We start from the raw sequence: 72,089 nt of genomic DNA on the forward strand, positions 1-72,089 counted from the left end.
TACATTAACCATTTACAAATAACTTAACACTTTTATTAATTACATTCATAGATAGAAATATTTGGTGTGGAAGTTTGCCTGTACATGTAGAATTCTTCATAACATGGGATATCACATCTTTTCAACGACATAATTTGTTGTTAATAAAACCCATCAATGTAGGTAACTAATTTATTCTATGAATAAACATATTCTTACAGGACATTGTCGTCGGATCTATGAAAGATTTTTTTAGGGAACTACTGAAGTTATTGATAAATTACTGTTGACGGATCTTTGATTTTTTTTTTTTCGGGGGGGGGGGGGGGGGGGGGGTATTACACTGATGGTATGGATTCTTTTGTTCTTACATCATGTTGATATATATACACGTTTTTTTTTTTTTTGGTAATTTCATAATGTCATGCATTTCTTAGATTGTCTATGAAGTCTTTACACTTAATTCGCCGGATGATTATGGGTTGATATCCTATTTTGGGAGATTAGGATTTGTTTTAATAGTTTCTGCTTGCTTTGCCTTGAACTGGCTTTTAGTAACTGCAAGTGCTTTAAAATTGGATGTACGTTTTGTCTTTATGATACTAGTAGTCGATTTTATTGTGATCTATGCAGATCTTTGATCAAATCATTGCCAAATAGATTTTACGGGATGTTCTTTTGTGAACTTGTGCTGTTAAACAACTCTCAGAGGTAAGGTGGAGGCATTGGCTCTCATCAACAGGTCTAACCGCGCCACATTTAGTACGTTCTAGGCTACTGCTGAATATATAACGTATATTATAACGTATATTATAGTAGAATATTTAAATTGCATTTTCGGGTCATAGCATATTATGAACCATGTTTTTGTAAGCGATTTATAACTCCTAATAAAATATGACTAAAAGTTGCTAGTGTAAAGAGTTTATGGTCACTTACTTTATTACTTTTTTTTTATGAAATTCATAGATTTATCTTCCTAGGAAAACCATGTCTACAATTTTACTATTTAAATCGAAATGCTTACCCCCCAAAAAGTTTTAAAATACTGGAAAGTAATTGTTTTAACGTTTTTTTTTTAATTTCGGTTTCATTCAAAAACGTTCAATACTAATTTACGCACTGGTCCTTAATACGATTCCGCATTTTGCAGGGTTGATATGCAAAACTCATTCGTATTACTAAATCGTTTTTCTAACAGATTGTATTTGAGTAAGCATTCATATTTCCCTGCGTATTTTGCAAAACGTATTTTTTCCACATGTGTTAACACAAATTTTCGGTATTCTTGATTTGTTTTTAATATATATATATATTTCTCATAAAAAAACATTTTCATATCATTTATCTATGTTCATAAAAATATTTCATGAATATTTATTGATAGAACTACAAGCGATAAGGAATGTTATTTTGTACTCGATAATGTCCGCGTATTTATACGATCGGTTATCAGTCAAAAACGAAAGTCACGTGAATAGAAATATCTGTGGCAACAATACACCGGAATGCCCTCACGGTCATCGGATGTAAAAAAAAGGCCAAATAAAGTACGAAGTTGAAAAGCACCGAGGACTCAAAATTTTAAAATTAGCCAAATACATCTAGGGTGATTTTTAATTTTCTTGAACTCAAAAATGGTTCAATTCTAAACGAAACATCTATACTAATATCACATTTTCTGAACTAGTGCACCTGTACCTATTACTACGAAATAAAACATACTAGTACATACAAATTGGTCATTTGTACTTCTAAAGCTATATATATATATATATATATATATATATATACAAGTACACACCCGTGATATCGCGAGTCCGTGACTGAATTAAAGTATATAACTATGCCTAAGCCTTATTTTAGTAATTGATATTGTCATCTGATAAAGTCATGTCGATTATAAGATACACAGTTTTCTCTGCTTTCAAATCTTTCTGTTTGAACCCGTCGACCTGGAACTTATCAATTATTGGAAATATTAATTATTTGGAAAACAAAAGGTCCAGGCTATCCAGGAATGGGGTATTTTTTAATCAACAGCATTGTCCTATATCAGTTATCTTAGAAAGTCTTGCTGATTGCTGAATAAAGCTACAATAGGGAACAATTTGACAATGATTGAATTGAGTAGTGTCAGCCCTTTGATTATGACCCGTGTATATAGCAAAATCCTAAATACACCGTTTGGTGGTGCGCCTGTCAAATGCGGAACGTACAGATAAGGTAATAGCTAACAGGTGAATATACTATTGGTATCGGTATCGGATTAGACCCGGAACTTGTTAATTATTGGCAATATTAATTATGTGGAAAACAAAAGGGTCTGGAGTGGTGTAATTTTTAATCTACACCATTGTCCTATATTAGTTATATATAGAGTTGAATTCTTTGATTTGTCGTTTTTACCCGATGACGGCTGACAAATTGGACCTCGTAATTTTAGTATTATAGATATATATCGGAACATGTATTCATAAATATGCATATAAAAGTGTAATAAAAGTTATAACAATACACACATATTAATAAATCAATAATAAGTATTTACTTTAGACCTTTTTATTGCAATTATAACGGAAATACAGTTCATGTATAAATTTCCGTCTTATATTTTGTTCTTGTAAAACTCAAACATCGCCATTATAAAATGGGAACTCTTGTCGTCTGCTTCGTAAGTGTTGTTCTATGCTGTGTTGTGTTTTGTCAGAATGATGGACAAAATGAAGTTGAAATGAGCGAAGGGGAAATGATTTTACTACAGAGACGAATTAATCGGATTTATCAAAATTGCGAAAAATGCAAATTTTGTAGCATAGGATTCAGATACTGTGGAATGTGTAATAATGGTAATAGTCTTAGCTTTTGTAAATTTTGTTCCGCTAAATACCACCACCATTGTACGACAACGTGTGCTACCACGTGCAGGAACAGAAAAAGAAATATTTTTATTGAAAACCATGGATAAAATTAATAATCAATGGATTTGTTGTAATTTGGTGTACACCTTTGACCACTTCTTAATCACTACGAATGCCTGCAACTAAGATACTTAACGAGAAGACTTTTTTAAATGACAGTAACATTTAATCTACCAATAGGCCTTCACTACGGGGCGCCGAATGGGACTCTTGTGGTTTTGTACTCAAAATTCAATTTTGTACGGACAAAAGTGACTTTTGTTCAACAAAAATAAGTTCAGTTTAACAAAATTTGTATCATACTACAAATTTAAAATTTTGTCATACAAAATCATCTATCAGCGGACAAAAGTCACTTTTGTCATGACAAAATTCATTTTTGTTACACAGACTTGAATTTTGTTACCTAATTTGAAAATTGGGCGACAAAAGTCAATTTTGTATTCAAATTAGTTTAGTTTGGTTTCTGTGAACTAATTTGCATACAAAATTGACAAAAATGAATTTTGCCCCAACAAAATTGACAAAATTGACTTTTGTCTCGACAAAATTAACAAAATTGACAAAATTGACTTTTGTCTCAACAAAATTGACAAAATTGACTTTTGTCTCAACAAAATATACAAAATTGAATTTTGTCTCACTAAAATTGATTTTTGTCTCACGAAAGTCAATTTTGTCTCACGAAAGTCAATTTTGTCTCATAAAAGTTAATTTTGTTGTTACAAAATTGAATTTTGTTGTCACAAAAATGAATTTTGTCGTCACAAAATTGACTTTTGTCTCAACAAAATTGACAAAATTGACTTTTGTCTCAACAAAATTAACAAAATTGACTTTTGTCTCAACAAAATTAACAAAATTGACTTTTGTCTCAACAAAATTAACAAAATTGACTTTTGTCTCAACAAAATTGATTTTTGTCTCAACAAAATTGACAGAATTGACTTTTGTCTCAACAAAATTAACAAAATTGACTTTTGTCTCAACAAAATTGACAAAATTGAATTTTGTCTCACAAAATTGAATTTTGTCTCACAAAAATCAATTTTGTCTCACAAAAGTCAATTTTGTCTCACAAAAGTTAATTTTGTCTCACAAAATTGAATCTTACCTCACACAATTGACTTTTGTGATTTAATTTCCATATCAGGTAACAAAAGTCAATTTTGTATGCAAATATGTTTATATTTGCATACCTTTTAGACAAAATTGACTTTTGTCATGACAAATATGAATTTTGTCTACAAAAATGAATTTTGTCATGACAAAAATTAATTTTGTCTACACAAATGAATTTTGTCATCACAAAATTGAAGTTCTCACAAAACAAGTCTGTAGCACATACTTTTGTAAGACAGAAATGATTTTGTTATGACAGAATTGAATTTTGTACAAAACCACAAGAGTCCCATTCGGCGCCCCGTATTCACTATATTTAACATGTAATTGGTTTATGATAATAGTTCTTTTATATCAAAACTGATCTTTAATTACGATGGAAATTTCATTTGTTTGTAGATGCTACCTTGTAGAAAAGTAGCTATTTTTTCGGTCATGAAAGCCTTTTTCAATAAAATATACTGTACTCTTCATTATACTGGAATTGCAACAGCCACAATGGATCCGTTGTCAGTTGTGTATGCCACCTTCAGGTATCGGAGTGTGGACTTTATGCTTATCATATTTATGGCAAACATAATGCTTTATTGTGTAAAATTGGAGTAGGCTATGCATAAGGTAAGCGAACTTAAACTCGAAAATGTTTTTGGCTTATACTTTATGAGAAGATTTTTAGAACAATCACTTTATAGTGATTAAGATTATAACACAATTTTGACTGTTGTACCCTAATTTTTGACATTTTACCTTTTATATGTGCTTGTTTCGTTCACACATCGTTGTCAATATGATGGAATTGAACGTGACTGTCATACAAGTGAGAGGTTAAGCTAGCTATAAAACCTGATTTAATCCACCATTTTCGACATAAAAAAATGTCTGTACCAATGAAAATGGGAAAATGTGTCGAAGAGACAACAACCCGACCAAAGAGCAGAAAACAGCCGAACGCTGGGTATCTAATGCCATCGGAAGCGTGCTTCATCTGGCCCCTCAACAAAATTGTGTACAAGTTCAGTGACAATGGACGTCATACCAAGTCAGGAATATGATAGTTGTTATCCATTCGTTTGATGTGTTGAAGCTTTTGATTTTTCCATTTGATTAGGGACTGTCCGTTTTGAATTATCCACGGCGTTCGGTATTTTTGTGATTTAACAAATCATGTTACTACACCACATGCGGATTTCGACAATAATTGTCTTCAGTGATTCTCGAAGCCAAAGTATTTGAATACTTACCGGTTTGTAATTTGTTTCAAAAATAATTGCTGTATGTTAAACGTTGTTTATGACCAAACTTAACATGTTGAAATTGGATTTCATACCGCAAATTTAGATTTTTTTGCGCTTTTATTATTAATATTATAAAAAAGAGGGACATTCATTTGAAATTTTCATTTAAGAATATCACAGGCATTAAAATATAAAATATTACAGATACAACTTGAGAAAAAAATCCACAAGCTCCTTTGAAAAGTAGGAAAGAACTCGTCGTGTTGCTTATTGCAAATACATGTACAGAAGACAAGTAATATCCAGTTCAATCCGGCGTAAAGCTCACATCCCAAATGAAAATAAAAAAAAGGTTATAATTTATAAGTTGCTAAACCTTATAAGTTGATAAATAATATGAAGTGTAGCTGAATAATACCGTCTTACCTGGCATTGTTTGACGCAATTACTTCATTTCAATACACTAAATATGTCATTGTAGTTTAGTGTACTGAGTATACGGATAGGAAACACGAGCGCTGTACGAAGATTGCATCAAGTTCTGTCACAAAGAGAAAAGGAGGAATGGGACATATTCATGGTAATCTGCAACCCAGATATTTCACAACGGTAAAATAATTCATGACGGCGTCTGGAAAATTTATTTTTAAAATAAAATGCTGGTTTTTTAGTGAAGTCTTTCTCATATATAAAAATAAAGGAATAAGTTTACGAGAAGTGGACATAGTTTGTTTTCATAGGAAAACCGATTAGCGTTTGAAAAATACGTCAACCAGACGAAACTTATATTTTACCAATAAAAAAAATCAAGAAAGAGTCTGATGTCAGCTTTACAAAACTTTTTGTTTGAATTAGTGTGGATTATATTTTGCTTAGTATATGATCTGATAAAAATTAATGGTTGGTTTAATGGGAACAGGATTTTTTTTTTAAATGTGAAAGGGTTTCCTTGCATCTTGGATATCATCCTATAGACAGAAACTTTTAACACAATGTTGACTCGGCTGTAGCCATACATTTTTGACATTTTTGCTATCATGTCTGTTTGTATTGTTCTCACATTGTTGTCCATATACATGTATAATGAAATTTTGTATACGCCACTGTCACACGTCAGAGGTTTGGCTAAGTATAAAACCAAGTTTGATCCACCATTTTTAATAAGACAATGCATGTACAAAGTAAAAAAAATAGTTGTTTTCCATTTGTTTGGTGTGTTTCAGCTTTAAGTTATGACATTTGATAAGGGAGATTCCGTTGTGAGTTTTCCTTAGACTTATTATTGTTATTTACTTTTTCTTTCTCTGTTTGCAATTGGATTGTTTCATAGTTTTCCAAGTGATATTTTCAGTTTTGTTTTATTTTGCGTCTGGAATCCTGACTATGATACATCTGATACGTATCTGTTTCTAAATCCAAAACAAATCGTACAGTAGTTTTTAGCAATTGGGACACCAATTTTTAAAGTCCCCTCCAAGATTTTGGACATTAAAATCTGACAGTCATTAGTTTGCACCTCCAGCAACAATAAAGTCACCCAGGTTACGATCAAGTGTGTCTTAATTGGACTCCGTTTTCACATACCAATGTAAAAATGCAACAAAAAAATTCAAACAAAGAACAAGAAATTGCACACCCCATTGGCAAGTATTTATCTATGTTATGTTTATCGTCAAACATAATGCCCAGGAGAACAAACTATGCAGGGTTGTTTATAATTAACAAACGAAAAGCCTGATTTATAATTAAGAAACGAAAAGCCTGGCTGATATCTTTCTTTGCAATAAGAGCCGATCTACCTAAATTTGAAATTATTTCTAATCAAGAGTCAAAAGATGTATATTTAACTTTACATAAGTCTTCATCTATAAAGTCATTGACACTTCACATATTTGGGTAAGAAAGGTGGGTAATTAAAGGCCATCTGTTATATGACTTTGGGACCAAACCAACTGTGGGGTCCTGAAAGAATAGTTATTATGAGGTCTCAACTGTAAACAAGGCCTTGAAAAAAAGATAGTGGGAGAGTTTCACCCAACATTCGGCCTTGGTATTTATTTACCATACCTTAATGCGTGCATACATATCGGTTTGGTGGTGGTGGAATTATAGTATGGGTTGGATTAACCTACCAGGAACGCACCAATCTCAAAATTATTGATGGAACCCAAATGCAACAAGGTATACGGACGAAATTCTGGCTCCAGTCGTTTCCCAGTTTCTAAGTTTTAACCACGTTTTCCAGTAGGACATCGCCCGATGTCACGTGGCACACATGCCGATGAACTTTTTGGAGAATAATCACATTCGACGTTGCCATGGCCAGCAATGTCAGATTTCTCACCAATCGAACATATTTGGAACACCTTGGACGATGTATTAGAAATAGCCCAGACCCACCGGAAATGCTCGCCCAGATCCGAATAACACTTTTCATGGAATGGAACAACATACCTCAAGACTTCATTCGACGTCTAATTGATTCAATGTGACGGAGGTGTCCTGTTAAAATTTTCCGAAAATGTGCAATATTGTTTTAAATAGAAGAAAACTTGTTATTGTTCTCTTCAAAATGATATAAGCTAAATATTCCATTTACTTATTGTTATTATTTTTTTTATTATAAAAAATATAAATGATCTTACAAACAAGTAACCTTTCTTTTTAGCTGAGTATAGAACGTCTTTAAAGCAGTTGTTATCATTCTTACGAAAGTGTCGGACCGTTAAAAAGATAAATATACACAAAAAAAACCAACATATATTCGACTTAAGTGTGAACAATAATATCAAATAAGTAAAAAAAAAAAAAAAAAGAATATGACTATAGATATGTAGGACTATGTATGTTTAATATTGTTATTTCCTACTCATCACTACATAAAAAAAAGCTACACATTTTTGTTTGACAAGTTTATGTATGTTATAGATATAAGAGTTGATAGAAAATTACCAATCAACATACTTAATAGGTCTTGGTCATCTCTACCCAATTGACGATACTGCACAATAGGAAAATATCATAAAAGATTTTTACTACAAACCTGATAAAAAAGGAAAATATGTAAACAAGAAGAAATGTTATATTTCGACACAACAAATGGCCTTCGTCAGTCATTTCCCCCCCCAAATACAATAAATTTCATTTGTCCGAAAATAACAGTCATGTAAATTTTATTTCTCCGAAAATAACACCTGTATCATTTTTCCGAAATTACACCTGTAAATTTCATTTGTCGGAAACTCATTTCTTGATTTATTTTCATGAGTAAAACTCATACAATTTATAGCCAGAGATGTCCAAATATGTAGAAACGTTCATCTTTCAAAGCTTTAAGATTGAAAATCAATTCTAGTAAATTTGGTCTGAAAATACGATCTCGAATCAATTGTGAAAGTACAGAAATAGACACCTCAACACAGACCAATAAATATTCTATATCTGTCAACGGGTTCTACAGTAATTATTATCAGATAACACATGAACGATTGATATACATGGAATATTAACAGTCATTGATGACAATTCAATCTACGAATGCAATGACATAATGTCAATATTTCAGAATGCATAACAACGAAAAACATGTTTTGGTTATTTTTTCCAATGGAATCTATTCCAATTCTCAATACTTTTCCCTATTTACCAGAGATATCTCCTAGATTTCCATTATGTAAATTAGTTTTGGGTTTGTAACCGATCTATAAACATGATAAATATGCGCACATAAACGAGTGCAAAATAACATTATCGTTTGATATAATCACATCTCTTCAATGAATACTGATGAAAATATTTTTGTTTACAACATAAATTAATAATATGAACATGTTTTTTAGTTAGATAATATATAAGTAAAAAATCATTGAATATCAATACACACGTACAGAAAAATTGTGTTTAAGCATTTCAAAGAATGTTTTGCGACAATACCGACAAGGACCGATAAATCTGTGATTGTTTTTGCGGGAAAATTTGAATGCCTACTCGTATTTAATCTTGAAGAAAAATCGAATTTTTACAGAAAAGTGTCCACCATGCACTTGCATTGCACTATTATAATAATAGTAGAATAGAATGATATACAAATGGGTGGAAATCATATATATACATGTAACTGTTATTTTAATATAATATATAACAACAAATCAGTGTAATAGTTATTACGGCGAAGTTGAATTTCCTGTCATTTATTCATCATCCACACATGAACTTGTCTCAGAAAAAAATATATTTCTGTACATTAACCTCAGTTTCAAGTAAAGAGATATGTGATTTTTTTCTCTGCTTTTGACCATCCACAAGAACTTGTGGTCATCCGATGTTCAGTACTTCAGTACTTTGATTTAATTATGTAATTGTTGTCATCGAGTGTATGTTAATAAAATGTCCTGGTCACCATATTGGACAAAACCAGTTTGTGCTTTATTATTCTATGTCAAGAATGATAGAGCATACAGCTTGGGGGTGATAAAATTAAGAAATTAAGTAGCGTTTTGCATATATGTGCCTTTGAGGAAGTGAATTAAGAACATGGTCATCTTTGTATACATTTATTAACATCCACAGAGGAAGCGTGTGAAATTAAAGTTTAAAAAAACGTCGAAAGCCATCTGTCACACAGACGAAGTAAGAAATAGAAAGTTGTTATACTTTTACTTTCACAGACCAATATTTTTAAAAAGCCGTGTCCTCCATTCCTTTAACATTTTGACAGTTACTTACTCCCCATAAAAATGTTTACCGAAATGTAACTGTAAAAAATCGTTTTGCTCAACCATCTCTAAAAAATGGATAGCTCTACAGAACACAAGTTTCTTTGTTATTATGTACAAATAAGGCCGACTTTAAATGAAATTTACTTACTCTAAAAATAAATATATTTAGTAGTTAAAACGGCTGAAAACCTAATGATAGTAAGAGATGATCTAAAAAAAAATCACTTATAGAAACTCCTAGACAATTTTGAATACAGTTAACAATTTTTCATATCTACTAATATAGATTTTTTCCCCCACATCAGTACTTGTTCTTATAGCTCTAGCAGCTAAAGATTACTCCCCCTCTAGTCTTTTACTTAGAATCATGTTCATATATCAGCGTGGACAACCGCAATTCTTATGTTGGTAATGATACTGAATCATGTACCTTTAAATTGTTTGTCATCAGCTATCGATAACAGTGATTTTACCCTCACTCAGTCTATCAGAGGTGGCGATGGAAGTTTTTAACTACCTTAACTGGCTATACAGCCCTTGCACGGTCGGGTCTATCAGAGGCCATGGAATGAGGATTTAAATAGTATAAAAGAGAAAAGTGCATGCAGATGCATGGGAAGAAAAAAAATGAAGTATTGAACATTTAAATCAACACACAAGGTTTAGTCCTCTGCTAGTTGTTCGTATTATTTGGCGTTCGGAACCTTTGGCGACCCCACAAATTTAATGTCTTTAACACGTACGATATGCCAAGTGGGCGTTACAGACGAATGTTCACCTAATCTGACCCAGTTAATTGATAACCTGAGCGCGCCAAGAAATGGTCTTGTCCACGCTGTTATAAAAATTATTATGTGTTACGTTAGACCCAATTATGACGGTCTGGATACGGTTTACAAAATAGAAAATAATGCGTAAAAGGTTGAGCATATAGGGCAACACAAATATAGAATAGAGAAAATAAGGCTTAAAATAAAGCATAGAAAATAATGGGGCATTCTAAAATATGAAGAATAGAGAATCGTTGAATACTAAAATATAAAGTATAGAGAATAATGTGCAAAAAAAAAAAAAAAAAAAAATAAAAAAAGAGATTACGAATTTGACCTACCGAATTAGACTATTTACCGGGTTAATAATAACATGAGCACCACCACAGTTGCCACATGTGGAGCAGGATCTGCTTACCCTTCCGGATGACCTGAGATCGACCCAGTTTTTTTCGGGTTAGTGTTGCTTAGTCTTTATTTTCTATGTTGTGTTTTTTGTACTATTGTTTGACTATTTGTTTTTTTTTTTCCTTTTGAGTCATGGCATTGTCAGTTTATTTTCGATCTATGAATTTGAATGTTTCCCACCTCTTTTACACAATAATGGTCTAAAAAATGAAGAATAAAGAAATGAATCTTCCTAAGATTATCAATCTTAAACTTTGTAAATGTACATTTGAAAAAAAAAAAAAAAAATTGTCTTGTTTCATTTTGTCCGTATTATATAAGATGTTACTAGTGTTTTACGTACTTATATCACGTGACTTATATAAACCAATTACGACATTGACCAGACGAATTTTACACCCTTCTGTCGTAGACCAATATGTAAGCGATGAATATGTCTTTAATAGTACAAAAAGTAACTTACCTATATATATAATACAATATTTTTAAGGGCCTCAGGCCTTATAACACAAAAAGAATGTCATTTTACACATTTGCAGAACAATAAAATATGCAATATAGACAACAGACATGTTAAACACCCAAAGAAACGCTCAACAATACAATAAAAAATAATATAATAATTATTCATTTAGTCTGATGTCAGTTATAAAAAACACTGATTCATTACGCTCTTTTTCTAATATTGTGCGACATATATTTGCGCGAATTTACATGTAATTTACCAGATTTTCTGTGGTTTTTGTCCTGATAATAACCCAAACTTAATGATGCTTTGTTTAAAACTAATTATATTGATACATTTTAGATAATTTACACAATCAAAGACCATTAAAGTACAATTCGTCTAAATTGAAAATAACGTCCAAACCTGTGATTGCGTTGGTTAAATACTGATTTTTTTATACGTGTGCATGCAAAACTAATGTCTTGCCAGTTGGTAGTGGGGTTTAAATACAACACAAACAACATTTCCTGAAAGACCCAAAAAGTGAAAAAGTATATTTTAACAAAACGCATTTAACTAGCAGGTCGAACAACGGATGATCTTAAACCCTGCCTGTCATTGGCGATAGTCAAATAAACGGATCACCACATCAGGAACTTACTATACTAGAAATATATATTTAGTATAGAAAGTCCCTTGCCAGATGTAACAAAATGGATCTTAATTATTAATTTAATACCAAACAGAAACAAAAAAAACTTAAAAGATGGTATACCACAAACAAAAGGTGCAATAATTAGTACACCGTATCTGATTTCGATATGTCTCTTCCGCTATATACTCAATAAGTAATCGCCTTTCGGCATTAAAAAGTATTATGTCTTATAAAATTTAATGCAATACCCCTTCTTCAGGCTTAGACTAGATTTTCCCCGGTTTTGTTCATATCACCAATGGCATCCTTTAGGATGAAATTTGAAAAAAATAGGCAGGACAGGAATTTTGAGTTAAAAAAAAAAGACAGGATGAGACACTTGCATAAAAAAAAAGTCAGGATGACAATTTAGGTAAAAAAAAGTCAGGATAAACTAAAAAAAAAAAAAAAAAAAAAGAAAGGCAGGAAAATAAAAAGGCAGGACAGAGATTACAACTAAAAAAAATGCAGGACAACATTTTTCATCCTAGCCCCCACATAAAAATCAAATGGTAGCTCCCTTATTTCAGAGACGGAGAGGGAGTGAGCTCGGGTAACATACATTTTCTATCAATAAAACTGCACATTTTTGAAAAAAAGGAATACATCAAGGTATCCCTTGTGGTCTTGATTTTGATGCAGTCTGGTATTTTTTATCTTCCGTTTTCAAAAACTGTCGTCTAAATCATTTGTTTTTTTCTTTTCTTCAGTGTTGCATTCATTTCTAAATTTATATGTGATAGCCCTATATATTATTATATTTTCTATCATTGCATTAGCGTTAGAGTACAACAAAGCTTCTAAAAAGAAACCCTGAGGGAACATACATCTTCTTTACAGAAACGTACATTTGTTATACGATCTTATTAATGCCTTTCGTCTCCGACAGTTCGCTTTACTTTCTTTTGTATAAAATCATTTAAAAAAAATTAATCGAGTATAAAATATGATGCCCTTACAGGTTTTATGTGTAAAAGATGAATACATATATTCTGTATGATAAATCGTTTTTGTATTTGTTGATTGCAGGCTATACCACGCTTCGTTTAACAAAGCTGCCGTTAAATTGGAAACTGAACAAATCGTCCCATCATGCAATTCAAACGGAGCGGAAACCATCACCAAATGACTTTGCCAGATTGAAGTGCATATTTACAAGCCTTAATGACAGTCTGTGACTCGCTAAAAGTGCAAAATGGTGATAAACTGATGCACATACGAATCAATTAGTTACACAAATTGGAAAGAAAATACCCAAGCAAGTACCTTGTCTACTCTTGACATGTAGCATGAAAGGTGGTAAGGAAAACAGAAACAGTATGAAGTTAAAACTGATCTAGATGAGGGACTGAAACGGGAGGTGCTCATTTCCAAAATGCCGTTTTTTTGTATTTTTTTCTGACTTCTTACTTTTTCATTTTGTTTTCCGTCATCCCACTCTTTAGATCTCTTATATCCACTTCCCCTTAAATTTTACCCCATTGATCCAAGAAGCATGTCCTCTCAAATTAAGATACTACAGGTGTCAAGGGTGCATGTCTTTGTTGTTCTTGTTGTTGAATATTGGTCTTACATGAAAAGGTCGTGGAGCTTAAAATTTAATAAAGAATATCACAAAGGATAGGAAGCAAACCATCAAAAAGCAACTTATAGGAACATCAACGGATGATATAGGTGTATTTACCCTTCTCTTATATTTCCAAATGACCGGAGATTGATCACTTTAAAAGATTTACTCAATGCTTTATATAGTATGTAACTATGCAAACCCTTGATATATGTGAAAGTAAGTCTTGAAGCGACTACTTTATGCATTAAAAAATATCAGTTTAGAACAGTCTTGAATACACGATAGTTTTTAGCAGTTTTTATTGGCTTTGAACTAGCTGTCAGTAATTGCGAGTACTCTCAGATCAGTACTTAGTGTCTTTTTGTTGTCGGGTTGTGTACAAGTACCAAGGCACGTGTTTTATGTTAGATGAATTTCTATTTGTATCCATCTAATGAGTTAAGCCGTTTTCAACTGATTTTCATAGTTTGTTCTTATTTTGTACTGCTACAACACCGTCCTAGGTTAGGATGAAGCTTGGGTGCCTGATAACATGTTTAATCTGTACAATCTGTATGTGCCTGTCCCAAGTCAGAACCCTGTAATTCTATGGTTTTCGTTTGTTGCTGTTGCAAATTTATTTTCGTTCATTATTTTGTATTTGAAATTAGGCCGTAAGATTTTTCGTTTGGATTGTTTTACATTAGTAATTTCGGGGCCTTTTATAGCTGACAATGCGGTATGGGCTTTGCTCATAGCTGAAGAACATATACGGTGACCTATGGTTGTTAAATTCTCTGTCATTTGGTCTCTCGTGAAGGGTTGTCTCATTGATAATCATACCTCATCTTCTTTTTTTATATATAAAAATGTTAATCTAACAAGAAACATACTAAAAATATTGAAATTTGTGTTGTAATCATCTGCAATAGAAACATCTGCACATATATATGCCGTTGCATTGAACTTGAACAAATGTTGAAATGAATTTACTCAGTACAAATTTATTTCGACAAGGTTGGCATGAATGATGTCATGAAGAATATATTTACTGTTTTTAATGGTGTGTGGAAAATTGGCACTTAAATAGGACGGCGGCTATCTCAATTGAAAGCGCGTCGGCAATGAATTGGCAAAAAAGTTATACAGATATTCTATGTACTCTTTTGAAACTTATCTAAGGTTGAAATCATTATTAATTGCAAATCAATACATGAATTCACAACTTAAAAATGAAGCGGAAGAAAGTCTTTTCATGCCAATAATTATTAACAAAACAATCCGCCAAGCTATTTCATGTCAAGTTATAAATAAGATATGTTATACACTAATTAATACAAAGTTTTTTTGATAGGTCTGATAAATCTTGGCTTTTATCAACAAAAATCAACCTTCGCAATATTTTCACTTGTCAACATGGTTGTTTGCTTACCTTTTCATATCATAAATCACCTGTCTGTCAAAACTGAAATTGAACAATTTAGCCAATTGTTGTGAAATTGTGAAATAGATTACTGATTTGAGCGGACGTAAATTGGATTGCGTTTAATGTAAAATTTGAGACTGTATTGTAATTGAATTAAAGACCAGTAATTAATCATAATCGTCCATTTCCTAAGGTCAATGAAATAATTCTGATGCATATTAGAAATTAAATTTGAATTGATGTTATCTGTCGAAATCAACTATTATATATCAAATCGTAATATCATTAGTCATTACGGCTAACATGACAGAGCCAACGGACACTTAAATACCATTTTAATACAATTAATTACCATTCCATGCTGATCTCCTTTTACTATAATTATTGTCACTACATGTATAATGTTTTTTTTTGCTTACTCATTCTGGTTGCTTCTGCAATAATGTTTTTGTCTATTAATGCACCTGCAAATTAAAAAGAATACCATTACAAGTAATCAGTACGTTTCGTGTTCCATCCACATAAATTATGCTCCAGATTTAACATGAATTACGCAATTATAAGATATGTACATTTTAGTAGACAGTACATATGTTTGTCTTCTCGACTGGAATCTGCTTGTTTTTAACGCTGTGAACAAGCCAGCTAATTTTGTCTACTGAACGTGTTATGCCATTGAAAACTTGTATTTGACCCATTTGCGCATATGATTTGAAAATAAATAAAATATGTTTTATATATTTTTAAAATTTTTTAACTAATGTAGATTCTCCAACTCGCTCACGTATTGCTGATTTTTTTAAAGATAGCACCTACCTTTTTCTTAAAGAGGCGGTGGTACACATGTGAATGGTGTGAAAGAGTTGTCTTTGTTTGTGAAAGATGTTTTTAATAAATAAGGTGCGTAAGAAAAGTACATAAACGTCAATTTATATTGAAGTGGTTTAGTAAATGCCAAAAAATAATTGTAATTTACCAATTATGTATGATTAACTGCACATAACTGCAATCTTTAAGGGTCAATACTGATTTAATTACAGTTAAAGCGCATTTCCAGTACAGTAAATAGGTTCCTTAATACATCTATTAAATAAATGTTTTCTTCTTTGTAAAATTGATGGTTGTTTTTAAATTATTACTCAACTTAAAAAAGCCGAAGTGCGTTTACGCGACTTTTATATGAAATTAACAAACAAAAAAAGATGAACTGTACATATCTCTAATGCCGTCATCTTTTTTTTTTTAAGTATTGAAGAGTTATTTTTTCGAATGCAATGCCAAAAACGTGATGTAGGTACATTTTCTTATCCCTAATATAAATTCCATATACTGTTCATACCATACATTTAGATGGTCTGTTTCTCTCTGTTTAAAAATCTGTTTTTCAAACCATTGTGACAAGAGGCAAAGAGTATTCCCCTCACAATCGACTCAGTACACAGTGGTTTAAACCCACAAATTGAATTGGAAGATACCATAAACTTTTTTTATTTACTGTAACAAAAATCTTACTCCTAGAAGAACGACATTTACTCCATCAAGAAGTAGTCCGTCAAGAAGTAGTCCGAAGACAAAATCGTTTAAATGCAGGACATTTTTATAGGCAACTAGGTAGTGGAGTTTCTTCGTCTTCCGTTGCTAAGGACTGAATTCCTTTTGGATTTTTATTAGTCCACTAGACGGAGAATGAGATAGCAATGCTCCTGTAACTATTTACAAACAAAACGTTCCGAGATACATACAATTAAATCTATGTACTCTTGGCTGCTTGGCTGCTGTCTATGGTATTGATTACTAGGGTGGCCTATATTTTGATAGGTGCACTGGAACCCATCTACTGTCAGAGCTTCTGAACATGAAGTAGCTGTTAGAATGTGGTGTCACTCTGTATAGTCCAAGGAAATCGAAAGATGAATACTGATTAACTCTTTGATTTGTTGGTGGCTGTTATAAACTTTGTGTGCCTCTATAGCTAGTACAACGATCTGCTGTGCGTAACATGGAACTGGTATCATGCAATTTCCACTAGCCCATGCTTGATCTGGTAAATCATGGCAAATCAATATATAGTTGTTATCATCTTGAGGCTTGTGGATTCCATCCTTATGTCTTGATCATATTTGTCACAAATCCCAGTGTTTTGTCAATATAAATGATTGTTACAAACCTATTGGCCCTCTTTTATATCTGTTCTAGTCGATTTATGTCATTGGGGTCTGAGGGTCCCATGCCGCACTTGCATATTCCAAAGTTGGTCTTACGATATATATACATTGTACTGGTATAAGCTGCGCTTACATTTCTTACGTTTTTACTGCATACTCTTAGGTTTTATCTAAACGGACACCCCTCTATAGTTGGTTTTGTTGCTCAATATCCAACATATTACAGTCGGCTTGGGGGACTTAATGTGACCATATGTCTAAACCAAGGTTAAACTTAGTTTCAATGGTATTATTGATTACGATATCATCGTGATATGGTCCGTCCTTGAATTGCAAGTGCACGAAAATGTAATGTCAGTGTACAAGAATACAAAGCAATTGCATAAGGAATGCAAAGAAAGCACACGAGAATGAAAAGCAAGTGCACTAAAATCTAAAGCAAAATCAAAGTAATTTAACAGTAGTAACATGCCACATGCTCACTGTTGGCTGTAATGATTCCACAAGCTCACTGTTGGCTGTGATGATTCCACATGCTCACTGTTGACTTTGATGATTCCACATGCTCACTGTTGTCTTTAGGGATTGCACATGCTCACAGATGGCTTTGAGGATTCCACATGCTCACTGTTGGTTTTGAGGATTTCACATGCTCACAGATTGCTCTGAGGATTCGACATGCTCACTGTTGACTTTCAGGATTCAACATGCTCACTGTTTGCTGTGAGGATTTCACATGCTCACTGTTGGCTGTGAGGATTTCACATGCTCACTGTTGGCTTTGTGGATTTCACATGCTCACTGTTGGGTTTGAGGATTTCACATGCTCACTGTTTGCTGTGAGGATTTCACATGCTCACTGTTTGCTGTGAGGATTTCACATGCTCACTGTTGGCTGTGAAGATTCCACTTGCTCACTGTTGGCTTTGAGGATTCCATATGCTCACTGTTGGCTTGGAGGATTCCACATGCTCACTGTTGGCTGTGAGGATTTCAAATGCTCACTGTTGGTTGTGAGGATTCAACATGCTCACTGTTGGCTTTGAGGATTCCACATGCTCAATGTCGGCTGTGAGATCCAACATGCTCACTGTTGGCTTTGAGAATTCCACATGCTCACTGTCGGCTGTGAGGATCCAACATGCTCACTGTTGGCTGTGATGATTCAACATGCTCACTGTTGGCTGTGATGATTCAACATGTTCACTGTTTGCTTTGATGATTCCACATGCTCACTGTTGGCTTTATTGATTTCATTTGCTCACTGTTGGCTTTGAGTATTTAACATGCTCACTGTTGACTTTAGGGATATCACATGCTCACTGTTGGCTTTGAGTATTTAACATGCTGACTGTTGGCGTTGAGGATTCCACATGCTCACTGTTGGCTGTGATGATTCAACATGCTCACTGTTTGCTTTGACGATTCCACATGCTCACTGTTGGCTTTGAGAATTTCACATGCTCACTATTGTCTTTAGGGATTGCACATGCCTACTGTTGTCTTTGAAGATTCCACATGCTCACTGTTGGCTGTGAGGATTTCACATGTTCACTGTTGGCTTTGGGGATTCCACATGCTCACTGTTGGCTTTGAGGATTCAACATGCTCACTGTTGGCTTTGGGGATTTCACATGCTCACTGTTGGCTTTGGGGATTCCACATGCTCACTGTTAGTTTTGAAGATTTCACATGCTCACTGTTGGCTGTGGTGATTCCACAAATTCACTGTTGGCTTTGAGGATTCCACATGCTCACTGTTAACTTTGAGGATTCCACATGCTCACTGTTGTCTTTAGGGATTGCACATGCTCACTGTTGTCTTTGAGGATTCCATTGGCTGTGAGGATTTTACATGCTCACTGTTGGCGTTGAGGATTCCACATGCTCGCTGTTTGCTTTGAGGATTCCACATGCTCACTGTTGGCGTTGAGGATTCCACATGCTCACTGTAGGCTGTGGAGATTCCACATGCTCACTGTCGGCTGTGGAGATTCCACATGCTCACTGTTGGCTTTGAGGATTCCACAAGCGCACTGTCGGCTGTGAGGATTTCACATGCTAACTGTTGGCTTTGTAGATTCCACATGCTCACTATTGGCTTTGAAGATTTTTCATGCTCACTGTTGGCTTTGAGGATTTCACATGCTCACTGTTTCCTCTGAGGATTTCACATGCTCACTGTTGGCTGTGAAGATTCTGCATGCTCACTGTTGGTTTGGAGGATTTCATATGCTCACTGTTGTCTGTTAGGATACCACATGCTCATTGTTGTCTATGAGGATACCACATGCTGACTGTTGTCTGAGAGGATTCCACATACTCACTGTTGTCTGTGAGGATACCACATGCTCATTGTTGTCTGTGAGGATACCACATGCTCACTGTTTCCTCTGAGGATTTTACATGCTCACTGTTGGCTGTGAAGATTCTGCATGCTCACTGTTGGTTTGGAGGATTTCATATGCTCATTGTTGTCTGAGAGGATACCACATGCTGACTATTGGCTGTGAGGATACCACATGCTGACTGTTGTCTGAGAGGATACCACATGCTGACTGTTGGCTGTAAGGAATCCACAAACTCACTGTTGGCTGTGAGGATTTATCATGCTAACTTGTTTCAACCATTTTTGTTCCTTTTTCCCATAGATTTGAGGATTTTTAGAGTCAAAATTTCGAGATTTGAAAAGATAGAATTTCGAGTTAAAGTCGAAATTTTAAGATCGATTGTGTGCTTATATGTCCCTATTACGCTTCCATTAAAACGACTAAAACATTAGTCTACATAGTTTAAACAGTATTTTATTCAAATAATACATACAATTCAAACTAAATTGTTTACGACTGTGACATTTTAATCACAAAAGGTCTGCAGTGTCTAAACGCCATTCTTTAAAAACAAATAGATTAAAAATGTCAAACATGGCATAACATTATAAATGTCACGAGGATTAAGATAAAATAATAAATTTAACGTTTTCATCAATGATATTTTGTTATATGGTTTTATAGTTTTTATTCGTGATGTTTTTATGGATATAAACACTATTTTAACAAAATAAAGTAAAAATATAAATGTGAAAATTATTCACAGTAAGAAATATATCTGTTTACTGGCGTGAAATATAATTTTTATACAATGTGTTTATTAGAACATGTCCCTGCCCTCTATATTTTTTTTCTGTCTATTTGACATGGCTTGTTTAGAAATTAGCATTTCGGAAGCTTTTAAAAGATTTCAAGACCCCCTTAATATACAAAACTGTCCATATTTTGAGTTAGAGCTGATGAAGTTTTCTATAATTTTGATACAATTTGTCTTAAAAGTAAAACGACAAACTGTAAACCCGGGGTGGGACTTTTAATAATTTTCACTTAATTTTCATTTCTTGTTTCTAAGAAATGCACTACGAAATAACTGTATTCTGGAAGTTAGATTTGACATTATTTCAAAATAACACAGATTTTGAAATTCTAAATGTTCCTGTTTATCAATAAAAAAAAAGAAGGTCTTCTTGTTCTGTGATGCGAGAAAGTTGGGAGTTGTATACTTCTATTAATAGAACGTTTGTTCCCATTATTAGTCACATGATTTAACCTTTTGCGACCGACAAAGCCTATTAAAATTATTTATGAAAATTAAAACATTTGTTGTTCTGCTTGAATCTCCTTATCATGGTCAAGTAGATCTTTTTAAAAGAAAAACAAGTTGAAAGATTACCCTTTTGTTTGAATTTAAAACCTTTCTTTTTGAAATATTTGAAAATTTACGTTTGAGCTTAAAATAATTCGCTTAAAATCCATCTCGAGGGTTTTATATCTGAACAAGAGATCCCACAACTAAAGTGTTTAAGATATATGAGATTAAATTTTTGAACATTGTATTTATAAAACAGATTTATCTTTGTTAAAATAGTAAGTGTCAATTTTATCTTTAAGTAAATAACTTAAAATCAGTTTAATACTTTGAACGATGTATACATGTCACATTCGAATGATACAAGAGTAGTTTGATAAGCATGTGCAATAAATTGATCGCCTTTTTTTACAGAAATAAAATATAACGGATTATCTAATACCAGTGTCGATATTTCATACCGCTATCATCTCAGTAGCTTTATATTATACCTAACAGTAGTTTTACATTTCAGCTAGATATATTTAGCCTACTCACAGTATTCTTTTTTGTTACTTTCCAGAGGTGTGCCTGAGACAAAGGTTTTATATATATATACTAATATGTGAAAACTGTTGTTTCTTATTTGTGTTTGTAACTATGTGTTGTTTATTATATTTGTGAAAGAATATTATATTACAATGATATTATATTATGCTCTTTGTGAGCCCATTTTATGGAAATAAAGCATCTTCTTCCTAACATCACCGTTTAAAAAAAGCATAGTAAGAAAAGGGAGAATCAAACTCTTGAGTCAAGAGATGCCGACAAAATCATTGCAAAAAACGAAAAACGGCGAAACAAACCATCAAAACCCTACCCAAAAACTAAGAATGAATAACAACATCCGCACTCAAACCCGGGTGTGATAGCAGTGAGGTGATCCGGAAGGGTAAGTATATCCGACTGCAGATATGCCATCGCGGTAATACAAAATCGATTTCTGATTCGATGATGTCTCTAACAAAGTAAGGTGACGTGAGACAGCTTGAGAAATGACACTAAGCATTTGTGGATGATACAAACACCATATATGGCTTTAGAACTTTCGTCAGATATATCTTTAACTTGCAATCAATCTTTCCACCATACAGGTACAAGCTTGGTCTACTTCGATCCCCCCTCCAATTTTGACCATTTAAACCTACCTGAGTTAACTCGACATCAACCCTGGGTCGAGGCAGGTTTAGTCGAGTTACAAGCTAAGGTGGCAGATGACGTTTATAGTCTCCTGGTGTCCTTCTTCTGTCACGAGTGAACTGTTATGTTAATTTGCTTAATTTAGGGTCTTTTTTGTAGTCCGCGTTACAGGCATGTCGATCTCATTCAACAACTTTTCGGAAGGGAGAAACTATACGTTTTTAAGCTCATTATTACATTGGAAGGTTAAAACAATATACGAACAGTAGAAAAGTATAAAACGCATTTGTTCTCGCTACGAAACTAAACAGAAGAAAAACTCGGCGAGCTTTTGTAACAAAAGGTTCGCTTGATTGATTGATTTTCGACTGTTTAACGTTCAGCGGTAAACATTACATAAACACATATACTGGACGCTAATGTGAAAATGTAAAATGATCTTTTTGAATACAGGCATACTTCGAATTCGTTATATTTTTAACTCACAAGGTAACAAGTCCAGTGGAAGATATATCAATTGTGTGTCAATCTTTGTTCTTACTTTAAATTATCACATACATGCTTGGAAGAAAAGTATCAAATGCTAATTTCTTGGTTTGATTCCGTCTTCGATTGAATGATTACACTTATTTATCATAAAATCATACGTAATGTCTAATCAGTGCTTTTTGAATATGTGTACAACGAACGGAAGAAAACAAGTCGTATTTGCACACCCGGTCTGATAATCCAGTGTTACTGTCAGTAGCCAGGACAATACGGAAAGGCCATGTATTTATCTATATATACTTAAGGTTTCAACGAGCAGATCAGGAACTTGACGTTTTTATGTCACTCCTAATACATCAAATTGAAAATAGAAATGGCGAATGTGTCAAAGAGACAACAAGACGACCAAAGAGCAGAAAAACAATCGAAGACCACCAACAAGTGAGATTCATGGCTCTCGTTTTCTATTATAATGTCCTTGGTAAATGATGCCTGTTTACGAGGTAGCAAACATGTTCTCTTATGTCACAGCAATAATCCCATTCTCTTGTTTGTCATTTTTGAAATCCCTGAAAGAACTGGATAAGGAGGAGGTCTTCTTTTCTCATTTTTTTCGTTTTTCTCTTTTCTTTCCACCCTTCAACGGAGTTTTACTACTTGCCATGAATAAAAAAAGATACGATACCACTAAGATTTGATAACCTCGATCCTAAATATTTTCCAGCGTGTCATTTGTATAGAATTTCTAAATAGGTCTGAGTTCGTTTCGCCTAAATATTTGCGACTAAGATTTGACTTAAGACATCAACATGTGAAAATGCATTATATTGAGGAGCAACTGACTCGTCTATCAACATGATAATTACGACCTTGGTACTAGTTTGAAAGTTGAAATGGACATCGGAGATTCAATATAAGAAATTAATACAATATACATAACCCCAACAAAGGAATTTTAAACTTTCTAAAATAAGTTAATACTAAAATTCCAAAATCCTGTCAGATATATGATCTTCTATATGTTTTAAGAAAGTAAACGTGTGAAATAGTTAATGTAAATTATATAATATCGTTCTGCCCATTTGCACTTCACATCAAAAGGAACAAATTCGTTTCGTATAGAAATTTGTTTACCGATCTTGTAAATGATTTCGTTTGATGAACTCTCCTAAGAGGAAACACGTTTCTTTTTCTGGACTTCATTATAAACAGTTCAGATCATAATATTATTCTTTTATTCTGCTTTGAAAATAAACCTCGATCATATCTAAGCCGTAAGACATATAAAAGAATGTAAGATTTAAATAGGTTATTCAAATCTCGACTTTAAAATTATAACGTAGTGTCTGAATAGTCAAACAAGAGGGTGTAATTAACAAAACGCTTGTTATCAATACCTTCTTATTAAAGTGTTTTTAAAGCATTCAAATTTCACACAAATATTGACAAAACCATTTTTATCTGACTAAAGTGATTTATATGTTTACAAAGGGATAAAAGAATAGAGAAATGTATCTCGTATAGTAAAAAATAAAGATGAATAAAACATTTCAAAATAGTTTTATTGAGTATCGTGCGGCTAAACGCGGAATTCAACACTTTAACGTGACTAAAAAGATATTTTTTTTACAAGAAAATGATAATAAAAAGTGAGAAAACGTGCACAGTTAAATTTTATACACATGCGACTATTTTATAAACATGCAGCTTTTAATTGTGTAATGACATTTGTTTTATGAAAATGTCAATTTGAAGGGAAAATGTTATTTGTGTCGTGAGGTTGCTGACTAGTTGACGCCACCCTCTGACACATTTAGAATGAAATTCAAAACAGTGTGGCTGTGGCCATTGATTGACTCATTAAATTCATCCATTGACTGGGACTATTTATCATATATATTTCGGATTGAACTTGTCTCGTCCGTATACTCTCCAGTGCAGCATTAGGATGGTTCTCGGCTGACTACTACACTTTACAATCGAATATTCCAGTTTAGTTCTGCAGACGATTTTTGGCATACAACCACACATGCACTGAGACAAGGCAAACCGTAATCTAAATTTTGTTACAATTTATGTGGAACATCTATTGATAGTTTTCTAGTACTTCGGCAAGCTTTGTTTTTGTATAAAATAATATTAAAAGTACTGAGATTATGTATTTTCTAACTGTATAACCACTTTCCTGTACAACAAAAGAAAACAGCAGAAAAACGAATTTGGCAAGTTGATTGAACATGATTTCAAAGAAGATCATCAATGACTAGGGAAAAAACCCAGATGTTAAACACTCAAAAATATGAGACCCGGCTCCCTAACAAGGAATATGGTCCGTGTTGCAATTAGAGGTTATTACTGACTCTTTCAAGTAACCCGAGTCTAATTCCGTCGAGATTTCATGCATTTCCTGTAATTTCCCATATCGCTCTCCACCTTCATATTTATATGTTTCAAATTAATAGAGAATTAAATCAAATTTCAACAGAAAAAATATCGTTTTGCAATTTCTGTAATTAAATGTAAACTATACCCCATGCATCATATTAAAAATGAAATTTACCAGTACTTCTAATTAGAAAATTGCATGCAAAGTGTAAGAGAAATTATATTTTCCGACATGCTATATATCATTTTCATTTTATGACATGCACGAAAAAAACTTAAAAAAAAACAGATCGAGTAGCCTGAAAGGGTTCAGTCATAATATAAACACCCAGTAGCCATTGATTATTTGTAAATTGGTCAATTATACTTATAATACCGAAGTGTCAGAAATATTATTTTTAAGTTGAAAATTTTTAATCACAGAAAAATCGAAGGATAAATTTAATATTGCGTACCGAAGTTTTTTTTGTGTGTGAGTAATGCCTTGGTTGTTACACTTGTGTGCGCGGAAAACAAGTAGGTGTGAAACCATATTTTCATATCCCAGTATATTTAAATACAGGGGTATTAAAATACATTGATAGACCGGTTACAAAAATATGATATTTTATTTTTCTACACGTATTATTATTGAAATCGTTTTCTCATTCACTGATTATAAGATCTGCCTTCTGTCTGAATCAGCCAATCAGAATTGAGAAAACAAACACATGCTGTTTAATCAATAACAACTTACGCTAAACATTGCTAAACCTATATTTACTCTATGATCCAAGCAAAGTGCAGTGGTTTACTAAGTAAGCTAATTTTGAATCTATTTCAATAGGAACCGTTTTATGTAAAATCGATAAAAAGCAATTGACAATCATAAAAACGGTCAACGAAGTAATGTTATTTTCAATGACAATTTTGGAATAAGCGAAAATGAAAGGCGATGAGAAATTTGTATTCAGGATTAATATTTAGAAATTTTCGAAAAATTAAACTTTATTTTGGATTATGTTTTTTATTCTGTGTGATATTTGTGTTGAGCGGATATTTCGGCGAGACTCGATATTCTGAAGGTTCTCTACTTTCTAATTCCAATGCATTGGACCCCGGGACATTAAAAGACTTTCAGAATAGACGCCACAATAGGAATTTACAGTTCTTGTACTCTCAAGAGCTCTTAACAGGGAATAAGAAAATAGATTTGAAAGTCAAGACGAACAAAGGTATTCCTATTTCACCGAGGATATTTACCTACAAAAATGACTTCTTAAACGAAGATGAAAGCTTTAATGAAAATAAGCTTAACATCGGAGGAAACAAGGCGACGGATTATACAAATTTAAATTCTGATGAAAAGAAAATTAAAAACTTAACAAAAAAACTACCTCATGCGATTATCATCGGTGTAAAGAAAGGCGGGACAAGAGCCCTGCTGGAGTTTTTAAGGGCTCATCCGAATGTCCGAGCCACCGGCCCTGAGCCGCACTTCTTTGATAAAAACTATGAAAAAGGCCTCGAGTGGTATAGGTTGGTATTATTATTTAAAGAGATATAAATTATGTATCTAAACAAACTATTAACTTTACAAACATTGAACAAAAGAGATATTATATTTCATATTTTACTAACAAAATATTAAGAATATAAATAACTTGAAGGGTGGAATGTTTCTAAATCTATGGATAGTTTCGGTCCTTGCACATTTACATAATAAATTAAATACTGAAAAGTCAATTAAAATATTTTACATACCACTTATAAAGCGAACTTTAAAATTGCAATTATTTCGATTAAGACGCTTCAATAATTGGCAAAGTCGAGATTTATTTAGCATGTGCATTTGTGAAGAGTCTTCACTTTGAAACAAATTAACAACAGCTGAATTTGCGAAACAGGAAATTTCTTATTTGTGTCAAATTACCTAGCTTGTAGTTCGTTAACGATTTATTGCTTAATAATGAAGTTTATTTTTCATTAAGTTAAAAGATAAAAAAAAATTAAAACGGCATGACAATATAAGTGATACTTCAAAATAGATTTTTAGAATTTCAATTAAATATCGTCAATTAACTTACCAATATAAAGATTTTTACAGAAAATCAACCCCAAAGCTTCAATTAAAGTTCATTACATTGCGATATTGGTAATCGATTTCATTTGATTTTGTCTAATTTTAGTAATGAAAGGGATTTCTTAACGTTCAATTATTTATGCCTGATTTATTTTCTCATGAAGATTTAATAAGGTGTTGTCTTCGGCCTTGTCCTTCAATTTTAAATAGTCCGTGAGGACTTAAGCCATCTGTCAACTGTCCATTAGCTTGTCTACCCCCTGCCCAGTTTGAACTAAGGTCATCTATTTCATTTTGAAATAAATATGAAAATGATTAGCGAATATAATCACAAATGATAAAGGGTCTTTACATTTCTAAATTAGAAGTTATCTTTTCACATAAGTGAACCGTGTCACAATAATGATAGATTATTTCTGAAAAATATTATAACTTAATTGATATTTGATGGACAAAATCCATTCAGAAAGAAAAGAGCTTTAAATTGAGCTGTAATACACAATGCATGCTCATCGTTTTAATGAATACCATGGTATTTTTTAGCAATAGGGTTTTAAGATTAAGAAACACAATTGTAAAAATGATCAATTTTATTTTGTTTATTGTTTGTGGTGGTCTAAATATATACCAACGGTGAGATTTTGTCGATTCAACAAAGTTTTCCTTCTAATGAGAAATGGAATGCATAATTGTTATCATAAAAAGAAAGATTTGAAATAGTAATCAAATATTTATTTACAGTATACTTGTATATATAATCCTTCATAAAATAGCTAGTTTGTTGAATAAATAAAGAATGAAAAAGGTTCTCTCAAAACTTTTGAAGAGTTGGTACAGCCAACTAGCAATTATGATAGGTCTTTACTCGGCTTTAAAATGTTAACATTTTATATCATGTTAATGATACAGCGACCCAACACAAACACAAGAATGAAAGCCGTCTAATTCTTAAGTCAAGTAATTTATGGGGCCCTTTTTAGCTAGGTACTGTTCGGTGTGAGTCAAGACTCCGTGTTGAAGACCGTAGTTGGGCCTATAATGATTTACTTTTACAAATTGTGACTTGAATGGAGAGTTGTCGCATTGGCACTCATATCACATCTTCTTATATCTAATATTATAACAGTTTTGAACAAAAGTAAAGTGTCTTCATAATATTGTAATCTTTCAATCGCCACGAATTTAAAAAAAAGTGTTTCCCGCTTTTAGAAATACTATGATAAGTCTAACATTTCTCGAGCATACAAAAAAAATAAGAACCTAACTTATACAGGGAATGATTTCATTTGTGTTTTCATTGAGAAACTTATCTTTAACAAATACGTTCAAGATATACTACATGTATTCAATGTTATATTCAGATCAATATAGATGGCGCTAATGGTTTCTTTAATGAATAATTTATTCCACCGCCTGTTGCAATTTGGAATCTAAATAAAACTCCCATTATTTTCACCTGTAAAAGGTCAATATATTTCTATGTAAAGTAAATATTTATGTCCACGTAAATAATAAATAACCAGATGTCACTATTTCGTAGAAATTCCAATGAAAGTATACTATTTGCTCTGTTCAATATCTTTCAAGTATTTTTATTGATTTACTTGGCCCTCATGGAGGTGTCCAAGTCATCACATAATGACAATTTTTTTGCCAATATAATCAGATAATCATTGATTATTTTTTTTTAATAAGATACTCAAATAATCAAAAAGACAGTCCTAGACAATCATATAATCAAATGATCATGAAATCTATTGTGTGGTAATTAAATAATCACTATAAAACAGCAAAGTAAACACATAATCAAAAACCCCACGAGGAGACTCATTTACGGAATTTCTTTTCAATTTTTTGTTTGTCATATATTGTATAAATTTTCGTTTGCCATAGCATGTATATGCTTCTTTCAAATAAAGTATATGTATGTGCCTGTTCCAAGTCAGGAGCCTGTAATTCGGTGGTTGTCGTTTGTTTATGTGTTACATATTTGTTTTTTGTTCATTTTTTTTCTATTTAAATAAGACCGTTAGTTTTTCTCGTTTTAATTGTTTTACATTACCATTTCGAGGTCTTTTATAGATGACTATAATGCGGTATGGGCTGTGCTCATTGTTGAAGGCCGTACGGTGACCTATATTTGTTAATTTCGGTGTCATTTTGGTCTTTTGTGGAGAGTTGTCTCATTGCCGGCAATCATACCACATCTTCTTTTTTTTTATATAAATTATCATAAAATCAAATAATCATGAAATCCTTGGTGTGGTAATAAAAAAAATTCACTATAAAGGCTGCCAAATAATCACAAAATCAAAAACTCCACGAGGTGGATCATTTATGAAAATGTATATTTTTATATCTAAATAGATTCAAAATTCAATAAACACATAAGTCATCTTCCTTTTATAGCTGGTGCCTATCTTATGATTAAAACGCCAAAGTTAATATATAGTGTTGAAAAGTGATATTTATTTCGTGTCAGAAGTTCGTTTCACATCAAAATGATTTGTAGTGCAAAATCATGTTAGCGATAACCTTATCATGTATCATCGATTGGAACTAAAGTGCAAGACAGACATGTATGGAAATATTGAGAACAACGACTTTTGTCCTGAAATATAAGATAAGTTAAAGATAAATATTTTATTTTCCAAATTAGGTCCCCAGGGGGGCATATACACATAACATATATAATTGATACAACATACAGTATTTTACATAACATTGTATAATAGATATATACATTTTTACATATATGATAGGAATGATTTAATTTGGATACATTTATTGTATTTATTTTTGCAGCTAACTATCTGTTTTTCATGAAATGGTATTAACTGGCAAACGATAAGCTTTATTTTTTCTGTAAATTCAAATAATATTAAGTTTTTCTCGTATAAAAAGTTACAAAAAATAGGTGACCTGTAGCTGTAAATAATAATTTCAATATAATTTCTGTGTCATTTGGTCTCTTGTGGAGAGTTGTCTCATTGGAAATCATATACCACATCTTCTTTTTATATAGAAAGCAGAGAGGAATTCAGGGGTGATAGGGCCTCCGTGTAGAGCTACAAATATATTTTTTTTGTAATGAAGGTTGGTATTTAGAAATGAGAGTGAAACTTTGACATGGTTACTATGTACTGCATATTAATCATTATTTTAAAACTAATTCTGAAAACTCCGATATGCAATTAAAAGGCTTAACCGGAAATGAACAAACTAAACTATGGTCTATAAAAAATTACACTGAAAAAAAAACAAAATTAAAAAAATAACACGAACCCTGAAACCAGACACGAACATGTCCAGGTGCTCCGGAAGGAAGATCCTACATATTTTTTCACTTGTTAAATCTGTATTTACACGCGATCACAGACATGATACATTATCTGCAAATTTTCGAGATACCAATGAAATGAGTTGATATTGTCTCTATAGCTTTTGATTTCGGCAGTTTTTATGGACTTCTCTCTTTTTGGGTATATCAAAATCTCAATGTTTAAAAAAGTTTTAACTAGATCTAACAGAGACTATGGTCTACAATTAACACCATATATTCCCTTGTCATTTTTTTTTCAAAAACTTTAAATGATGACACATTTCGAAGATCACATAATAGTTGACCAAACTTATCATTGACCATCAGTGTCTGCAGAAAAAAAAAAAACACAGATTGTTCAATTTTTTACAATTTTCTATGGTAACAAATGGTCTTACCTCAAATTTAAATGAAATATCAAGGTTAATAAGTGTTATGATTTTATTTGCATATTGCTGTAAACGATTAAGACTTTTGGCACCAGGAGAAAAATCCAGAAACAAAAACCAATATCCGTTAGGACATGATTAATATCCGTGCATTGCAGCATACCGAGAAAAAATAATTTCCCTGTTTAATAAAACTTTTGGCCTTTAACACATTATTACAAAAACTGTAAGAAAATTGTCTGCGGAATTCGTCGGTCGATTGCAAAAGGTTATTAAAAATAATTTATGAAACATGCACTTTTAATTCACTGGAGTCTTGTTTCATATAAAAGTCTATAAATCTCTATAAAATTTCTTTTTAATTAGAATTGTAATTTAATATTTTCATTGAGGAAAGTTTAAAGGCATACATACTTTTATTGCATGTGTTATGCCATAAACAAATAAGAAAAAACATTATACATCTAAGGGTAAAAAGAAAATTAATCTTCCGATATATACATTAAAGCTTTAAGTACAGGCTATTTCACACGTTTGTGTTCGTTAGTGTGTTTATATATTTATTTTCTGAAGAATCATTATTTCTTTCGTTGTATTTGGAAAACCTTTCAAACTTTAAGCACTCAATGCTCTTCAACTTCGTCTTATAGTTTTCATTATGTTTGTTTTGTCTATGTATTTGCCATGACCAAAATTGTTTTTTGTTTGTTTCGCAAATAAAGTATTTTATTTGGCCTGTACATTTCTTTTTATTCGAGCGTCACTGATGCGTCTTTTGTAGACAAGACGCGCATCTGGCGTCCAAAATTTTAATCCTAGAATGTTTTACATCTACTAGAACACACCCGTGATATCGCGGGTCCGTGACTGAATTAAAGTATATAACTATGCGCAAGCCTTTTTTTAGTATTAGTATTGTCATCTGATAAAGTCATGTCGATTATAAGATACACAGTTTTCTCTGCTTTCAAATATTTCTGTTTGAACCCGTCGGACTGGAACTTATCAATTATTATTAAGGTCTTTCCTCTTCCCGAGGAAAGACCTTATTGTTTTTCTAATGTTTTTTTTTTCTTTTTTTTTTTTCTTCCAGCATTTGTTTGGCACGCCCTCCTACCGCTTCTATTGGAGTTATCAAAACCAAATTTAAACCATCGATAGACCTCATCATGAACTGTTACCTGATGAACTTTTGTAGGATTTCATCATCCCCTTAAGAAGTTATCTCCCTTTTATTGATTTTTTTCCACATGGCCCCCCCTCGTTGTTTTTAAAGATATCATTACCTTATTTGGACAAAAGGTACATCTCATCATTATGTATTACCATATGAGGCTGAATAGGATTTCATCGTCCCCTATGAGAGTTATATCCCCTTGAAACAATTTCTTTCCTTTGCATTTTTCTCAAAAAGTACTAGAGATAGAATCGATTTGAAAACGGCAACATGTACAGGAACAGATGGTAATGTTAATGAACATATACAATCATTTTGTTATTAACACCTTATAAGGAGTTATTCCCATTGAAAAATTGTAAACAATTTTAGAAATTTTTTATTTCCAGAACCGGAAGTCGTAGAGACTTGGGACCTTCACCAATAATCTTTAATTCATGTGACCTTTAATATGCATTCAAGGTCAAAGGTCACTGAGTGCAAAAAAAATTACGCTGCAATTTCAAGCTTACATATTAGGAAAACGGTAAGACTTTGCTGCATACATACAGCGTATAAAATGTTCCTCTCGACGAGCTCTACATTTTATATGATAAGTCCAAAAAAGTCCGACTGTCTGTTCAAAATTTACAACGGGATGATTCTTAAAAGTATAGTATTTTGTGTATATCTTTTAAAAGGTAGCAGATATCAACCTACTATAAACTGCAAAGATGATCAGTAATTCAAGACCTTCAATTTGAGGTCAATGTCAGGTCATGAATTTCACCTTGAACTTCACATTATACTATGACCTTGACCTTGTGATATTTGAAAGGTCAACTGGTCCTGAGTTGAATAGTGGTAGTCTCATGTCTCTACGACTTCCGGTTCTTAAGTTTGGTATTGCATCATATATTTGATGATTAATTGTGACCTTGGTGAACTTTGAAAATGTCCCAATTCTTTTCCTATAATGTTGTCCTTCAACTGTAGATCATTTATCATTTAACAGATTTGAGATATCTATTGTCGTTTTAGAGATAATGCAATTTGAAGTTTTGCGAGCGGTAGCATGTATTTCTGAATCTTACCTCTTAAAATGTTTTAGAAATTGAAGAAGTTAACATAGTTATATCTTTGACCAAATACCAAAAACATTCCATTGAAAAAAAACACCAAAAAAATCATTTCGAAATTTTCATGTTTTGCATTGACTTTGTAAGTTTCATAACTTCTATTTATATAATTGATATTGCATCATTTTTTGCACTTTGTCAAATGGGGTCATCTGATATATCAAATTGAAGGTCTCAATAAACTCTACTTAAAAACGAAAATTTTAAACCTCTTTTTCATCCCAGGTGGAAGGGTGGGGTCATTTAGTGCAAAAATTCAAACTTCTTAGATGGTAAGGTTGTCGCATATCAAATGAAAGAACATAAAGCGTACATTTCACATTTCAAATTGACGTCTCTCGAAAATTGGTTAGATGGGGTCATTGAGTGCAAAAAATAAATTTTCTTTACGATAGGTTTGTTGTATATCAAATGAAAGGTCATGATGTGAACATTTGAAATATCGAATTCCCAACCTCCAAAAATTGGTTGGATGGGGTTATTAAGTGCAATAATCAAACTTTTTAGAACACGGCGTTGTCGCATTTCAAATGAAAACTCATCTACCCTGTGTTAAATATATCATACTTCCGATCTCAAAAATGTAGGCGAATGAGGTCATTAAGAGTAGAAAGCGAAAAGTTTCAGAAGGTATGCTTGTCGTATATCAAACGAAAGGTCGTACAAAGTACATTACGAAAACATCACTTTTACAGGAAAGACCTTTCAATTGTTTTACAAACAATTGAGATACTAGTTGGTAATATTAATTATTTGGAAAACAAAAGGTCCAGGAATGGAGTATTTTTTAATCAACAGCATTGTCCTATATTAGTTATAAAATAAAGTTGAATTCTTTGATTCGCTGTTTTACGTCATGCCCGCTAACAAATTGAAAACTGTACCTATACGCCTTATTTTTAGTCCAGATTTTTAGTATTCGTATTGTTATTTTAGAAAGTCTTACTGAATAAAATACTACAGTAGGTAACAATTTGACAATTTAGTAGTGTCAATCCTGTGATTATGACCCGTGTATATAGCATATTAATCCTGAATACACCGTTTGGTGGTGTGCCTGTCAGATGCGGAACGTACAGATAAGGTAATATGTAACAGGTGAATATACTATTGGTATCGGTATCGGACTCGATTCGGAACTTCTTAATTATTGGCAATATTAACAAGCGATAGCCTTTCAAAAAGTGCTATATTCGACTCTTAGCTGATGAAAATGGAAAGAGCTCTCGCTTTGTAGATTAATTCATTTACTAGAATAGTCACGTGCATCAATCAACAAATTTTACCACACACGTGAGGTCACACGTTATGAAATAGTATCGTTTAACGTTGTTGTTTACTCCAGAAGATTCGTCTATTTATAGATAAAAGTTACCTGTGTAAAATCTAATTGCTAAAATAGAGACGACAAATCCGATACTCTACGGGATTGAAGGACATTTACTAGGTTTGGATTGTCCAAACCAATCAATAAATTTTGATTATTCACGTCTCGTAATATCTTCCAATCAGGTAGCAAGAAAAATTCACGTCCTAAGTGTCCTTCGTTCAATTCTTAATATCGACTCCTAGGAGTCGATAATTACGTGGAAAACAAAAGGGCCTTGAGTGGTATAATTTTTAATCTACACCTTTGTACTATATTAGTTATATATAAAGTTGAATTCTTTGATTCGTCGTTATTACGTGATGACGGCTGACAAATTGGACCTCGTAATTTTAGTATTATAGATATATATGATTAGATCAATCTTTTTGATTATTTCACAATATTTGGAAACGTTGTCAACTTGAGAACGTTTCTTGCATCTTATTTTACTGCGGTATATCGTGGAAAACCAATGGGTATTAAAACAAATACTCGGACCAAAGTTTAAATGTAAGGTATATGAGAAGGTTAATGCAGTGGAAAGTAGTTGAAAATCATGTATATTACATTCGTTTTATTTAATTACTTTTTGACAGACTTACTACTTAAGCAATTATGATTCTCCAATTTTTATTATAACTAAACACTAATGAAATGCTTAAAAATGAAGGAGTAAACATTTAGGTTCACACGTATATCACTTCACCTTCCATTCATATTTTCCAATGGAGATCAAGTTGTCACAATGAACAAGGTAATGCATGGTCATTTTCCTAATACATCACGACGAAATATACCGTTGAATTTTTTGTTTACTAGATTGAAAATTTCATTTTGAGCAAACACCAGATTTGCTTCAATTGTTTTCTTTTCCCAATTTACGCAAAACGATTTATTTATATATATGTGTAGGACTCTAAAGTGCGATGGGGACGCTAAAGTACGATGGTCACGCTAAAGTGCGATGGTCTACGCTAAAGTGCGATTCCTCCATACACTAAAGTCCGATGGTCCGCGAAAGTATCGACGTAAAAAACGTCAACAGTCATTTATACAAACCAAAAATGGACATGCCGGGAGACAAATTACAAATAGTTGATTAAGAACTTTTGAACCATATGTCAATAACTTAATTAATTTAAACCTAACCGTGCTTTGTCGGCTAGAGAAAACATGTTATTTCGGTAGTTGGAAAAAGAACTTGTATCCTGCTGTAGTAGACCGTTTTACTATAAGCCTAATAGATACAACTATAGTATTCGCATAGATCTCCTGTATCCTGATTTTATTGGAAGCGAACGGATACATTTGAATCATTGCAGTTTATTTTGCGGTCCCCGTTAAAATGTTGTCGCTTTGATTGAAAAGTAACGTCGGCAAAGTAAAGGTACATGTTTTCATGCGTAAATTATGACATTGCAGGAAATATAACATGGATGTGTAGTAACTACAAAATGGAGAAAATTAAGCTCGGCGAACATCTTAATATTCTCTCTCATTTAAATCAAAGCGTAAACAAATAAATTCTACATATTCCGACAAAAATCGAAATTCGTATTTGTAATTTACAACGACGATTGTAAAATAAAGGGGAGGGGGGGGGGGGGTCTAAAAAGTTATAGACTACAACGTGTGAACGGCAAGCTACACCTATTATCACAATATTTAATACGCCCGAATTATTAAAAGTTCATTTACAAAAATATAGTATTTTGTGACACCTAAAATACCTTTTTATCAATTATTACGTGTTTGGTCTTTTACAATCATTCACTTGAGACAACTGTTAAATTATAATGACTATTATATATGGTATACCTTAAAATACTAGATTTTGCCAAAGTACTATTTTTCATTGAATGCTCTTAAACGTTTTTTTAAAGCCCCGAACCTTATTCTAATAGCCCTATTGGTCCATCGTACTTTAGCGTGATATTATAACATCGTACTTTAGCGAACAAACAACCATCACACTTTAGCGTGAGACACCATCGCACTTTAGCGTGACCATCGCACTTTGGAGTCCTATATATATATATGTTAATTTGACAATGTTTGGTAATGCTGTCAACTTGATGGGAACGTTTCTTGTATCTTATTTTACTGCGTAGAAAACAAATGGATATATATCTTATATGTGTATGTAAAAATAATCTATAATTGAATTATGTTTTTTAAACGTAGGGCAATGGTAGGTGAAAATATTTATTTTCATTTAGCATGCGTAAGCTTCAGCTATTTTGAGCCAAAACTGGTTGAGCTCTACTTCATGCATTTCGCATATAATTATATGTTTCTTATATTTGCAGGAATCTTATGCCAGAGTCCGATTCATCACAACTTACAATCGAGAAGACACCCGGGTATTTCATAACCAAAGATGTTCCTAATAGAATATATAATATGTCGTCTGCTGTCAAACTTATAATCGTTGTACGAGACCCAGTTACAAGGGCTATTTCAGATTTTGCTCAAATAGCTTCAAAGTCACCCAAAGTGCATTCTTCTTTTGAAGCTATGATGTTCAAAGATAATATAACAACCGTGGATACCTCACGTACCCTTATTAAAATTGGAATGTATTCAAAACATTTGGAAAGATGGCTGGATTATTTTCCTCTGGAACAATTTCATATTGTAAATGGTGAAAATCTAGTGACAGATCCTGGCACGGAGCTAATAAAAATACAAGAATTTTTAGGTCTCCCGATAAAAATCACTGACAAAAATTTCCATTTCAATCAGACACGTGGATTTCCGTGTATACGTAAAAAACTTAACAAAAGGCCACATTGCTTAGACGAAACTAAAGGTCGGAAACATCCATACATCAACTCGGAATCAATTCAGTCTCTGCAGGCATTTTTCAAACCATACAATCGAAAATTCAGTAAAATGGTTGGACAAGACTTTGGTTGGTCGTAAAACTGAATATTAATTTCAGCTGATTAAATTTATTTTAATGTAACATGTCACATCAAAAGATTAACCTAAATTATGGCATTAGGTACGGGTCAAGACCCAACTTCACAATACAAGTAGTTTGAATGGGGGATATGCGTTTAATGCTGTTATAATTGAGTGCATGTGTGTAAATTTCATTTTTATTAAATTTTATAAATTTAAAATGAAGCTACAGTTGTCAGTAGCTTTAATTATGTTTAAATGTTTTGTTGTTATAATTTATTGAAATTTTGTTACAAGATGCTATAAATATTTAAATATTATTTTGTGTTAAAAGAGTTTTTTGTCAGTCAATAAATCACTAACAAGTTTTAATATTCAATATATGTAAATTTCAACAGTGAGGTTCGCTGATGTTGTCAATATACATTAATGATAACATTTTCGTGATTTATTTCACACGAAAACAGTTCATAGCTGTTCTAAGTATTGCATTGTACCACACGACACCGTACGTATATGCCGTGAAACACTTTTTTCGTTATGAGAGTATACCAAATATTTGAAAGCCAAGGATGTTTAAGAATCGAAACAGGAGAAGAGCTATTTGACAAAAAAAGGACATACAAACGATAGCTAAAAGGTCTATTTTGCCTACTTTGTCTGAGTGTTGAAATCTTTAAGTTCCTTTTTATATATCATGTATTTATAAAGGGACAATGTATGAAAAGCATATTTTAAAGCATCATGGCCAGTCCATATGTACGGACTACAGAACTAGTGATACCCTCGGGGACTAAAAGAACACACGAAGCGGTATTGATCAAATGCTATGACAATATGTCCGAAGCGCTTTTCCAGATTTACCAGAATAAGTGGCAAGTTGCAAGTACATGAGACATAAAAACTAACGACGCAGAAAATAAGTTTTAAAGATCTGCCATTTATTCGAAAATTATCAAATGACAAATGACACTCGCTGACTATATTTCTGACTTTGAAAAAGAGGGGCGAAAGATACCAGAGGGACATAAAAACTAAAAAAATAAACTAAACAATTCCATGACTAATAAAGAAACAGACAAGCAGACAAATAATACTACACAAGATATATTATAGAAAACTAAAGACTAAGCATTACGAACCACTCAAAAAAAATTGGGGTGACATCAGTTGTTTCGGAAGGGTAAGCAGATCCCGTCCGCATGTGGCACATGGATATGTGACATGGTTAAACTATTGTTTTTTTAGATCTCTGTCATCTATACATTATCTACTTATAGCAGTTTGCTAAATCTTAAACTTGTCAACCATGTACTAAAGTCAATAAATTGTTGCTAAGATTGATGATTGTTGGTTGCTTAACGTCCAGTGGCAAATATTCCATGCATGTTCAGGACGAATTATTACTAAGAGAAAAGCAAGCGGAATAGCTTACTAAAACGTACATTTATTCTTTGACTAAATGCACTTAGTAATAAAACAAGTTTGATTTTAGTGCTTTTTTTAGCTCACCTGGCCCGAAGGGCCCAGTGAGCCTTTCTCGTCACTTGGCATCCGTCCGTCGTCGTCGTTGTCGTCGTCGTCGTCGTCAGGCGTCGTCTGTTAACTTTTACAAAAATCTTCTCCTCTGAAACTACTGGGCTAAATTTAACAAAACTTGGCCACAATCATCATAGGGTTATCTAGTTTTAAAATGTGTCCGGTGACCCGGCCAGCCAACTAAGCTGGCCGCCATGGCTAAAAATAGAACATGGGGGGGGGGGGTGTAGATTTTGGCTTATAACTCTGAAACCAAAGCATTTAGAGCAAATCTTACGGGAGTAAAATTGTTAATCAAGTCGAGATCTATCTGCCCTGAAATTTTCAGATGAATCGGACAACCCGTTGTTGGGTTGTTGCCCCTGAATTGGTAATTTTAAGGAAATTGGTTATTATCTTGAATATTGTTATAGATAGAGATAAACTGTTAACAGCAATAATGTTCAGCAAAGAAAGATCTACAAATAAGTCAGCATGACCAAAATGGTCAGTTGACCCCTTAAGGAGTTATTGCCCTTTAGTCAATTTTACCATTTTTCTTAAATTTTTATTATCTTTTGTCATCTTGAAGGGGCCTCTACATGACAAAAAATGAAACAGTTCAAAGAAAAAAGAAAAAAAAATAACTACATTGTCTATTACATTTAACAAGAAACGAAAAATAGTGTGAAAGACGGCAACCAACGACAAGTTCACCACTGTTTACATGACCAACAACAAGTGGAAGTGTTTAACGACATTGACTGGCTATACAGCCCTCGCACGGTCGGTACATGACCCTGACTTAGGACATGCACAAATATAATGTAAATAATTATAATAAAAGATGTGGTATGATATTGCCATTGAGACAACTCTCCACAAGAGACCAATTGACACAGAAATTAACAACAACGAGTAAAGAAAAACAAGTAACCAAAAAACAAGCTTTTTCTGGATGAATTTCAAGTTATTTGATGTAAAGTAAAGGTATTGAAGAAATAATCCAAAGAACTATGAAAGAAGAAAATCACTTTTATGTAAGAGTGGGAAGAAATCCTTACAAAACAAAGAGAAAACAAAGAGAAATATGCTCTTTGAATACACTTAAATTAAAACGTTAGTAGTCGGTAGTTAAAATTTTCAAAAGATTTTTGCTTTTACACGTGTAATTTATTACATACTATTTAGTATGATCTTGAACAACTTTCCTTTGGTTATTATTAAGCGGACAAAAGATAAAAGCCTAAACCACAATAATTGCAAAAACATTTCAAATGACTTTTTGATAATTACATTCAAAATGATGAAATTTTGAGGGTTTTTTTCTGAATTAAACATGTTTTATTTTGAATCACCGGGAATAGAAAACGCAAGCAATCTAGGGCAGCTGATTTAGGAGTCCCTGTATCCCTTTTAACAGAACATACCGGTATATCATTTTAACAGAACATACCGGTATATCATTTTAACAGAACATATTGCCAATGGTAGAACAAGGGGTTATCTATATAAATAAGTGTAGCTATACCCAGACTATATTCTTCAGAACTTGATTATACCGCTCCCCCTAACAATCAAATGGTAGATCCCTTAGAGTTGGATTTTACGATATAACATAAATTTAGATAAAATCACTTATCTTGTATTGTCAAAATGATGTCATCTTTGAAAAATGATAAATGATGTTTTTAATGTCACTTTTGAGGAATTGAATTGTTAAGCAGTCCTTTTTAAGAAAAGAGTTTTTTTTTTTACGGTTTCACTGTTACTAATATAGAAAGCAAATTAATTCCGTTATCTTGCATTTCTTGGTTAATTCGTTCGTTCAATATTGAACGTAAACAGATACTAATGTGCTATAATTTGTTTTGTCTATTGTTTGTGCATGATCAGCAAGAATATGAATTACAGATATTAGTATTATCATTAATGTCAACATTTGAAATATACAGAATGACAAAGAGATAAAAACATGTCACTAGAGTTGCATGTAAAACAAACAGCAAACAAGTGTCTATGGGAAAGTTCCAAGTATAACTCGCTAGTGGGGCGGCTTAGTACCAAAATTTGACATAATCATTAGAATTAGCCGTAAGTTGGGAGACTAGTATATAGATCATCAAAGTTAGAGAAAATCATTGTTCGTTTTAAATCCTTAAATTCATTGACGAGTCGTAAAATTGTCTTAAATTCTTTTTTCTAATTGTGTTTTTACAATGTATGACATGCAATGCCATCTTAATTTTATGCATGATATTCATGCCAAGTTAAGTGTCAGAGTTAAGTAGACCTACGTGAGTCATATACGGGCTTATGGAAAATGTCTTTTCAAAAGTCCGACAAAACACAATTAACCTGACGTGTCGCAGTCCGGAATGCGGTTCGATAAAATTGCTCCCCTTGTTTATTTCGCTCTCCTGTCAAATCATGTAATTTCGCTACCTCCAATGGTAGACGCTACAACGATGGGTGTCGTCAAGAAAGGTACGATTAAAGGAATCAGCTAGGAATTAGACGATCACCATTGGTATAGGTGAGTTGTTTAATGGTTGTTGCTTTGGGATAAATGCATGTTTTGGATTTATTCATAATCAGGAATAGCTGGAAAGGAAAGAAACGTGTTGCTACGTGAACCCGGAAAGGCCGGGACGAATTTTAAAAAAAAATATAGAGACGATCGTTCTGAGTGTGCCACCTACACATTCAAACGTGTACACAAGCACAGTATTCCCTATCTATGTTATGTGTTTTCATAATTATGTGATATAGGGCAAAAAAAGGTAGCAGTTTTTTGTGTCTTGTTGTTAGGCATTTCCAGGGGAGATAATGTTATTGTTCACGGTGTGTTTGATATGTTTGTTACATTGTAACATTATATAATACACACTCATAAAGTGGATTAAAATAGCCTCCCACACTCAATTAACTGAATTTTAATTATTCTATTTACCGTAGTGCTATTATGTAAGACGTCGGAGGTTCATATCACTTATATTCAACGTTTTTATATCCGATTTTTTTTTTACTATTGATGTTGAACGGTTCAAAGTTAAAAAAAAAAATCCGATAAAACCGTTGAATGTAAATGATATGAACCTCAGAAGTCTTATATATTGTCCTTTAATATAAAACCGGAGGTTCATATCATTTACAATCAAAATTTTTTATCGAATTTTTGTTTACTATCAATGTTGAACGGTTCAACGGTTCAACATTGGTAGTTAAAAAAAATCCGATAAAAATGAACGGTTCAACATTGATAGTAAAAAAAAAATCGGTAAACATGTTGAATGTAAATGATATGAAACTCTAAAGCCTTACATTATAGGACTATCGTTTATTAGTTCTTTATCCTAACTAAATGTTTTTTTTTTGTGGTGTATATTACAAAAAAAAAAGGGGGGGGTCTTTTAAAAACATCAAAATACCTTTACAATCCTACAATATCTGTTTACAGAATGAGAGAGATATTTCGTATTCTAAAACTAATCTTTCTCACATGTTTGTTAGATATGTTGAAAATACAGAAAAATGTTTAGTACGTATATCCATCCGCTCTTTTTCAATTCATTAGTTCAAGATACAGCTCTGAAGAATATGCAATAACCTAACATTGATAATTTAGCTAACAATAACTTCAGTACATTTTTCTAACAAGTGAAGACCAATGAAAACATTTGACTTGTGTTTTATGAAAGGATTATTCAGCAAAAATATAGGAAAACTACGTTTTTTTTATTCAATTAAAAAATATGCAAATAATTTATACTGCGTGAAAAATGGATCATAAAAAATATGATAAAAGTGAAACTGCAGTCGGATTAAACGATGCAAATCAGATTATATATCTAAATATTATTATAATAGAGCCATCATCATGACATGCAGATTTTGTTATAAAAATGATGGCCGCAGTCAGAATCATACAAATGCTTTATTTAGCGAAAATCGGTAAGAGACATCAAAGAGTTTATGTTCAATGGCGTGCCTAAACCACATGCAAATATTATATATAAGGGCAAAATAAAAGAACAAATCGATCAGACGAAACGTGCCCCGACAATCTTATTATCCTTTAATTCCCTGCGATTCCATTAACTCTATTATGATAGCTCTCATAAAATCAGCAAATTAAAACCCATCAAACAATGGACGATCATTCAAAAGTCCAACTGTTTAAGGATGTCAACTTTGTAAGTCAGTTGCTTTGGGCATAATCACCATCACCCTAACCCGACCTGGAGTATTAACATATAAATGATATCAGGAGAGACGAATCTATGCTATAAAGTCATCGTACATATATTTCTCTGCCATATAACCGGTAGTATCTACCTTTTCCATGACAGTAGTAATTAGCTGAACTGTCATTTACGGTACATTTTGATAATTATTTTTCTGTATATTGAATTAACCCATAACATTTTTACCATTCTTTCCTAAATACTCTCATTTTGTTAATTACCATAATGATTTCTGACCCAGCAGGTTAGCACTTTTGAACATACTAGATGTGAAGGAATTTGTATGCTTTAGGATGATAGTAAATTAATACAAATGATCAAAATTTTCATATAAATGAGAGAAACAGCATAGACTTTCATACATTCTTTTATCGATGTACAATGTAATCATACGAGAACGAACAGTTATTCTTTAATATTTTAATTTGTGGGCTTTTAAGGTATTTGTTCTGATTGCTTTAGAACGTCCAGTGGCAAATATTTAAAGCATATTTAGAAAAATATCAGGAAATTTTGTGGAGAAATTATTATATAGAGGAGAGTGTATATATAGGAATATTTTTATCGATAAATGGGGAAAGGGAGTTCACTAGAAGATATTTTGTCGCGAATTCAAACTGGTCAGTATTCCCAAGATATTGCGTAAGAAAGACAAATGTTAAAATTTGGAATAACCGTAAGGAAGAATTAAGGATTTTATTTCAAAGACGTCTACTGAAGTATTATTTTCTTCACTTGGTAAAATAACAAATCCTTCCAAACAAAATTGATCCAAGTTGGTCAAGGAGGTGATGATGATTCCCTTTCAGTTTTAAAGTTCTCAATTTGCTACTGTATTTGACCTCAGAAAATACAATGAAGGTTATTTTTGAAGGTTATTTTTGAAATTTATTTTATACACAAGGAAATCATATCATAAAGTTTATACATACATTTTAATCTTTGCTGTAAATATTGCTTCTCTGAATATGGGTATTCTTTCATACAAAGAAGATATTCTAAATTGCTTGCAATATTATAAAATGGTAATTGCTTTACACCTAATACATATCATTTCCGGAAATGATACTGCACTTCTTCCTGATATGTTGACATTTTTCGTTTATTTCCTAACATGATACAGACCATAGTTTTCCATCTTCATGCATTATCTTAACAGATTATCGGATCACGTGTCTACTTTATTTCCATGCTGTTGTTTATGGGAACAAAAATGTCATCCTGTTTGGTGTAAATTACAAGGAAACAGGAAGTACAAATATAAACTTAAAAGGTCAATGCTGATTATTTGAAGATCAACCTTGAATGATATTACAGCTGATGTTTAATTTCGAAATAGTTATGTTCTTTATATCTGGTAAACATTCAAACTTTTTCAGATTCGCCTAATCACAAACAAGTTTAATAGAAAATTAATGAATTAACAAAACGAACCATGATCGTTTTGAGTTTGTATACTCCGGGATTGTTTACGCAGCTAGAACAATTTAACGACACATTTTTGTCTCTTTTTATTTTGACTGACAATTGAGAAGAAGATATGACTTCAATTTTCCCATCGTTCATTTCTTTTTTTATACAGCAAAGTTCAAGAAGCCACTGTATAATTATGAAATATATACCATTCCAGAGTTGGTGGTTCATTCAAGGCTTTATATAATGCGTACCAGGAAGATATTGAAAGAAGGGTTTTAATTGTTAATTTAATGTCATTTCTTTTTGATGACGCTTTAATGACTTGATTGACCGTAACTGAATATCTTTATCGCTGATGATTACTGATATGTTTCGTCCGTCGTAAAAAAAGTTCCGTTCATCTATCCTGGTTATAAATGATCGGAACAATGAGCTAATCACTCAGGACATTTTTCAATTGAACAAAAAATACAAAAAATGTTTACCGATGTACAAATCTCACAAATTGAGTTAGAAAACAAATCAAGTAATAAAAAAAAGCTGAGGGAATCACAAACGGAGCGAGACCATGATGCGTCAACACGGTAACCGCATACTCATGCTAATGAAGTTCTAATATTGTGAAAATGCACGAGCGTAACGTATCAATTGAACACACTAAACGATGGAGCAAAGGGTACTGAGAAATGAGAAGTTGACAAGTGAAATGTTGCAATCGGTACGTTTTTTTTTTTATAGATTCTAATTTAAAGTCGTTCATCCGCGTCATATGGAGGAAAAGGAAAATATCTAAATATAAAGCAGAAACTCTAGTTTCGGTAATAACCATGATCTAAAGCTAACTTGGATCTATCAAATGCAAACACTCACTGAAATATGTTATTGAGTGAAAAGACATAATCAATATACATGCAAGTGAAGGTAAAGAACTTCGAAAGCTGTTTTTCCTATATGTCTTTTAGCAGATTTTATATAAATTAGGCATCAAATTAGTACAAAACAACAAGATGACCATTAGGGGCACACTAAGTACCCATTTGAATACCGAATGTCTGTTGAAAAAATTACAAATATACTGTCGATCAATGTCCACATATTGATCATCTTCAATGTTTTTGTTTTTGGAATGAGTGCGGTTCTTCACAAAGTAAGATTTTATTTGACACCAAACAAGAAATGTATCATGTATATCATTGTTCCTATTTTGGGTGAAAGATGCTTTCGAGCTTATTTTTAAAATTTAGTCACGTTGGCATCACAAGACCTCCTGACGCCATAAAACCTTCCCGGGCCTCCATTCGGTCGATCGTGTGAAAAAGATCCTAATTTTTTGGTCCTGTATCCAGACTTTACAATTATTCTAATCAATATATTTAAGTAATTTCCAAATGTTCAAAAACAAAATTAATTACGCCATACACTTTTTGCTTTAAGTTACAATGCTATTTGTGAATACATAATGTGTTCATCAGCACACTGTTAGTGCTTATCTTTTGACTTTATAGTCAATCTATTGAATTTAATGTCACTGTTTTGTGTGCATCCAGTCTAACCATGGCACCGAAAATGGTATTGATGTAAAGTAAAGACCGAGGTATATTCTGATATGCCTCCTTCTGTGTTTTAGTGTTCCTTGCACTCTCACGATAAAAATCCATGGTGAATTTGTGTCTGCATGTCTCTGGCATGGTGGTCAAAACTTGAATATTATTAAAAGTAAGATGAGCTATAATAATACTGATTATTGCTGACATTAACAGATAAAAAAGTAACAAAAAGCCAAATCAAATGCAAATTCAAAAAGTCCATAAAACTGACATAATCGAACGCTGTCAATCAAATGATAGTAGAGATGTACTTTAGGTTAAGTTTAAGCTTTTTGTTTTCCATTAAATATGACGATGATGATGATGGAAGAGAACTTTTAATGTCCAGCGGTTACCATATATTACATGCATATATGTTAAAGCGTTATAAATATTAAATTTGTTTTGTTCTACGTATATTGACCGACACGATTTTTTTATACATGCTAGGTCACATCAAGGATTTGTAAAGTCCCCAATCAAATGGCAATATCAAAAGTTCAAACGAATGGATAACAACTGTCATATTCCTGACTTGGTACAGGCAATTTCTTATGTAGAAAATGGTGGATTGAACCTGGTTTTATAGCTAGCTAATCAACTCACTTGTATGACAGTCGCATCAAAGTCCATTATATTGTCAACGATGCGTGAACAAAACAAACAGACACAATAGGTAAAAATGTCAAAAATAGGGGTACAGCAGTCAACATTGTGTTATCATCTTAATCACTATAAAAACAACAAATGTAACGAAGAAGCACTAAAAGGCATACATCAAATTTAACATCCTCATTTTGCTTATATTATACGATTTTATTTATCTATGTAAAATCCACCCATAAAGGATGGAAGGTTTTAAGTACTGGTGTAAAATTGCGCGTTTTTTTTTTTTTAATAAATAAAAATAATTTTGTCATTCAAAGTATGACAAGATACATAAGTACAGAGTCACGTCAAATCTATATATCACAAAAAAACAGACTTAACAGTAAAAGTAATAATAAAAAATAAAATAATTGTTTGGTTCGAAATATGACGGGATACATAAGCACAGAGTCACGTCAAATGGATAGATCAAAAACTGACTTAACAGTAAAAGAAATATCAATAAAGACAAATAAAAGAATACTATAACACGTTAAGATGATAAACAACGTCAGAACGCAAAATCTATACTTCAAGACCATCGTGTATTATTTGTGAAGTTGATACGGAATATTTATCAACAAGTTCTTGATACCTTCCGATGAACTTTTTTAGAAAAAGGACGAGACGTTCTTTGACATAATTATCCCTGGTTCATCAACTTTCTGGTCAGACACTGGTGACGTTTTACAAAGTCTGAGTAGGAGCTGCAAGCTCTTGAATACTGAATAAGTTGGGAAATGTATATTCCATATGCAGGTGAAGTTGGTATATTGCTACTAAGGTGAGGGAAATTGACAATTTCAAAATTAAAAACGTCTCGTTTGTCATAGATTCTGGTACTGAGATGACTGTGTATGTCAAATTCGATGTATAAGTCTAAAAATGAGACGGAGGAAGCCGTGTCTATTGTCTGTTTAATTTCTAGTTCTGGTGGATATATTAATGGAACCCAATCAGAAAAGTTCGGATTGTTAATGGAAAGAACATCATCAATATATCTGAAAGTGAAATTAAATAACCTAGCTTCTTTGATCTTCTTGTTTTTGACAAGTGTTTGAAGGAGCTCCGATTCATATGAAAATAAGAAGAGGTCGCAAGGAGAGGCGCACAGTTCGTTCCCATAGGAATGCCGACAATTTGTTGAAAAAGTCTACCTCCAAATTCAACAAATATGTTGTCAAAAAGAAACTCCAGCATACTGATCACTTGTTCCTCTGTGTAGCATGTTTTACCGTTTTGTTCACTATTAACAAAATATGCCTTATGGTATCACAAAAAAATAAATTTATAGCGTATGCTACCATTTTTAAGATGAAAAGCATTGTGGATTATTTCCTTTAGACGGTTTTTCAATTTCACATGGGGAATGGTGGTATAAAAGGATGAAAAATCAAAAGTTTCGATAGAACTAATTTCAGAAAAAGACCGAGATTTAAAATTATCCAGGAGTTCTTTTTTAAGAATCCACATATGGTTAATACCACTACGCGAGTAAACAGTTTCACAGTATTTCTGAAGACCTTCTTTCACTGCGGACAAAATTTTAGTCAATCTAATGGACAATTCTTTAGTGGAACATGCAGATAAACGATTAAGAAAGATTTTAGGTATAAATCAATTAATGAAAAACAATTGAGAAAAAACCCACCAAAATATCAAGATCAATATCGCCCTTATTCCCGTCAAACTGCAGTTGTATAGTTATACAAATGTTTATCTTTATTGCACATTTTACACCATAAAGGGTTAAACAATAACAAACAAATAAAATTGAGAATGGAAATGGGGAATGTGCCAAAGAGACAACAACCCGACCATAGAAAAAAAAAAAAAAAAAAAAAACAACAGCAGAAGGTCACCAACAGGTCTTCAATGTAGCGAGAAATTCCCGCACCCGGAGGCGTCCTTCAGCTGGCCCCTAAACAAATATATACTAGTTCAGTGATAATGAACGCCATACTAATTTCCAAATTGTACACAAGAAACTAAAATTAAAATAATACAAGACTAACAAAGGCCAGAGGCTCCTGACTTGGGACAGGCGCAAAAATACGGCGGGGTTAAACATGTTTGTGAGATCTCAACCCTCCCCTATACCTCTAGCCAATGTAGAAAAGTAAACGTATAACAATACGTACATTAAAATTCAGTCCAAGAGATGTCCGAGTCTGATGTCAGAACATGTAACCAAAGAAAATAAACAAAATGACAATAATACATAAATAACAACAGACTACTAGCAGTTAACTGACATGCCAGCTCCAGACTTCAATTAAACTGACTGAAAGATTATGATTTCATCATATGAACATCAGGCACAATCCTTCCCGTTAGGGGTTTAGTATCATACCATCATAACATATATGAGAAGAACATAACCCGTGTCATGCCAACAACTGGTTTTTGAATAAATGTGTTTAGTTCCGATGCAAAGACCCTATAAGTGAATCAATATTAACGCCAAAATATGCAATCTTTAATGACCTGACAACAGTATCGTAACTATATCCCTTCTTAATGAGTCTATTCAAAGGTTTTGTTAGTTTTTGAGGTGAATACTGAGGTAAATACATACGTATACAAGAATATTTCAAATAAACATGTAAAAGACACCCATTACTCAGGGTCTTAAATTTGGAATGGCACATCGATATGTTGCGGAATCAGTTTTATTTGTTCAGTACTCGATTCCTGTTCTTTTTGATGTGACACATTACAGAAGGTTGCCAAGTTAACAATATATTCCGTTGAGTTTTAATGGATTTAGGATCATGCTGTTGGTAGTTCAGAAGTTTTATAAAAGTACGAAGCAAGGAGCTTTTGGTCGTACATCATGAATTACTAAGACACAATTCTATCGACAAAAGAATTCAGAAGACATCGAGAGTTCAACATACAGTCCCCAATAATAGACAGAGGAATATATACAACATATGTCAAGTTCTAAATCGTCGTCAATAGGTAATCCTCGAGTGGATCTGCTACTCTCGGATCTATCCTTAGATAGAAGAACGGAATCGGCAGCGTTTAATCGAGCGATTAGCCTCGTAGGTTTGAATCAATTAAACATACAATACCAAAGGTTAGCCATCAACGTAGCTATATTTATGCTTCTAATAAAACAATACCATTAAAATATGACCGAAGACAACCAAACACCATTTAAGCTTCAAAGTTTCAAAGAGAAATTTCCAAACAAATAATCGATGGTTTCAAATACTAGTACACCAATGTTAGTGTAATTGAACACTAATAGAGTCCGCATCAATGTCACTCTTAATCAAGTTAAACATTTAAGCCTTAATAAATAACCGTGGAAACATTTTCAGTGTCTTAACCTTCAATTTCATTATCTTCAAGCGCAATTAGAAATCTAATCCTTTTAACGAAGAAACACATAAAGAACTATGTCAACAGAACAGGAGAAACAAATAAAGACTTATGTTAACAGAACAGGAGAAACAAATAAAAACTTAATATGTTAACAGAACAGGAGAAACACGTACAGAACTTTGTCAACAGAATAGGAGAAACATATAAAAAACTATTGCACAAAATCATCTTTTTCTCTGACTGTTTATGGCGTCTTTACAATAAATCCATTGGAAGTTGGATGTGTACCGATTGATGATTTAGTCTTAGATGCATAATTTTTTTTAGTTGTTAGTAGCTTGGAACAAGCTATCAGTAACTGCAAGTACTCTCAGGTCTATCTTATATAGCTATATAGTTATCATACAAACTTTTTAGTCTTCCTTGGAAGACACATTTGACGACCAAATCGACAGTTTAAGTAGCTTTTCATTTGAAGTTAAAGTTACTTCGGAATAGCATTCATTGAAAACATCAAAAATTTTAATAGGATCGGTGTATGAGTGAAAGAATGAGCATCAACAAGTTTTGTATTTGAAAGGGGTAATTTTCGGGACATGCACCTGCTGCCGCATGTATCGTTGAAGTCGTTGCTTTTATAAATGGCTATTGGCTGAATTCTGCAGTTTGTTCATTGTTTCATTGACACACATACTCTTTATCTCCTTTTATTTTATATAAAAGCATTTTTCATTTACCTTTAGAAAGCCAGAAGCAGTAAAAGCAAAAAATAACTTTTTCGTGTTAGGCAGCAACCATTTGATTTTCTGGGGGGGGGGGGGGGGGGGGGGGGCTATGGTTTTTTTTGGAAAAAAAAGTTTGTTTCCAGTTTTTGGAGAAAAAAATAATTTGTTTTTGATTGTGAGAAAAAAAAATTGTTTGTTTCACCCTCAAAAAAAATTTGTCCAGAAAAAAAAACCATAGCCCCCCCCCAGAAAATCAAATGGTTGCTGCCTTAACAAAGAGAGACATTTTTCATTGGATCGTTTGAAATATGTTTCATTGACGTAAGGCAGACATCTTTTTTTAAGAACAAGATAACTGTTCGTGCGTTTGTTGTTTGTTTATCTTGTGATAAGTTTGAAACCGTCCCCATACCTGATTGCCCTTGTTCTTCACGATTATAATTATTGTTTTTTTGTATGAACTCTTGTTTATCTTTCGTGCTTTCCCTTTCTTTTCTTCTGATATTGTTTGATTCCTTCGACTTGAGGTTTTTATCTTCATATTTGTTTGATATTTTATCTTCTTCCTGGTATTGTGTCTTCTCATCTTTCGTCTATCTTTTAGAATGAAATTCAAAACAGTGTAGCTGTGGCCATTGATTGACACATTAAAATCATCCATTGACTGGGACAATTTAGGTGAACGTTTGTATGTAACGACCAATGCTCACTATGTACTTTTTAAAGACACTTAAACTATGGGGTCACCAAAGGTTCTCAACACCTAAATTAATCAGAAATAACACGATATTTTGATTTATATCAATTATATAAATCAAAACACAAAGGTTATTCCTGATTAATTTTTCGAATTATTTTATAATTAAAGGCGTTAAGAAACCTTTGGTGACCCCACAGTTTAAATGTCTATCGTAGGTACGTCGTGAACAGTGGTCGTTACAGACAAACGTTCAGGTAAATTGTCCCAGTCAATGGATGATTTTAATGTGTCAATCAATGGCCACAGCTACACTGTTTTGAATTTCATTCTATGTTTTCCTTGGTACAGTCTTTCTTTTATCTGCTTCCAGGGTTGCGTTCAATATCGTAGCGGCTAAGTAGTGCTAAGTAGATTTTGACTATTGAACGTGTAGCTATAGACTATTTGTTATATAGATATTGAAAGCAGCTACGTAGCCGCTACGTAGCTGCTACGATATTGAACTCAACCCAGGTATCGTCTTTTTGTTGTCACGATGTCGTCTGCTTTGTTCGACTTCCGGTGTTTTATTAGATGGCCCCTTGATATCCCCCTTTTGGTTGATCTTCGCTGAAAAATTATTCTTACAAAGCCAATTTTAATATGATTTGTAAGCCATATTAAAAAAAAATGGAAAAATAAAGCTTGAGATCGTCAAAACAAATGAATGTTGATATGCTTTCCCTTCTAGCTGTAGTCTTTGCTATAAAATAATTATGCTTTTATGGCATCGGCCTTACTATACATGTTATATTTACTAATTGTATCAGTTGAAAAGTAGCTTTTAAACATCTGTATTGACAAAAGGATCAACAGATTCTAACATTAAAACATTTACATTTATAGCTAAGAAGTTTTACAGGAAAGAATATTCCTTGGAGTACTTTCTTCAGACTTGTGCAATTCTTCAGGAGATAATTAATTTAGGCTCTCAGCAATGTGTTGCCTAATAACTTTCAAGACAGTCAAGGTTGTTATATTTGTATTGCCTTTCTAACATCTGAAGTATAATCAGTGGTTAGCGGATAGGTTTTTCATATCGAAAGCAAGAAGGTAATGTTTTATAAGAGAAATGTGAATTCTAATGTAACTTTCTGGTTCTTATCGACACCTGTTGCAGACCAGCGTGTTAAGTTTTTAGAACGTGTATTGGTTCTGATATAGGAACTTTATGAAAATTCAAATAACTCAATTCAAATAACTGTCCTGGTCTATATTGTAATTGCATTGCACAATGTCGTGCGTTTTCTCAAACTGTTTGTGATGTCATTAACCTAAATCCATTGGATGTGTACCGATTTGTTCTTCAGTTTGCAAAGGAGAACATGATTTCCTACTTAATTGCTGTTGGCTTTGAACTTGCCTTCAGTTATTGCGGTTAGTCTGAGTGTCAATTCGTCTTTATGTATTTTTTTTAATTGCAAAGTGACCTAAACGGAAAGAAATAGAACAGAACAGTAACTATGCCATAGAAGTATAAAGTTAAACCCATATAACATCTATGGTATTTACAAAATCAGGAAATGTGGTATTATTGCCAATGTCACAACTATATAAAGACTATAAAAAATAAGCATTGTCATAACAAATGCGAATTTTATATCGTTTTCTAACCGGATATTGAAACGAAACCATTTAAATCGTTAGATGTAGCAAATCCATTCTACAAACATAACAAAATGTGTTCAGTGGCAGCAGTTGATTGTCAAGATAGATTAACATCAAACCAATGCTTTTAACAACAATGTATTGGGATTATTATCTGATCCTCACCTACAAATGACATTTCCAAACACAAAATGGTATATAAATGGCAGTTAATTAGCTTTAGAAATTTATACGATCCATTTATACACAGCAGATAGATATTGTTCTCTCTCGGAATTGAACTGGTGAAAATCGGATAAATAACGCCTAACCGACAACTTGATGAAAAGTTTACACCCGATCAAACGTATAATGTTAACTTCTTTTCAAAAGACTTGTTTGAAATATGTAGCAATCTGCTACAACGAATCGATACATCGTTATACATCAAACCTTATGGTGCATTTGATCGTGGCTAATTAATAAGTTTGTACATATACATCGATATTCGTTCTATGATTACAAACCTCATTAGATCTATTAATGTTCTGGGTATCACGGCCTTCAGAACTATGTCCCAACTGAATAGAGGCTACGAAGGATGGGAAGTATGACGTGCACTTACTGCATAAAATTTGTCCTAGAATTAACCATGACTTTTTATTGCATCATATTTCTATCATTTACACTATCTATTTTCAATTTTCACATGTAGTTTCAAGATTATCAATAGAGAATTTCTAGAATATTACATATTCTGTCTTGCCGACCAGCACAGCTATTCGAGAACTGAATGTACCATGACAGATATATTCGACCTTTTATTGTATTGTATCATTACTATCTATTTTTAATTTCAAATGAAGTTTCAAGATTATCAATCGAGAATTTATAGAATTTTGAGATCATCCCCAGTTTTTGGTCGGGTTCATGTTGATTATTCTTTAGCTTTATATGTTGTGTCATGTGTACTATTGTTTGTCTGTTTGTCTTTTTCATTTTTAGCCATGACGTTGTCAGTTTATTTCCGATTTATGAGTTTGACTGTCCCTCTGGTATCTTTCGTCCGTCTTTTACATATTTTGAGTGTAACAGCAAAGTAATTAGAAAAATATTGAAATATGATTCAGATGTTTCCATCTTGCGCCCCGTTAATTTATCACTGTCATAGAGTTCAGGTATAATTCTTACATATTCAAATGCATATGAAATTGTAAAAAATTTATTGAAATATAATTGACTGTCTTATGGATAAAATCCATTTGATCGCTTCATTTGAATAAAAATGAAAGAGCAATTGAGTGATCAAAAGGTTTGGAAATTCTTGTATTATTCATACATGTTCATTTAAGGTTAAGATTCACAGAATGATGATAATAAAAGCAAGATTTTGTGAAAAGAAAAGAGAAAAAAAAAAGATATGGATCCATTAAAATTAAACAGAACATGGTAAAGAACGAAATTGTTGGCTATTTGTTACTCAATTATATATTTCAACATAAATCAGACAGAGAGAGCTGAAAATTTTAGAAGTTGTCTGATCCGAAACAGATATAAGAAGATGTGGTATGATAGCCAATGAGACAACTCTCCATCCAAGTCACAATTTATAAAAGTTAACCATTATAGGTCAAAGTACGGTTTTCAAAAATTACTAGTGTAAAACCATCCAAACGGGAAAACCAACGGTCTAATCTATATAAAAAACGAAAACAGAGAAACACTTATGAACCTCATCAACAAACGACAACTACTTAACATCTGATTTCTGACTTAGGACAGGTGCAAACAATTTCAGCGGGTTTAATGGTACCAAACCTTCACCCGTATCTGAAACAATAGTGTAATATCACAACATAGATCGACACACTATAAAATATCAATTGAAATGGATTAACTCAATTCAAAGACATATTAGCACAAGTGAACATACACTGCACGAATAAATTTGAGCTATGATACAATGTATATATGAACTCAATAAAATAAGGGATGCATAATTTAAGTAATAGTATTATACTGCGGTGAAATGTTAAACAACTGAAACACAACATAGAAAGACACACTATAAAATATCAATTGAAATGGCTTAACTCAATCAAATCACAAGTAAACATACACTGCACGAATAAATTTGATTTATGATGAAATGTATATGCAAACAGAAAAACAACAATAAACTTAACAAGAGCATAGTGAAAATAGTTTAGCGAGCCTCTGTTACATCCTGTTTCTAACGTTCGTGCAAATCAATGTGTTTTTTCTAAGAAAAAAAATTCTCAAATCTGATAGTGTCAAGCTAACTTGAATCTGAGACATTTATCTGTTACATTGTAATATCAAGATAATACAACAACACAGAACTGTTATTTTGGCATATTTTTTTTTCTAGAATATTCATCAATCCTCTTTACATCGCTCGATCTAGTTTTTTTTTCTAGAATATTCTTCAATCTTCTTTACACCGGCCGCGTTAAAAAAATCACCGGAAAGTAAATAATCTAAATACAGATACTTTTATGTTTCAAAACTCAATCCAGTTGTAAAGGGCTTTCTTTTGTTTATAATTGACCGACCAATGCTCTACTTGGTTTGATTTCACATGACTATGCACAGCCTTTCCTCTTTTTTGTCATAAATCTTGCTTTGTGGTTCATTTGTCATGTCGCCGTTGACAAGTCTTTGTAACTTGTCTAGATTCGAGCGAATTTAGAGCTTGTCTTCCTATTTGGACGCTTTTGAAAATGATTTTCAAAATTTTGAACAGCATGGAAATGAAATTCATTCAATTAACAAGTTTTCATTGTCCTGTTTTCAGATTCATTAATATAATTCGGTCAGTTTCCAACACATAAGGCAAAAAGTTCTACATTTGGCATATACTATAGTTTTAAAGATATAAACATTTGTGGCTTTCTTGACTAGCTTCCAGATGCAATGAGCAAATTTCGATCTTGTATTCAATATGTGGCCGTCTGTAATTTCTTTTTCAGATAGTGGCCATTATATGCTGGTAACTGTGTTTTGCTTTTACGGCATAAGGATATGTTAAGCCAAAAAGAAAGGGCGAAGGGGATGTGCACACGTACAATAAAACATAAAGTTATTTATACTGCACTCATTCTATTTGAGCAGTCAAATTGCGTTGACCGTATATTTCTATGCCATATACAGTCACTGACTTGATATCACTTTTCCTCATGAATATTTAAATAGAAATTGCCGAGATTATAATTAATTATTCATACGACCTATTCAACCTGTTCTTGTTTTCAATTTATACAACGACTCAAACTTACTTCTTTTGCAATTTTTATATAAAAAAAAACATATTTCACTTGTTAATATGTATGGTCTGCATACCATACATCATATATTTATGCTTATTGTTGATACTTTAGTTCATTCTTAAACAAATTCGTTCACCATCGATTGCGAATTTCAACAGGTAAATGTACATTTCATCGTGTTGTATATTTCTCCGCCTGCATGATATGAGGCCTTTTTATAAAAAAGAGGGAAGTTTCCCAATATTTAAATCAGTGATGACATTATTACATTAAACAACAATTGAACATGTTTTTTTTAGATTGCAGTATAAAGACAATAATAGTGCATTGACTTGACATATCAACGATATATAAGGATTCGACCCGAAACGGGGAAATAGCTCGACACAGCCTCGAATTTCCCCGTTTCTAAGCCTCATCCTTATATCGTTGATATGTCAAGTCAATGCACTATTATTGTCTATATATTCTCTATACATAGATCGCCATAACCATGCAGATTCGAACCAACTTTTTAAAACTTTGGTTTTTAATGCTCTTCCGACTTTGTAGTTGATTTGGCCTTACAAATTCGACAACCACATGTTATAGTTCCGTGTAGACAAAACGCGCACGTGGCTTACCTGATTATAGGCATATAGCATTTTTATGAGTTATTTTTAAACATAACACATAATCTCCAACACATTTTATTCATGTACTATATACATGCATGTATAAAGTAACGCATGTTGTTTGTTGATCTTAGTCTTCTTGCTTTGTGCGTCTGTTTTCTCAGAGGGGTAGGTTATTGTATGTTTGTGTACATTATCTACTTGCGGTTTACATCATTTATATTTTCCCAATTAACCAATTATCAGGAAAACGAAATTAGATTGTTAACTTAAAGTTTTATTTGAAATGAAATAAATCTAAAATTTTCATTGTATTTGATCGATCAACTTTATGTCATGGACGTTTATTTTTATTTTCTATTCAGAAATAACAATTGTATCCAGTTTTATGGTATTGAGATATTATACTGTGACAGATAAACTCCTAGCTCCGAATGGAGGACTAACAGATAAACTCCTCGCTCGCTCAATGGAGGAATGACATTATCGGTTTAACATTGAACACTTTATTGAAAATATGTAATTGACAGAAAATCAAATCAAAGCTTCATTAAAGTCGAAAACGACATCTAAAATTCTTAATGCCGACAATTTGAACGGAATATTGTTTGCCCTTGTAACAGTTTTATGATTTACTAATTTGCATTTTATTCAACCAATGTATTGTACAGTGCATGTTATGTAATGGACTGAATGAAAATTGAAGCTGTGTTGAATTTTCTTTCTACCACAATGTACTTGAAGACTTCGTGTAAATAAGTACTCTCCTAACTTTTACTTTTACTAGTTATAGTAAATCAATATAGATTGACATTCTGTATATGTATGTAAATATATACATATTGTATCTAAGCTACATTCCTAAAATTATATTTACGAAAATAAAATCGAACTGTCAACATTTCTTGGAAGTTTGACCTACATTGATTATTTACATATTATGTGAAATGTACAACAAAACTACTACTAACAATTGAAAAAGTTGTTATTTTTGTTTCAACAAAATACTGTATTGTACAGTTATAAAAAGGCTGTCATGACAATTTTTCGGTATAAATAATGTAATTTTCAATCACTGAAACATACAGATATTTTATTACAACAATTCCATCGTTATTTTGAGTTATTATAATAACAATCAACTCACATCTGTGCCAATCCGAACATTTAAAAAGAAAAAAAGAAAAAAACGTCCAAGATTGGTTCTTTCGTTGTCTGTTTTCAGAATTGGTGTTTCGCGATCAAAAAGGCACAACTGGTATAGAATGTTTTTTTTCTGTACAGTATTCCTATAGAATTGTAAGGTGATTCCAAGAAGACAATCAAATTCGTCGGTTCAAGATGGACAACATTAATGCCAAAAAAGCGACAAACAATATCTTTTCTACCTCAGGAAAAGATTACCTTAGCTGTATTTGGCAAAACTTTTAGCTATTTTTGGTCTTCAATGCTCTTCAACTTCGTACTTTATTTGGCCTTTTAAACATTTTTTTATCGAGCGTCACTGATGAGTCTTTTGTAGGCGAAACGCGCGTCTGGCGTAAATATAAAATTTGTATCCTGGTATCTATGATGAGTTTATTTAATTGAGCTATACATGCATAGAAAGTTTAATTTTGAGAAACACAAATCCTATACAAAAGTGGCTGTAAATCTTTCAGTTATTATAAAGGTGAGCAGTACCTGCTCCAATGGTTATACCCTTCGTGCAAAACATGATAATTTCTGCAAAAGACATGATCGGCGATTAAGTGCCTGTGGTTTCATTTATTTTCGTGGCTTCCAATTTTCGTTGAATATGGACTATCTACAATAATTTCGTGGATTCTTGAATTCGTGGTTTTGCCAATGTCTGTATAAAAGCCTATATATATTTGCAATTCGTTCGACATTTAATTTCGTGGGTCACCAGTATCCACGACACCCCACGAAAATTGATATCACACAAATATTCATAAATCCATAGAAATGCCTATTATCACAGTGTAGATACTATTCTGTACGCTATCCGGAAGTCGAGATTTTCGAAGCGAGAACTTTTTGGATCACATTTTAAATTAGTTTGATATGCTATATTAAACGGTAAAATGTTCATCTGTACATTGCTTAATGATTAATTCAGCTGACATCTATATTCACAAATGGTTTAAAATTAAATTTAGCACATTCATTATTCGTATCTTTGCCTTAATCAAGAGATTTTCAAGTGCATCACTAAGAAAAATCAGTCGGTGAACCTAAAAACAATCTTTTTGCACCCTTACTGTACAAATTAACGTAAGAACCAGACTTAATTTACTAAATAAAGTATATTTAAAGTTGTGGTAAAAGATTCAGCCAGATCTTTGAAGCCAGAAATAAGAAAATTACACTTGTTTGAATTTCTCACTGTACGATCAGTCTCGCTTGTATATTTTGAAACTGTATGATCAGTCTTTATCTCACTGTATTCTAGTGGTGATTTCAAAGTTATTTACGATACATTAGAAGATGGCATTTTTCTAAATAACACAAATATATTTTAATAAATTCACATCCTGAAAACTTATCAAACATGTTTTAGCTTGATAGCGTGTACTCGACTTACTACATTAAGTATAAGGATGTTTGAATGTTGCTGAAATAAGAGAAAGGTTTTTTTGTTTATATAAAATTCAAAAATGTCCTCCGTTATACTTAAAATTGTATTTTTATTTAATTGTTATATAAAAATGCATGTATTTACAAACAATCGAGGCCGTACTGTAGCCTATAATTGATCACAGTTCTTTCACTTTGTTTTGGATGTAGATCTGTCTCTTTCACACTCAATTGTACACCACTTTGTAAAGCGGTGGTTTATAGTGGTAATGAAGTCCGTCTTTCCGTTCGTCCGTTGGACCGGTACAACATGTTTCGCCGGTTTTGTAAGCGCATCTCCTCATAAACCACTTAATTTACATTGGGGTTTCCAAACATTTTTAAATAGAGAGGAGGTCCAATCCAGGAGAAAAGTCATTAACAAATATAGGTCACCGTATGGCCTTCAACACATGATAAGCAAAGCCAATACCACAAAGTCAGCTATAAAAGGCCCCAAAATGACAATGTAAAACAATTCAAACGAGAAAATTAACGGTCTTATTTATATAAAAAAACGGAATGTATTTCGAATTTTATTAAAAATCTTTTATGGGTTTTCAAGATACGGTCTTGAACATTGCAATATATGGGGGCACCCATCAGGTATTTCCAACCTTGACCTCCAAAACCAACTGTTAAACTTTTGTAAAATTGCTTCATTTTTAATCAATTAACGTATTATGGACCTTCTATTTCGAATTTTTGGTAAAAATGTTTTTGATATTTTTATATCTAAAATACGGACTTTGTCATAACCTTATATTGGGCGAACCTATTTTATATCCTACACTTCCTTCAGACACTTGTCATAACTTAATGAATCTTTTTTTTCCAGATTCCTTATCATTAAATTCAATTGTGAACCTCTTATTTTGATTTTTCGAAAATTCACCAGTTTTCTATTTCCATGATAAGGACTTTTCCACTACCTTATTGGGTGGTACCCGTTTACTATACGCAAATTTCAAAAACTTACCATATATTAATAAAACTTCCTCATATTCGTTATTAAATGATGCCCCTGTGCACCTATAATTTAGTTTTTTTGGTGGTTTATTTTTTTTCCAAAACATGGACTATAGAAGTGGCGGGGTATAATTTCGTTAATTCTTTCCTCAATACCGAAAGTTTTTAAACAAAGCTTTCTCTATTTATTTTTTTGTCATTTTAAAAGAGACAGGCTTGATGTATGTTATCACCAATTTGTCAACAGCAGACGGTGTAAATAGTCTTTAAAAATGTAATCGTTAAACAGATAACTGCAACGACACAAAGGTCCACAAGCGAGTCATGTATTGCTTTTTAGGCATTTGATTTTAAGTAAGACTGACAGGAAAAAAATATAATTATTTTGCCGTCTACAAAAATCATCAGAAATATATTTGTAATTGTCTGATGAAAGAATTTACACGTTATAGTTCCATGGACACAATCATAATATCACTTAGACACGTATATACCTTTAAATTGCCGGGTTTTTTTTCTTCAAAATCACGACTGGTCATACAGACAAAAAATCTGAAATCGCTTCTAGAATACAGTCAGTTTTGGACTGATCGTACAGTAATTTATTTTGGGATCCTGAAGGAAAGCATATTTTTTATTTGAAATACGAACATTCTACTTAAATACGGTAAGAATATTGAAACAGTATATATTTAACTGTAAACTGATGCAAATATTTGCAATAAAAGATTAGTTGCTTTGTACTACGAGAGCAAAATTGTCAATCGATTTCACTTTTTTCTATGAAGTTGGCGTGATGCACACGTATATTTCATATTCTACTGCATGTTTTTGTTACAGTTACTCATATTTATGATGCTATACATACTTTTAAGATGTGCAAAGCACTTAATAGATATAGGAGTAAACAAATGATGAAAAAAAGCACCAAAACAAAACCGTTCTGTTAGCCAGTTTGAAATCCTCGCTTCGAAAATCGCGACTTCCGGATAGCGTACAGAATAGTATCTACACTGTGATTATATCATTATCTCGACTTTGCATTATTATTAGAATTTTAATTTGACACGTTCACAACATTACTTTTTATTAATATCTCAACTTGACTCTCAATTTTAAAGTAATTTATCAGAATATAAAAAAAATGGTAAGCCTTAGAAAAACGCCAGAATTTTGATGAAATGATAATTACTAATTAATCTTATAAACAGAGAGTTTCCTGTTAAAAGCTACCTTCTAAATAACAGATTGATAACATGTAGACTACGTAAACATTTTTTTTGGTAATTTTCCACATAATCTATTTAATAAACTTGCGAAAAACAGATTTATATATTTCAAAATCATGAGAATTAATCTTCCACCTGACTGTGCTTTTCGTAAACTTCACGTCTGACGTAATTAAGAAAACAAATCTAGAGATTTCTTAATGATACCGTCACATGTATCAGATATTCTAATTTCAATAAAAATTTCTGTTTTCGTACCAGTTACACCCCGGAAGTTAAAAGTTGTCAATCGCTTTCTTTCTCGTGACAAAGCCACCTGGCTTTCGGGTAAAAGTGTAAATACAAGTTGAAAAAAACAAAGTATTCGAGATAAAGAACTTCCAAAGAATATCCAACTTTCTATATCGATACGATTGCTCTGGAATGGCAATGTAATACTCCATATTAAGTGTTTCTGGAATAATTACACCTTAGTAAAAGAGCATTTCAGAAAGAGCGGCTCGGGAATTTTCAAGGCTGGTATTTTTCGCAAATAACTCTCCAAAGCATGATACTAGTATATTAATATGTTAATACTCTTTTCCAGGTTCGTTCAGGATTTAAAAAGTTGAAATAGATTAATCTTTTTGTGTGAAATGCAATATACATTGAAATAGTTTAATTAGTGTAAAATGGTGAGCTATTTACCCCGCTTTAAACATTCGGTCAATTTAAAGAAGCTGGTTAGCGGTTGGTATGATAAAACGCATCACGAGGTATAGAATGAACATAAATGGATATTTTTACAATAAAATAATTATTTAAAGACATCTGGATTAATGCTTAAGGCATAATCATACTCATTAAGACATTTTCCAATAAGCCACAGCGTGTTCGCCATTTATTTCTATAGCTTCAATTCACAATAGAGAAATACGGATAAGCTTGTCATTGCTTGACATAAAAAAGGTTTCTGTCGATAATGTTATGATATCGTAATCGAAAATGGTTAGATTGTTCCAAAAACCTCATCAGAATTAGTAGGGAATCGTGTAGTAATTTTGTGAACATATTTAAATTCTGTCTTTCGGTATTCTTTTAATTGGTGATAATGTCATCTTAAGAGAGTGCCATGACCAAAGGAAAAAAAAACCCAGCAAACAAAATAATATACACCGAACAGCAAAAATGTCCCAAACATCGAGTTAGAGAACCTGTGACACTTGAGGGTAGGCAACTCTAGTTAACATAACATCTGCCGTTTTGGCCAGACAACAGGAATAAATCGTATTCATTGATAGGCATGAACAATTAAGAAAAGGGAGAACGAGATTGAAGTACAACAAATGCATTTGAACGAATTCATGCCCTTATCTGTAACTTAGTTATTCACCATTGCGTTTGTAAAACTTCTGAAGACATGACTACTTTGCCACTTGGACGAACAGATCTCAGACTCTTACAGGGGAAATCTATTTATTGAAATGAGACATGAACATTGCTTTTACAGTCTTTACTTAGTACAGATACTTAGCAAATGAAAACAATAGTTTGATTAAGATTCTACGGCGAACACAAATCTCCCACTTGCATATAACATGACTATAATTTCAATTCAAATGCCTTTTTATATCTATCAACTTTTAGTACATTCGAAATAATGTATGATGGGACGTGAGTATGTGTGTTTACATTCAAACAGCCAAATAAACATCGACATAAAAATTTTGTATTAGATGGCCTATTTGGCACCGACAAACCAGATTGTTATACAGCAATATAGATCTCACTTAGGGAGCTACCATTTGATTTTTATGGGGGGCTAGGATGAAAAATTTTGTCCTGCCTTTTTATTTTTCACTCTGTTTGGTCCTGCTTTTTTTTTTTTAGTTTATCCTGACTTTTTTTTACCTAAATTGTCGTCCTGACTTTTTTTTTTTTGGCAATTGTCTCATCCTGCCTTTTTTTTTTTACTCAAAACTCCTGTCCTGCCTATTTTTTTCAAATTTCATCCTAGCCCCCCCCCCCCCCCCATAAAAATCAAATGGTAGCTCCCTTAGAAGTGTAGGCATAAGAATATAAACCATCCCAGTTAAATATATTTAACGTAAGTTTGCATATGATAGAATATAAAAAAAACTATGAATCGCGAATTAAGTCACAAGATGATATTTATAAGAAAAGAAATAAATTTAATCTAAAGAAATAAAATATGGGAATAAAAGAACATTACACTCAATATCATTAAACAGATGTTGATATTATTTCTTTGTGGAAACATTTTTTTTCTTTTATTGCTCCTGATATTAACTTATTTATTATAACTGTATGTCAATTGAGTTCGACATTCTTTTTTGCACAAAATCGTGACCTGTTCAACTCCTTGCAAAATGTTTCCAATATTCATGAACCGAAACGTTTATCCTTCATCTATAGTCACAAGCAACACTGAGTATTTACTTTTTCCAATGGAGACATCTTAAAATTGCACAAAGCTGTTATCATTTAAGAAAACGTCAAATCGTTTGATTGCATGACGTGATATGGTAGTATTTCACCGAAACAGAGTAACTGAGTATACTTTATTTCAATGGACATATCTTGAAATTGGATGACGCTGTAATCAGTAAGCGAAACCTCGTGTCTTTTGATTACATGACGTGATAGGGCGGGATTTGTAAGAAAGCTTTGGTGCCAGAAAGTAGAAAAACTGGCTTCGAGCTCTGATGGTAATTTTCTTTAATCGAAATTTAAGACACAATACGTCTACCATGGTATTAAGCATATACTAATCTAGAAAGATACTATTGGTGGCAGACGTTTGTCAGCTATATTATGGCTCATATTGGGAGGTTTCACAATTGCATGTATTTTTGATCTTTCAATTTAAATATGACTATATACTAAACTATATCTATTTTCTTGTTAAATTATATACTTTTCTGATGCACAAATCAGTCTTAATTTATGTATAATTGCACTTCAAGTATTCCATTATTCCTATGCATATTTATTATAATGATTTGGCCTTGTATGTATGTTTCTTTTTTTTTATCTACTAGTTAATCACATCCGAAATGAATGACAGACGGACATATATACAAAACTTAATGAATAATTGAAATCAAGATATTTGCGTTAACGCAAAGGTTTGCGTCATATCGCAAAGGTTTGCGTTGTAACGCAAATGTTTGCGTTATATCGCAAAGGTTTGCGTTATATCGCAAAGGTCTGCGTTATAACGCAAACATAGGAAAAAAAATAAAAAAAAAAAAAAAAATGCGTGGCGCTAATACGCTTCCGTAGTAGTCCATATCTTTTTTAGTTTTTTTTTTTAGAAATGTTTATACAAAATAACTCGAAAATGTATGTCGAAAACATTTTTTGTTTGTTTATTAGAAATTAGTTAAATAATGTACAGTATATATTTTTATACATGCAATAGTATGAGCAATGCTTGTACCAATTAGCTATGCAACAAGATGTTGTCCACAACCAGCGACGTCTTTCTGCATTAATAAACATTAGTAACATGTTTTGTTTTAATTGATTTTTTCGATAAAATATAACAAAAACGTATTGAAGACTAACTTACTACAATCATGTATATAGAAATAAACTCACTGGCATCAAAGATACCAGGACTAAATTTTGTATATACGCCAGACGCGCGTTTCGTCTACAAAAGACTCATCAGTGACGCTCGAATCCAAAAAAGTTAAAAGGCCAAATAAAGTACAAAGTTGAAGAGCATTGAGGACCAAAATTCCCAAAAGTTTTGCCAAATACAGCTAAGGTAATCTATGCCTGGAAATTTATTGCAAATTAATTTATAATATTTATAATTGAATATAGAATTTTAAACTCAATTAACATTGAATACAAAAATTATAAAGACAATACTATGGCAAGGTTATAGAACGGCAAAAACATAAGAAAAAACTTTCTACCTAATAAAACTCAGGAAATATAAAAAAAATTGCACAAAATGACTCGGCAACAAAAAAAAAAAAAAAAAACAAAAAAAACAACAACACAAAAAACTTAAATTTTAATAGTTGTGCATATCAACTTTCCAATCTAGGATATACTTTTTCACGAAGTTTAGCAGTAAAAGTGGCACAATTTAAGCCGTAAAGTGAGTTCCTATGGAAAATTGCATTGTCTGTATTTACAAAAATGCAACCTACGGTAACCTATTGTGTCAGTTGGTCTCTTGTTATGAGTCGTCTCATTGAAAAATCATACCACATCTTCTTTTTTTTATATAAAATAAAAAAAAAAAAAACATACAAGAATAACAAAGGCCAGATGCTTTTTACTTGGGACAGGCGCAAAAATACCTTTTATTATTTAAAGATATTAAATTTGACATACAAACGCAAACTTTATTAATTTCATATCATTTATGATACATACATTTTTAAAGAGAAATAGTTTTTGTAACATGATGTATTGCCCATGTGTTAAAACATATATTATTTATGAATAAACACCTGGCCCGATAATTAGATGAAAATTACCAAACAGCATGTATGGATTGCAATCTCATAAATAAACGTTATATAACCTATCCATGTGCAATTACTCTACACCAGACACAAGTTATTCTTTTACCATAAAACCACAGAAAGAACACTATTCATGGACTTTCTAAAGTCAATTCATCATGTCATTGCGAATTCTGAAGGTTAATTCTGAAATGAAGAGATTTTTCACGTTCAAGTTTAATTATTTTGATGCATTTTTTACTGTTATACCTTTTCAGTTTATAAATTATGTTTTTGTACTCAAACTTGGGTTCCGTATGCACAAGAAAAGTTAAACTAAAGTATAATTTGACTGTTCTATCTTGGTCCATTTGGTTTTTATTCCCATACCAAATGTCTTGAACTTACAAATATAATCAAATCAAAATATAAAATTGACACCAAAACGTCCGAACATTTAAACTGAATTCGGACAAACATCAAACAGAGAATTCGTTAACGTGGACAGTTATCTGGTCTTGAACGGGATGTCTGTAACCGTTATCTGGTCTTGGACGCGATGTCTGTATCAGTTATCTGGTCTTGAGCGCGAGGACGGGTGTCTGGTCTTGAGCGTTAATGCAGGTATCTGGTACGTCTTGCTTGCGTCCCTTTCATTTGAACTTATGTGGATAGTTGTCTCATTGAGAATAAATTTACATCTCCTAATTTTCATATTGGACATAAAGGCTGTTGTGTGGTCTTGAGCGTGAATGTTGGTCTATGGTCTTGCTTACATACAAATTCATGTGACATTTGGCGGATGGATGTCTCATTGTGCATCATACCACATCTCCTTATTTTTATATTGAGCGTAAGGACTAGTATCTGGTCTTGAGTGTGATGAATGGTATATTGTCTTCGGTGTGAGGGCGGATATCTAGTCTTAAGCGTGAGGACTGTTATCTGGTCTATTTTTTCGTGTGTTTTTCTATGTTTTGATGTTATGCTATTGTTTCAGAAAAAGGGAGAAAGTTTGGTACCATTAAAACGTTTAATCCCGCTGCAAATATTTGCACCTGTCCTAAGTCAGGAATCTGAAGTACAGTAGTTGTCGTTTGTTTATGTAATTGATACGTGTTTCTCGTTTCTCGTTTTTTATATAGATTAGACTGTTGGTTTTCCTGTTTGAATGGTTTTACACTAGTAATTTTGGGACACTTTATAGCTTGTTATTCGGTGTGAGCCGAGGCTCCGTGTTAAAGGCCGTACATTGACCTATAATGGTTTACTTTTATAAATTGTTATTTGGATGGAGAGTTGTCTCATTGGCACTCACACCACATCTTACTAAATCTATTGAGCGTAAGAGCTGGTAAACATCTTGTTTGCTTATACAAACTACATTTGAACTCTTATTCAAAACCATGCATATCACATCTTCTAATTTTAAATATGTTGCACGTGAGGGCTGGTATCTGGTCTCTAGCGTATTGATTGGTATCTGTTCCTGAGCATGAGAGCTGGTATCTGGTCTTAATTGAACGTGACGACTGGTATTTCAGTGGTCTAAAATGTGAGGTCTAGATTTGTTGTAGCATTGAACGTGAGAATAATAACGCACAGAGCGTACATATCATACACACTGACTGGTATTACAGTCATTGACGACGCATGCTCTTTTGGGTCGATGACAGGTCTGTGATTACATATTGTATAGACGCCTGACTATTGACGATGACTGCACGTTGCACTTTATTAATAAGATAACAATGATCAAAGTAGTCGTTATTTATAAATCTAATTTCATTGACAACTAAACTAAGTCTAAGAAAGCAAATATAAGAGATCTTGAAAATATATTAGAATCATAATGAATTTTGATTACTGCGTTAATCGACAAAGATTCGGCTTTCTTTTTATTTTGAAATTCCCTTTGACTTTTCTTTAAAACATATTGTTCTTTTCGTAATCTCATCACGTTTAAGTCACGTCTCTACGAGACAATCCCAGCATACTTTGATCTCTGTCATTTTTATACCATACCTAATAATGACGTGACAAAAACGCGTTTTATAAAACATTAATCTGATCAGCATTGATTCGAATTCCATGTAGACATGACATCATTGAGTATCTATGTAAGAAATCTACATATTCATTTATATTTTATGAGATTCCCTCTCGGATAATATTCACTACTCTTAATCAATTGACGAGAGTGTAATCATTTGACGAGAGTTCAGGGAATTTATCATTTATAATATTGAACAGAAATTTCATTTCAAAGAAAATTATCTATTCACTTTATAGAAAGATCAAATAAGGCATGTATATGTAGCATCTTTAATCTTAAAGAAAAATTCTTTTCAATGTTCAAAGTGTGAAATTGTGTATTCTGTCCGTCAGTTTTCCGATTATATTGGTTGATGGACAAACCAGTACTTCAAATCATTGACGCTAGAATTATTTTCTGTCGCCAAAAACCCAAATAAACGATAATGATATTTATTTCCAAATACACAATCCCTAATTATGGAACAATCATCATCCGATATACTTAGGCAGACAAAATGTTCCTAATACTTGTTACTGGAGGAATGATACAATCGGAAACCGATAGACCGCGTGCAGCAGTGACCGTTTAAAAAAATAATGATGATGATATCCGTATGCACGACCAGTCTTTATTCCTTCCTTATATCTATATTTTGTCCGAATTCGATTTTATCTTGTTCAATTATAGAATACAATTTCATCCCAGCCTGAATATCCAGTTTTGTGAAAAATACGCTTTCGAATATTTATACATACATGTACTACTAACACGGATAATATAAACAATGACTGAATTTGTTTTCATCCTAATGGAATCGAATACAGACCGTTTATTTTGGGTGTGTTCGATTTGCGTCATCAAACTAGACAGAACAGATAAATTAAATGCAAAAGAAACAAAGACAAAACCGTAATGTGAAACCACATGAAAACAATTTCCTTCTTTATATCATTACATTCGTATAGTTGGTTCCAGGCCCTGAAACTATTTGTGTTCTTTCACAAACAATTGATCCTTATGTTTTCAAAGCATGCGAGCGTGCTATTATTCTTATATAAGATTTATTTACATAATATCTAGCAAATGACTTTGAGCCAACAATAAGCAATAATCATTAATATTCCTTTATCAATAATTAATGAAAATCACTTCAGAGATAGAGCCATAATTTAAATATCATCATAAGTTCGTTTTATTTCATTATCTTGGTTCACTTGATCTCGTAAATAATTTATTTGATCACGCGAGAAAAACCGCACAAAATTATCTCTTACCTCGTTCAGGATTTGTCTATAAAAATCTATAGGGAAAATGAGATTTTTAACAGAATACGTTATATGCATAAAATAGTCTAAGAGACAACTTATGTCGTCGTCTGCTCCTTTCTCTTTGTTGCTTTTTTTGTTTAAGATATTTTATGGACCAATGAGAATTATAAGGACAGGTTTGGCAGAAATGTTTATCGCAGTCAACGTTATGATTCACTTATAAGAAACCCTTTTTATATTCACTGAATCAGTATCGTACACAAATGCTTTGAGAAAAGATAGCAATAAAATCACCATGGCAAAATGATACTGTTAAACAGAGACATGTATACTGTATTTATTTGTCTCTGTGTTAAATAACAGACTAAAATTTTAATATATACTTTTTAATCTATGTAATTCAATTTTGGATGTAACGCGTCTTCTGATTGGATGACAATTTTATCAGTTTTATTCTATCAGCTCATAGACATAATTTTGATTTGTAACCGTGACGTCATTAATGTGTTTTCATGATTTATTCCAGCTTAACATTGAATTAACACTCGAGTTATTTAGAGTGAATCATATTTTTTTTTATGTTAGAGGTACATTGTATCCCCATAATAGTGTGGACACCCGTAATACTTCTGTTGGCAATAATACTGAATCATTTACCTTTAACTTCATTGTCATTGGCTATCAGAGACCTTCCAGTTCATATTTAAATAAATACTTATTACACATTTCGATGTATAAAATAAAACATAAAAAACGCAAGTAAAGAACGTTTTAATATTCAACATTAATCAAAACACAAAGGATATTCCTGTACTAGTTTTTCGAATTATTTTATTTAGGAATTGAGAACCTTTGGTGACCCCACAGTTTAAATGTCTAACATAAGAACGCCGTGATAAGAGGGCATTACGGACGAACCATCACCTAAGCTAACCCAGTCAATGGGAGAATTTAGCTCGCCAAAATATGGTCTCGTCCACACTGTTATGAAAACGATTCTATTTCTTCATAGACAGTAGGGAACGGAAGAAGTCTAAGTAAATATAATTCTATAATCTTGTCAGGTCAACGAGTTGGGGTTTTTGTAACTGTATATCATGTATATATTCAGAAAAAACACACGATTAAGTTTTTCACATCTATAGCGTAATTTCCCTTTTTTAAGTGCTTTATACCTAAACAAATATTGATAAAACTGACAAATGCAAATTGTGATTATGTCGTATTGCTATAAGCTTCAGATGACTTACAGATTCTGACAACAAACAAACGAACGAATAAAAAGATCGAAGATCTTGTAATCATATGGTATTATTATGTACTACAAGCTCTTGTAATTTTTCATGAATAATTTATACAAGAAAGGCAAATGGTATACTAACCCTTAATTTATGTATTATATTACTTATCATAGATCAAACTGCCCAGACGTGTAAGGTGTTAGGTGTTAGCTTGCATTTTGGTTAAAAGGTTGATTAACAGACACATTTCCTCAATCTTTAATGACCTTACATATGTTTTGACGGTTGATGATAGTAATAATTTGATGCCGGAATATGAATTATGTATGAAAAAAGAAAGATTTATTAAGAAGTTATCTTTCATCTTTAGAAGTATTCACTTTGTATAACACTTTGTTTTTGCCAAAGCAAAGTAATCAAATTTTCAAAGCTGTAATTATAGAAAATTGTTTTGAAACCTATAAGAACGTTACTTCTGTACTTTTCGTATTTTTGTTATTTATATCTTTTCTTTTCTCAAAGAAACAGACATTTGCTTACTATTGATCAAAATCAAATTGCAGAGAATGTACTTGCCAATTGCAAATTGGATCATAAGTGGTTTTAAACAATATTACTAATTTCCCTTGGTGGACATAAGATAGTCTACATTTACCAAATGAAGTTTCACAACGTATGTATTAATATCTGTTCTCAATTATACATGTTTTGTCAATGTATGCGATTTTAAAAACCCTTGTCCCGATTTGATTTTGTCGATAACATCTTCCAGTGTAGCAGATTTACTAGGTTTTGGAATCCATGAACTCTTCTTTTTAAAATGCGGAATTATGATTTCTTCCTCCGAGTCAGATGTGTCTGAGTCTTCCTCATTATCCACCTCTTTATCCTTGTTACCAAAATATTCTTTGATTCTGAGGGTTCTGGCAAAGTTATCAAGGTCATCTACCAGTTTCATATTATCTGTGTTATTGGGAGTAGAGCAAAAATTCAAACCCTTAGGCAGCAACCATTTGATTTTCTGGGGGGGGGGGGGGGGGGCTATGGTTTTTTTTTTCTGGACAAATTTTTTTTTTCGC

At 32.5% G+C, this 72,089-nt stretch overlaps 1 protein-coding gene across 2 annotated transcripts; it reads left to right on the plus strand.

Moving 5' to 3' along the window:
• Nucleotides 1-25,870: 25,870 nt before the first annotated feature.
• On the plus strand, nt 25,871-37,791 carry LOC143044867 (heparan sulfate glucosamine 3-O-sulfotransferase 6-like). Of its 2 annotated transcripts, XM_076217085.1 has the most exons (3): nt 26,509-26,645; nt 34,132-34,279; nt 36,874-37,791. In XM_076217085.1, exons 2-3 carry the CDS (start codon nt 34,260-34,262, stop codon nt 37,487-37,489), a joined length of 636 nt encoding a protein of 211 aa, XP_076073200.1. In that variant the 5' UTR covers nt 26,509-26,645; nt 34,132-34,259; the 3' UTR covers nt 37,490-37,791. The 2 variants fall into 2 exon arrangements, with proteins under 2 accessions (XP_076073199.1, XP_076073200.1); XM_076217084.1 differs by lacking the exon at nt 34,132-34,279 and having other exon boundaries at nt 25,871-26,645.
• The last annotated feature ends 34,298 nt before the right edge of the window (nt 37,792-72,089 follow it).

Source organism: Mytilus galloprovincialis, chromosome 9 (assembly GCF_965363235.1).
Source record: "Mytilus galloprovincialis chromosome 9, xbMytGall1.hap1.1, whole genome shotgun sequence".
Classification (NCBI taxonomy): Eukaryota; Metazoa; Mollusca; class Bivalvia; order Mytilida; family Mytilidae; genus Mytilus; species Mytilus galloprovincialis.

What these genes read in the sequence shown, in the direction of transcription:
- LOC143044867 (XM_076217084.1), top strand. Translation starts at nt 26,062, where the DNA reads ATGAGAAATTTGTATTCAGGATTAATATTTAGAAATTTTCGAAAAATT. An exon ending in AAAGGCCTCGAGTGGTATAG is followed by an intron (nt 26,646 to 36,873) that starts GTTGGTATTATT and finishes TTATATTTGCAG; the next exon opens with GAATCTTATGCCAGAGTCCG.